We start from the raw sequence: 60,948 nt of genomic DNA on the forward strand, positions 1-60,948 counted from the left end.
AGGGAAGAGAGACAGTGGAGGGATGGTGGCCTGGGAAAGAACTGCAGGGGTGGAGGGAGGGATTGCAGGTTTTGGTGAGGATAAAGAAAATGGTTTAGTGTTTCAAGCGGACTGAGAGGTGGAGTCACAACATATGGGGATCAGATAAAGGAATCTCAGAGTTCACAAGCATGGAAATGGAAGATTAGTAGGTAACAGCAAGATTTAGGTTATGACTCTTTCTGTGCAAAGCCGAGGCTGGGAGGTGAGGATGTTTGAGGGAGTATCATTATGTGTATTGAAGTCCCTTCAATACACAAAGGAGACAGCTGGGTGACTCAGTAGATAGAGTGTGGGGCCTGGAATCAGGAAGACTCGAGTTCAAATCTGACCTCAGACACTTAGTGACCCTAGGCAAGTCACTTAACTTCTATTTGCCCTAATCCACTGGAGTAGCAAATGGCAAATCACTCCAGTACCTTTGCCTAGAATACCCCATGGACAGTATCATCAAGCTATGGTCCACAGGGTCAGAAAGAGTCGGGACACAACTGAATGACTGAACAACAACAAAGTATAAGGTAAGTGAGAAAGATCATGAACCAGATACTGAATTCATTAAGCAAAGAAGTGGAGGTTTGGATAATCAGAATTACTGGGTTGGGAAAGTCTGATGAAGTAGGTGTTTGCTAATCAGTGAGGAATGAGTTCTGGTAGTATATCAACATCCACAGGGATTTGGCTTCAGGACAGAGTATTCTCAAGGTGTTAGGCAGCAATGTGTAGCTAGAAGAGAAAGGTGTGTGAGGGGGTTCCCATGTAGGGTTAGCCTAGGACTCCCAGAATGATAGACTGGGCCAGGATACTGGTAGAGGTATGTAGGCCAGGCTAGGCCAGAAGATCAGGGAAGGAGCTCAATGGATTGATATTTCTGTCCTCAGTAAGATAATTAAGCAGTAGGTAATGTTAGTACTTTTGTCGAAATTTCAAAAATCTGTGTTAGCCTCCATATGGGGTCCTCCTTCCAGTTACAGATGGTCTTCCAAGCCGCTGTGGCCAAAGAGGAATCATCACCTGGTGGCTGACCTTCTGGTGAGGAGCCTCTCCAAGCTTTGCTATGCTAGTTTGGGGACGACAGATGGACCGTCTGTTGCTGGGTTCATGCACAAAATCCTACCAGGTGGTAGGAATTCTTAGAACTTATGTTTCACTGGCATAACCCTCAACAGTACCTTGGGCTATTTGAATTTAGACATCTAGAAATAAATTACTATTATAAATTTAAGCCAATTTTTTAAAAATGGCTTTTTAAAAAAGAGATATAAGCCCAAGTATGTTGAGGGATCTTACCTGAACTTGGTCATTTCCCCTAAGAAATTAATTTCTTGGCAGTGAGGGCTTTAATACTTTAGTGGGTACCTGATCCCATTGATGTGGGTACCCCTTCCATTGGAGGTAGATTGAAAACCACGGATGCTTTTTCACACTGTAGATTTCTTGTCCATAGAGGGTAGAAGTTACCAGTGGGAAGATTTGGGCTTGATGGAAGTTTGGCGAGTGTGCCACCAATAGTGATGAGCACACGACAAGAGAACCAGAAAGGGTGGTTGATTTGAAGGAGAATCATGGTGGCCAGCTCGCTTGTCCCTGTCCTACCATTTGCTTTCAGAAGGACTTTAATAGATAAGCAGCAGCATCTCCCAGTGGAGAAACCCAAATGACTTTGTTACAGTTCTGAAAACACAGAGGTATAGATCAATGCCTGAAGGTGATCTCCAGAGAGACAGACAGAAACTAGAAAGAAATGAGAGAGAAGAACCCATAGCAGGGCTTCTTAATCTTTTTTGTATCATGATCCTGCTGGCAGACTTGTGAAGGCTATGGACCTCTTCTCAGAATGATGCTTTTTTGGGGAGGCAGTTGGGGTTAAGTGACTTGCCCAGGGTCACACAGCTAGTAAACGTCTTAGGTGAGATTTGAACTCAGGTCCTCCCAACTTCAGGGCCAATGCTCTATCCACTGCACCACCCATCTTCCCCATTAGCACCTTATTTCAGTGCTGGGTTTGCGGGGACACCCCAACTACAGTCAAATTCCAGACCCTGAGTATTCCTGAGGCCCTGGAGTTGGTATCCTCCTGTCCTTTTTATCTCTATAACTCCAACCATGAGAAACACTCAATTGTCTATAGCATTTTTTAAACCCCTTGTGAATTACTACACAGATTTAGTTCCAACTTTACTAGGATCCAGGATGTACAGACATAGATCCCTACCATCCCGTGACTCAGACAAAGCTCCGTGCAGGAGGTTGAGGAAATGGTTGTCAAACAGAACAGTCTTCCTGCTTGAGGGGTTTGGAGTACTTTGCCACTTAAAATTAAGTGCTTTCCTAGAATTATAAACTTGTTAAAATATTAACCTTGGGTAGCTAGGTGGAGCAGTGGGTTGGACTTGGAGCCAAGAGACCAGTGTTCAAATACAACCCCTGACACTTACTAGCTGTGTGACCCTGGGCAAGTCACTTCAGCTCTGCTTGTTTCCTCTTCCACAAAATGGAGATAATAATAGAACTTACCCCCCAGAGCTATTGTGAGGATCAAATGAGATGATGTTTGCAAAGTACATTTATATCTTAAAGTTCTATATAAATGGTAGTAGTTGTACTACTACTACTAGATGGTTGTGGTTGTGTGGTGGTGGTGGTGGTAGTAATAGTAGTAGGAGCAGTAGGAGCAGCAGCAGCAACAGTAGTTGTAGAGTAATTTAATGAAGAATAAGAGTGAATGGCTAGTGGGTGGTAGCTAAAGCCAGCGCACAGTCATACTCCCTAGACACGGCCATTATAACCTGGTGCACCTTATAAAGGAACAGAGCAAAACAGAGCTAAAGAATGACTGATAATAAGCTGCCCTAAGAAACCTGAGAGGATCAGGCAGCTCAATTGGTGCCCACAGAACCCTCTGGTATTGGGTGGTGGTCATTAATCACATAAGGAACCTTCCCAATAAGTAATGCTATTGAAAAGTAAACTGAAGGAGCAGCTAGGTGGCGCAGTGGATAGAGCGCCGGCCCTGGATTCAGGAGTACCTGAGTTCAAATCTGGCCTCAGAAACTTGACACTTACTAGCTGTGTGACCCTGGGCAAGTCACTTAACCCCCATTGCCCCTAAAAAACAAAACAAAAAAACCTAAACAAATGAAAAGTAAACTGGGCCCCCTTGGGAAGCAGTGGGCTCCCCCTCCCTTGAGACCTTCACACAATGGTTGGATGGCCCCTTGCTGGTGCTGATGTGGATGGGACTATTTCTTAGGTATGGGTTGGACTAGATGATCTTCCCAACGTGGAGATTCTGTGAGTAGTCCATGATGGAATGTAGGAGCATCTCTTTAGAGCTATAAGGAACCTTCAAGATAATTGAAGTCCAACTTCCTGTTACAGGTGAGGAAACTGAGGGTCCAAGAGAGTAAGTGAATGGTTTAAGGTCACTCGGCAGCAAGTAGCAGAGCTGGGGTATGAACCACAAAGCCAACACTCTTTGTACTATACCGTACTGCCCCTCCAGGTGACCAAGTGCCCCATGAAGTGATGCGTCCTGTTGTTTCAGAGTGTACAGTGACCAACAATGACCTGTGTAACCCTGGAAAAGTAATTTTCTGAGCCTCAGTTTCCTCATCTGTAGAATGAGGGCTTGGGGCTGAATGATAGCTAAGGTTCCTTTGAACTCTAAATCTATGATCCTATGAATACCACCAAGCACTTCTCCTGTGAGCTATCTCTCCATTAACTGTAACATCCTTTTATCTTTTCATGTCATCTATGGCAAAATTAGCTAGCCCTTTGGGTGTGGTTTAGTACCTCTTGTAGTTTATCAACCCTACAGTTGTTGAGTAAAGCTTCCATAATCAGAGTACCAAATCAGTAATTAACCGTGATTCTTAGCACCCTCTTCTACTACCTTATCCTCATCAGAGCAGCAGAAGAATGGAACTATGTAGGACTGGGTGCCATTTTGTATCGTATGTAGGGTTACCATGGCCAAAGAATTCATCAGTTAACAGCTGACCTTCTGGTAATAAGCCTTTCCATCTCTTAGCTAGGTTGGTCTGTGGATGAGAGAGTCTGTTGCCAGACTGATCTTCAAAGGTTTTTTAGCTTGGTAAGACTTGTGAGAAGGCATACTTAGTTACCTTCAGGAACCTGGGGTTGGGAAGGGAGGAGGGAGAGACAAACAGACAGAGAGAAACAGAGATATAGAGACAGACACAGAGAGACAGAGACAGAGAGAGACACAGAGAGAGGGAGGAAGAGAAGGAGGGAGGGAAGGAGGGAGAGAGAGAGACAGAGGCAGAGAGAGACAGAGATAGTGGAAGAGGAAAGGAAAAGAGAAGATGTGAGAGGGGAAAAGAGAAGACACAATGGGAGGGAAGGAGAGGAAAGGGAAGGGGAGGAGAGGGAAGAAGAATAGAAGAGTGAGAAAGAATGAAGTAGTCATACCATGTGGACGGCTGCCTACTTTGCTTATGTCTAGGGCTTACCTCTGTTTCTAAAATTAATCCACTTGGAACTGGTTTCCAAAACACTGCCCTGGAAAAGCATATCTCAAGGTGTTTCCCAAATGTACTTTGTGGAAATTCAGGGTGAGGTTCAAGAGTGCCAGCAGGAGATCTTCTCCAGATGGAATCTCTGAAATCATCTCCAAAAATATACTTCATCCACCCTGCAAGGCCAGGAAGAGGTTAACATTTATGCTAAATGGCTGAGTGCACAGATGTTGGTAATTGGCATTCTGTCAAAGAAGAGGGACAGCAGGAGAGCTTTTTGTTTGTTGTGTTTTTGGCATTTGCTTGAGGTGACTCAGAACAATTTTGAATGCTTTTCTCCTGCTTGCAGATGTAGCTGCGCTGTAATGGATTCCTGCATCTTGTCCAAATATTAATAATGATACTTTTTTGCACACATAGCTATGGGTGTGTTTCCAGAGGTTCTAAGAGCTTTGAACAAACCCTTGCTGGAAGGTGACCCAATCTCTGCAGGACAGAAAGCTCTATCTATGCATCGTACATGGCATCCTCCAGCTGAGGATCACAGGACCATTCTTTCCCTGTTCCATAGCTGATGGGTCTTCTTGAGATGGATGGAAACCAGGATTCATGACCCCAAACTCTGCTATTGTCCTGAGAATGAAAACACATCCACCTAGGACTGCCCTTGCCTTAAACATTACACACCAAGGAGTTTTTTCCTTTAAAATATCTGATTGATATTCTTTCCACTCTTTTAAAATGTTACCATCATTTCTGATGAGTTCCTGGCCTCACACAATAGAACCTTCATTTATAGCAAATAAGGACAGTCAGACAAAAGAAATCAAGACATTGGCCAGGTGAGATGTATAACTGATTCTGTTCCTGTAGTCCATCACTTCTCTGTAAAGAGGTATGCGGTATGGTTCTTTATTAGTCTCCTGAAGTCCCTATTAATCACTGATCATCGGTCCAAGTTTGGAAGTCTTTCAACATTTTCTTCCTTTATGTTATCATCATTATGTGAACTGTCCTCCTATTCCCGCTCACTTCACCCTGCATAGGTTCATACAAGTCTTTTCAAGTTTCTTTGAATGCTTCATAGTCTTACAGCACAATGATATTCCATTGCATTTATAAGCTACAGCCTGTTCAGCTGTTCCCATATCACTTGGCACCCATTTTCTTCCCAGTGCTTTGCTACTACAAAAAGTCTTGCTACAAATATATATATATATGAAGCTTCTTTCTGTTTTTGACTACTTTTTTAAAATAAAATTTTATTGATATCTGTTGTTTTTTACATCTTCAGAATTTCTCCCAGAGTCACTCCTTCTTACTCCTTCTCAGAGAGCCATTTTGTATATCAAATATTATTCTTAAAAAGAAAAAAAGAGGGGGCAGCTAGATGGCACAGTGGTTAAAGCACCGGCCCTGGATTCAGGAGTACCTGAGTTCAAATCTGGCCTCAGACACTTGACACTTACTAGCTGTGTGACCCGGGCAAGTCACTTAACCCCCATTGCCTGCAAAAAAAAAAAAAAAGAGGAAGCAAAACTTATCAATGCATTGAAAGAGTTTGAAACCATATGCACTGTACCACAGTAGGCCTCCTGACTCTATAAAGGAATGGATATGAGTCTGTTGTGTAGATTTTTCCATGCTCTTCTGTATTCATTCATCTGTCATTTCTAACAGGACAGTAATATTTCATTATATTCATGTATTATAATCTGTGGGGCCATTCTTCAATCAATGGGCTTCTATTTTTGCTTACACCTCTTTCCTGAAGCAAAAAGTGCTGCTATCAATATTTTGGTATACATAGGGACTTTACATTAATGAATGAACCTTTTGAGGTACAAGTCTTCTAGTAGAATCTATGGGCCAGAGTGTCTGAACAATTTAGTTACTTTATTTGCATAATTCCAAGATGCTTTTGAAAGTAGTTGAGCTGATTCTCATATCCACCACCAATGCATCAGTGGGCCTATCATCCCACAAGCACGCAAACCTCCACTAATGTTGTTAATTCCCATATTTTTTTATCTTGTAAATTGCGGGGTATGAGGTGAAATCTCAAGTTTTTTTGATCTTCATTTCTCATATTAATAGTGATTTGGAGCATTCTTCCACATGGCTGTTACTGATCTACATTTCCTGAGAACTCTTTGTTCATTTCTTTTGAGCACAATCCAGTGAGGAATGGTTTTTACACATTGTGGTTAGTTGTCTATAAATCTTAGATACCAAACTCTTATTGGTGAAATTTGATACAAAGAATTTTTTCCCATTTGACTATTTCCCTTATCATAGCTGCATTAATTTTGTTTGTGCCAGAAACTCTTCGGTTTCATGTAATCAAAGTTATTTAGATAGCTAGGTGGCACAGTGGGCCTGGGGTCAGGAGAACTGACTTCAAATCTGGCCGACAAGTCACTTAACCTCTATTTGTTTGTTTCCTCAATTGTAAAAATCAGGATAGTAATAGCACCTACCTCTGAGGATTGTTGTGAGGATCAAATGAGATAACATTTGTAAAGTGCTTAGCATAGTGCCAAGAACATAGTAGGTGCTTAATAAATGCTTGTTTCTTTCCTTTCTGTATTATCTTTGGAAAGGCCTCTATGTCTTGTTCAGATAAGAACATATTTCCTGCCCATAAATATGAAAGTTGTATGATCAGCTTTTCTTCTCATTTTTTTGTGATATGGTCTTTAATATTAAGGTTACATATTCATTTTGAATTTATTACAGAATGTGACATGAGATTTTGGTTTAAGCCTAATTTTTGCCAGACTTCTTTCCAGTTTTCCCATCTGTCTTTGGGTTATGCTAACTGGTGATATCACTGGGTCATAAACCAGACTTTCTTCCAGGACAGCTAAATCCTCTGTCATTGCTGACACCTTCTCTAGGGATAGGAATTGGAGCCAAAATCAGCTGGTACAATTTGCATGGGCAATGAGTGTTAAATTAAGCCCCATATCGTAGTTTTAACATCCCTTGCTCCCAATTTTGATGCACACTTTGCAAGTGGTCTCAGCAGTATGAATTTGGTGGACAAAGTCATCCATGAACACTCCCACATACATGTATGTAGATCACAATGGAAAGAGATTTAATTCAACACAATATAAAATCCATGGGCATTCTCCACCTGGTGCCATCTTTTATTGAAACCATTGTACTCGTGTAGAGAAATCTGAAATGGTTCTAATCTCATTTCAGTTTTCAGAGCTGCATTTCAGACACTGACAAATAGCATTTTTCCCATTTCAGATGTTCTAGGTCTGTTTTCTTGTTCACATCTGGCAGCCCCATACCAGGCTTTCTGAGCTGGGGAGGTCTCCTTTTACAAGTGTAGTCAGAGGGCAGGGAGGCATGCCTTTTGGATTATGTCAGCCATCACTGGCCCAGCGGTGTCATCTGCAGCCTCAGTGGCCTATCTGGGGAAAAACAGGTTTGGAATTTCACAGGGTATCCTTGAGTCTAAATTAAGTTGGTACAGTTGAAGTTTCTTTTCAACACCTATGACAACACGGAATAGACTAAAGAGATGGCCAAGACCATGTATAGTTACCAAGAGTCCCCGATGCAGTGGACCATCAAAACACACATCCCAACCTTCCCCAGAGGCATACCCATTAAATAGCAGGGTCAGAGTCTCAGTAACATCCAATGATACAGGGTGCTTCCACTGATCCCTGTTTGGGTAGGAGTTGCCAGTCTCTGGATAAATACCTCTTGGATAATGTACATTACCATTAATAACTAAAAAATATGAACTATGATTACTGTAGACATATTTATAATATTTATTGTCATCTTTTGTTTTTGCATCCCCTTCATTTCTGAGTGTATTCCCCAATCTAGTGAGAAATCCCTACTTTTTTCTTTCTCTTTCTTGCAACAAAGAATAAACAGGAGGGAGAAATGCAATTAAGCAAAACTAATCAACACATCACCAGAACGAGAGTGTATGTGATATTCCTTACCCATAGACCTCCATCTCTGCAAAGAAAAGAAGGAAATATATTTTTCCTACCTCTTCTCCAGGGACAGGCTTTGTCAATATCATTTTACAACCTTTTATTTCCTTCTTTTTGTTCTTTCTACTTATATTAATGTAGTCATTGTATATATTGTTTGACCAATTCTGTTTACTTCCCTTTATATCAACTGATATGTCTTCCCATCCATTGGCACCTTTTTAAGAGCACAAAGGCAACCAGTCACCTTGAGGGAAGCCCCAGTCACTGGAAACCAATCATAAATTGTCCTTGTTCTCTTAAGTTGCCATTGGACATGGCTCATTCTACAGGGGAATAGGTGCCCTCGTTAAAATGATTGGGTGATGCCCCACCCAACACTTGCCTTACATAAGGATCCAGAAGAAAAAAAGTGAGAAGTCAGCTTCTGACTTATTATTGAAAAGTCAACGAGTTGAATGAGATCCTAGTAGCTAACCCAAGTAAGCCTGGGATATTATGAAGAACTAGAAGAGTCAGTATCCTGACACCTTCACTAAATGGAGCTGGACTCTATAACCATTTAGCCCTTCATTTGAGCTAGGTGTTCTAGGATAGAATGAAAACAGTTCTTTCATATTTTAAAATTATGGTTGCTAGCAGGAGCTGTGAGCTGAAGGGGTGCATGGCATTCACAGCTCAGTGAAGAATTCAGCTTTACCCAGCATCATCATCATTCCTATTCTCCCTATGATCAAGTCATTCCCTGCAGAAAATAATTTTTTAGTCTCTCCTTTCTTCTTAAAAATATTCTAACATATGGATCTCCCATTAGAACACTTTAGTGATTTCTTCTTATGTCAGGGGTTCTTTAGACTTCACTAGAACCCCCTCCCCCCATGGGGTCCATGACACTCAAAGAAGGTAAAGAACCCCTGCCTCATGAACTTTTTGCCATGAAGCAGTAGAGAGGAGATGAGGCAGGAAAGGAGTAGAGGTCAGGTGAGGAAAGAAAACACAGGATTCTTTGTCCTATGGTGGATCTTGTCATGCTGCAGCCATCAGTCTATGTACAAGGCCATACTTGAGAGAGACAGAGACAGACAGAGATAGAGGGAGGGAGAGAGAGAGAGAGAGAGAGAGAGAGAGAGAGAGAGAGAGAGAGAGAGAGAGAGAGAGAGAGAGAGAGAGAGAGAGAGAGAGAGAGAGAGAGAGAGAGAGAGAGAGATGGGAGAGGTAGCTGGGGAAATACTGTCTTCTGTCATCTGCTTCCTCCCTAGTAGTGAAAAGAAAGTCAGCTGAACTATGTGGAATTGTATATTGCCTTACCCATGAATGTAAACACTGGTTTGAGAGGCTAACTCAGGTTAAATTAATATTTATTTAGCCCCTAGCATGCGCGAGGCACTATGGAGGATTCATAGAATTGTAAAATCTAGCCATGGCATGGAGTTGAGGGGGAGAAGACCTATATAAGTTAAAACAATAACTACTGAAACTTAAATGTGTCCTCAAATCTGTGATATCGTCAAGGCAGATGCTTCCTCCAGTCAATCGACTGATCAGCAAGTATTTATTAAGTGTCTACTGTGTGCTGGATGCTGAGGGTACAAAGACAAAAGCAACACAGTCCTTGTCTTCATGAAACTTACAGTGGGGAGGCAATAGGTTTCCCAGACAGAGGATGACCCTGGATACAGGTGACTCCTGCTTTTTGGATATGATGAATTTCCATTCATGGCATCTGAAAGTAGATCATTAATAAGGCAATGTCCTGAACGTCCACATACCTTTATCTGACTTGACAAGAGCAGAGAATCCAATGAGAGGATAAAGGAGATGAGAAGTCAGGAACATACAGTGTTGTGTTGAAGCCTGATCACACAGGCTTACAGAGGGGCTGATCGTTAAATTTTTAGTGTGATTATTTATATGTAGGAAATTGGCAAACTACAAATTTAAGACTTGATTTATTTTGTTGATTGTCTTGACTAAAAAAGTGATGGGGAAAATGTTAATAATGCACATTAAACTTTAAAGTGTGCCCTACATATACTTTCCTCCCCAAGAGAGTCAGTTGTTAAATATTTACCAGCACACCTCTGAACAGGTAGGGCAACACCGGATTAACAGAATGTCTGGATGCAAAGTGCTGAAAAGTGGGGACATCCTGGGTATGGGACACCTGTCAGTCTCAGTGACTCGAATTCTCTTTATGTTTAGCATGAAGAGAGGGAAGCAAAGGGCTCACCAGCTTCTCTGTCTATTGGCTAAACATCCCAAATATTCCCTTTACAATCGTAGAGCAAGGGTGGGTAGTTTTCTGTGGGGATGACTTCTGGCCCTTCTCACTGGTTTCCAAGTACTGGTCTTTATCCAAAAGCCATCTCAACAGAGAGCAATGCTAGGCTAACTGCATTTCTGACTTTTGAAATTTTCATGCTCCAGATGTTTTTCCCTCCCTATAATTACTTAGCAGGGAAGAGATGTGGTTTTCTCTATCAGTGACATCCTTCCCTCCCACTGCATGAGGGTTTGTATACTGGCTAACAGGACTGCAAACTACTTTCCATTTCTATCTGGTTAATCTGCTTTTTACAATGAATCCCTCTGACTTTGGAGTTCACTGGAGCTTTGCAGCAAACAGAGAAAAGAAGGTCATTTAGAGATGTTTTGAATCCTGTTGTCTTTGGGAGCAATTACTGTGATTTCTGGTTTCAGTGAAAGCTAGCATAGACAATCTGCCTTATTTTATTTGTGCCACCAAAGCTCATTGGATTTTTTGGTTCTTTATTTTTCTCTGTTCAACCCACCACAGGGAAACATTGGAAGAATGTTGAATGCTGCAGAGGGGATGATCTCACTGCCATCTTTGTGCATCCCAGTTGGTCTGGGAAAATGGAAGGTAGATACAAACTTTATTCCAAATGCAGCTGTGAAGAGTAGGACTGGCTCTATGCAAAACTTTCTCTCCTCCCTCCTTTCTTCTTCCTTTCTCCCTCCCTCCCTCCTTTTTCTATCTTTCTTTTTCTCTTTCTTTCTTCCTTTCTTTTTTCCTCTCTCCCTCCCTCCCTCCTTCCTTCCTTCCTTCCTTCCTTCCTTCCTTCCTTCCTTCCTTCCTTCCTTCCTTCCTTCCTTCCTTCCTTCCTTCCTTCCTTCTCTCTTCCTCCCCTTCTCTCTCTTTTTTTGAGCGTTACTTTATCATTCAACTTCAGGCATTCAGACCCTTAATGCTCTCCAAGTGCCTGGCACACAGGAAGTGCTGAATGAATGCTTGTTTCCTTCCTTCTTTCCCACAAAGACTTGTTGTAGCCCCATATTCTGGCCACTTTTCTAGCTTCATTCCTGGCTCCTCAACCAATCAGTCAGCATAGATCATTATGAGGGTCTCTTATGCTCAGTGCTGTGCTAGGCAATGTCAAAACATTTATGTTCCATGTTCTGTTCTTTTAGGGTACCATTCTTACAGGGAGCAGGAATTAATGTGATAAACTAATGAACTCTAATGTTGATTGCTATTGGTGTTATCTCTCCTGGATAATATATCAATTATATCATAAATCAGAATATTATTATTACAAATCAGACTATTATTATATTAATATAACAATAAATTATCTATTTGTTTGTAATTTATTGTATTATAAATATTAATATTTTAACGGGGTCCTGGATGTGCCTTAACCTCAAGAGAACTCTAACATGGAGCCTTTGGGCATCCTGATGGGGGAAGGGGAGATATTTTTGGACTCAGGATTCTTTCAGTTGCCCTTTAAATCATGTTATTGAGGCCATTCCCCTCCCGTGCTCTTCTCATGAGTAAGGCTGACCCCCTTGTCAGGAAGACTGTTGAGGAATTCTGGTCCTGACAGCTTCTCTGCCAGAATTTGGGTTGCCAGCTCCCGTGGGTCAGGGTGATAGCATCATTAGTAGTCCTACATTGGAGAACTTGGAGAGGACAGGCTGATGCTGTCCTCCAGGTCAAAGGGACATTCTTTCTGGGAACAATTATTGCCCCAAAGAATCTAGGGAGGAGATGGTTGTTGGCAGAAACAATAAAAATTCAGGGAGTTCCAGGAAGTCTTGAAGAAGATGCTATATGTGGTCAGAGGGAGTTGAGCTCCTTGGAGAAAGTGGTTTGGGGATAATTACTGGCTTAGGGGAAGGAAAACTGGGGTGTGAGGAAGCTAGAAGTGTGTGTGTGTGTGTGTGTGTGTGTGTGAAATTATCTGGACCTCAGTTTCACCCTATGCAAAATAGGCATGACATAAGATTGGCATTAGCTACTTCACAGAATTGTTTTGAAGTCAGTTCTTTGTAAATTTAAAAATATTATATAGGCAAACGCAATCGTGATGCTTCTTGCCATCAGAAAGTTTGGGTCGTATTTCCTTCCAGGGTTATTTATATATGAGGTATGCATGATATGTGCCTCTTTAATAGAGGTTGTCATTGGAAATTGGCTGGTTTTCTTCCTCTCCATTGCAAAAGGCTCTCTCTGCCCTGATGCAATGGCACAGCATCAGAGTGGTTTAAAGTACATAATTTAGGGGCAGGAGAAAAGATTCAAATCTTGCCTCGTATATTTCCTAGTTACATGCTAGTTAACACTAACTCACTGTCTCAGTTTCCTCATCTACAAAATCTGGATAAAAATACAATCTACCTCACACGTCTGTTGGAAGGAAAGTGCTTTGGAAATCTTAAAGCACTATAGAAATGTCAGTGATATTAAGGTAATTTTTCTTGACATCAAATCTAATTTTTCCTCTTTTTGGCTTTCATTCACTGCTTCTGATTGGGAGATGAAACATGGGCTTAAACCTTTCTTCACAATGCAGCCTTTCAAATATTTCTATTACAATTATTATTACAATTATTACAATTTCTATTACAATTATTATTACAATTAAAATCTAAGTAATCAGATTTTGGCTGCCTTTTTATTTATATTCTTGAGGCCACTGTGGAGATTATTTTCCTAGTTTTTCATTTTTTAACTTTTTATCCATGCATACAAATATTCTCATGCTTTTCCAAATTCCTCATAGTTGCCATTTTTTTTTTTTGGTGGGACAATGAGGGTTAAGTGACTTGCCCAGGGTCACACAGCTAGTGTCAAGTGTCTGAAGCCAGATTTGAACTCAGGTCCTCCTGAATCCAGGGCCGGTGCTTTATCCACTGCGCCACCTAGCTGCCCCCATAGTTGTCATTTTTAATGGCACAATCCTATTCCATTATACTCAGAGGCCACAATTTATTCAGCAAGTTTTCAACCAATGGACTATCCTCTTCATGTCTAGTTGTTTTTTTTTTCTCCCATAAAACTGCCATTATGGCTATTTTGGTATAGATGAGTCCAAAGGTCAGAATTGCTCCATTTTTGTCTTTGAACCCTCCTGGTGCTACCACAGTTCCTGGTACATAGTAGACACTTATAAATGCTTATTGATTGATGGATTAATTGGTTTTATTCTGTCTTTGCCTTCATGGGTCTATATGCCTAATAGGGGGATCACTGAGTCATAAAGGGGACGAGCAGTTTAGGCATCTGAAAGGCATTTATCTTGGATGGAAAGCAATAAAGGCAAACCAGAAAACTCAATATCACCTTCTGTACTTCTGAGTCGTCCATCATTCATTCTTCCACAAAAATGCCACAGGTGGCTTACCCCTAATAACCTTTCTTATCCATTTTTCTTTTTCCTATGGATGCATAATGTATCAGCATTCTAAAAAGCCCCTGTGGCATGTGACTGGCCACTTGAAGATTAATGTGCCCAAAGCTGGATTTCCACTATGGATGGCATGGGCTCAGGTGACCCACCTCCCATGGTAGGAGAAACAGGATGGCAGCAAAATGGCTCTCAGTTATATAGAGAACCTAGCCCCTTAGCCAACAACACTAGTTTTCCAACTTAAGGAGGCCAACCCCATAAACTTCCTAAATTGTCATTATTCCCCAGAAGGCTGAAGATCATAAATTTAGACTCATAAGGATTTTGAAGATCCTTTCATTTTACAGAGAGGAAACTGAGATTTGAACCCATGCTCAGTGCTCTTTTCACGATAACAGCTTCCTCTTTCTATATACTGTCTTTTGTTTCCTAAACTCACAAGATCAATCATGTTATTGCAATTTCAAAAGCTCAGCAGAATCCCAATGCACAAAACCAGAGTTGAGTGATTTCAAGGACAGTTTCCTGTTGAGCCCCACCTACATATCCCAGGTCCCAGGGACACGATCCCAATGGTTAGCTACCTGCTGTTTTCTTCTCAGCCTGTCCCATCAGGCCACTGGGGTTTTCCCCATCAATGTACTTTTTTTTCTTTTGAAAAACAAACAAGCAAACAAAACCTTTCCTGGATTCACAAAGATTTTTCCATGTGTCATCCAGAGTCACAAAATCTTTGGAAGAGAAGTAGGGGCAGATGTAGATTTTAAATTTCAATTTTAATGATGCAGAAAAAAGGTTGGAAGCCCAGATGAATGTCACCCATGCCCCACAGGGGCCTCATCTTATTCTTAGTCACTACAAAGATCTACCCTAGGGCCACATTCTCCTTTTGGCCATGTGCAGAGCAGTTAAACTCTTGAGATTTTTTTTACCTTCACTTGATAATGAGACATGAGAGGAAGACCTTCATTAAGGAATAATTAGATTACCACCTTTGGGGCAGAAAATGAGAAGACCTGGGCTCAAACCCTGCTTCAGAGGACATCACTACCCATGTGACTTTGGGTAGGTCACTTTACCTCTCAAAGGCCTCAGTCTGCTCATCTGTAAAATGAAGAAGTTGGATTAAAATGGCCTCTAAGGAGCTGTCTAGCTCAAGATCTCTGACACTACAATTCTGTGTAATAAGCCAATTTCCTACGTGGAAATGTCACCAGCACCATGGTTAATCTTGATTCTATATTCAATTAAAATTCAACTGTGCAAAGAGTACTGGGGGAGATTTTAAAAATGGAGCATGCCCCCAAATAGCTTATAGTCTAGTGTGAAATAATGTGTGAAAGATAATCACCTGCAAGTTTAATACAATTAAAATCAATATATAATTCAATTTCATTTAATGAGACTTGATTAAGGATTTTACTTAGAGGTTTGAAAAGTATGGATGGTGTGTCCTTTTTCTAAAAGATGCTTGGGATAAAGAAGGATATATAGATATAGATAGATACATATACCTATGCATATACATATACATAGATATAGACAGTCATTTTAAAGGCAGCATTTATTTAGGTCTAACAAAGTACCTTTTTTACATTTTATGAAGGCCTTTTGCATTTTGCACCAATTATCTCCCATCAATTTCCCCTAATGGAAGCCTCCCTTGAAATAAAGAAAAAACAGTTAAGCGACATGAACAAAACAATCTGTGACTGTATAGACAACACTCTGCACCCATAGTCCTTTACTTCTTTAGAAGAGGAGAGAAGTATGTGCTCCTAGACCAAGAATGGTCATTTCAATTGATCTGAGTTAATTTGTTTATTTTGTTTATTGTTTAATTTGTTTAAATTTTTTTGTCTTTGTAACCCTGAGGTTTAATATGGTGCATGGCAAACAATAGGTTTAGTGTTGTTTTCATTTACATAATTTTTGCATTGTGCGTATATATGTGTGTATGTGTGTGTGTGTGTGTGTGTCTGTACATACATATAGCTAGGTAGTGCAGTGGATAAAGCACCAGGCCTAGAGTCTGGAAGACTCATCTTCTTGAGTTCAAATCTGGCCTCAGACACTAATTAGCTGTGAGACCCTGGTCAAGTCACTTAACCTTGCTTACTCATCTGTAAAACGAACTGGAAAAGGAAATGACAAACCATTCTAGTATCTTTGCCAAGAAAACCCCAAAAGGGATCATGAAGAGTCAGATATGACTGCAAAACAACTGAACAGCAACAACTGAATATATATGTATATGTGTGTATATATATTATGTGTGTGTGTGTGTGTGTGTGTGTGTGTATATAGTGCGTAAACATTTATATGAACTGACACAGAGGAAAGTTAGTAGAGCCAGGAGAACAGTATGTGTGTATGTATATGTGTATGTGTGTGTATATACAAATATGTATATATGTGCACACACTGATATGTACACATGTGTATATGCATGCACATACACTATATGACATTATAGATATATTAATATACAAATACACATACACACATACATACATGCATGCATGTGTCTGTTACAGGAGAATATTCTGTTCTGGCTCTACTCACTTCTCTCTGTATAAGTTGATACAAGTTCACCTGTTTTTCTTAATTCCAAACAAGTTCTCTTTCACAGAAGGTCTATTGTTTTTAGTTTTGCAAAGCTGTGTTTATGAGATCTTAAATTTACTTGATAAATTCCATTTAACATTGACTAAGAGTCAGAAGACCTAAATCTAGGCCAGGCTGTGTTGTCAACTAACTAATGAATATCACTATTCATTACTAGAGAGGGCTGAAATTTTTTGATATTGAGGGCTTTGGAGGGAGGAAGTTTATGGGGAGTGAGATGCATAAAAGAGAGAAAAGAATATTACTAAGGCAGTTAAAAAGCATACAGGAGAAAATAAAAAGTTCAGAAAAAATATAAACAGGGCAATCTTGTTACTACCTTATTAGAAAGGAATAGGGGCTTCCTCTGCGATTTCATGGGTAGAAGGAACTCTCCAATGAAGAAACTCCTTCTGCCAGTTTAGCATAGTAACTCAGTTGCCTAGATGAGAAGTGCAACACACTATGGAGGGGAACCAGATTAAAATACTACTGAGAAATATTTAACAAAATAAATACAAATAGAACAGAACACAGATAATACTATTATGTGACTTTCTAAGTCAATATGCAGCTAGCAGGGATCCAAATGTACGGTTTAGTGTCCCCTATTTCTTTTTGAGTTTGTCACCACTGGTCTAGAGCAGAGGTTGAGACTTTCAAAAAAATAAATGTTTACTGATATTTTCTGTTTCTTGCTTAACCACAGAATCTCATGTACCCCTTCCCTACCTCTCCAAGAGAGCCATCCCATATGACAAATAGTATTTTTTGAAGAGGAAAAAAAGTACAACTGTTCAATACATTGAAAAAGTCTGAAAATATGTTCAATGTCTAACCCCTGTTGACTTCCTGCCTCCACCAAGGGGTATTTTGGGAGTTTCTTCTAATAAGTCTTCATTTGAGTCCCACTTGACCTTTATCATTTTGTTACAATGACTTTTTTGTTTTGGTTTGGTTTTTTTGTGTGTTTTTTTTTGGGGGGGGGGTGAGGCAATTGGGGTTAAATGACTTTCCCAGGGTCACACAGCTAGTAAGTATCAAGTATCTGAGGTCACATTTGAACTCAGGTCCTCCTGAATCCAGGGCCTGTGCTCTATCCACTGTGCCACCTAGCTGCCTCTACAATGACTTTTTTTTTTTTTAGTGAGGCAATTGGGGTTAAGTGACTTGCCCAGGGTCACACAGCTAGTAAGTGTTAAGTGTCTGAGGCCAAATTTGAACTCAGGTCCTCCTGACTCCAGGGCTGGTGCTCTACCCACTGTGCCACCTAGCTGCCCCTACAATGACTTTTGATTCTTTGGTGTGTCATTGTTCTTTTTCCCTCCCAGGCTAATTAACTAATTAATTAGTTGGTTGATTTTAAAATAATAAAGCATTTTTATTTATAGTTTTGAGTTCCAAATTTTATTCCTCCTCTCCTTCCCCTCCCTTCTCTCTGAGGTGGTAAGCAATCAGATGTGGGTTATACATGTGCAATTATGTAAAACGTTACCATATTAGTAATTTTGTATAAGAAAACATGAATAAAAGAAAAAAAATGAAAGAAAATGAAAAACAGCTTGCTTTAGTCTGTGTTCCATCAATATCAGTTCTTTCTCTGGAGGTGGATAGTATGCTTCATCAATAGTCCTTTGGGATTGTCTTGGATCATTGTATTGCTGAGAATAGTTAAATCACTCACAGTTCTTCAAACAGTATTCCTGTCCCTGTGTACAGTGTTCTCTTGGTTCTGCTCTCTTCACTATACATCAGTTCATACAAGTCTTTCCATGCCTTTCTGAAATTAACCTCCTTGTCATTTCTTACAGCACAATAACAGCCACTGTTCTTTCCATTTACGTTGTTGTAGTCATTGTGTATACTGTTTTCTTGACTTTGCTCACTTCACTCTGCATCAGTTCATACAGCTCTTTCCTTGCTTCTCTATATTCATCACACACAACATTTCTTACAGCATAGGAAAATTCCATTCCATTTGTGTACCACATTTTGTTCATCCATTCCCCAATTGATGGTCATATACTTTGTTTCCAGTTCTTAGCTTGCTGTCATAAATATTTGTGAGTCAATGGGGACCTTTTCCTTCTTATTTATGGGGTATAAGCTCAGTAATGAAGTCACTGGTTCAAAGGGTATGGACATTTTGTTCACTTTATTTGCATAATTCCACATTGCTTTCCAAAGTGGTTGTATCATTCCAGAGCTCCTCTAACAATGTATTAGTATGTCTATCTTCCCACAACCCCTCGATTTTTTTTTTTGGTATTGCCAAACATTTTGCTGTTGCCAGAAATCACTGTCATTTCAAAAATCATTTTTGCCAATTTGTGGAATGTGAGGCAAAACCTCAGAATTGTTTTGATGTTCATTTCTCTTATTATGCATATCTATTTTTAAAAAACAAAATGCATGCAGCAGTTCATGATTAGAGATTCAATCCTCTTTGTTGTTCTTTGTATAATGAAACCTTTTTTGTTGATGTTTGTTAAAGTTACCATAAAAATAATGAAATTCCTATAAAATCTGCTCTAGAAATGAGGGAAAGCAATAATCAGAGGGGAGAATTTTAGAGAGTCTCTGCAAGATGCACCTAGCATAGGACATGTCTGGTATAGAAAGAGGGCATAGCTATAAAGGGCAGTCAAGCTGTCCTTCCTGGTAAGTGATCTCTATCACATTTAGTGAAGGAAGGGAAGGGGAAGAAAAGGAAAAGAGGAAATGGAGTCAGCACTTATTGAGCACCTAAGATGTGCCAGGTACTGTGCTAAGAGCATCATAGATGTTGCCTCCCTTGATCTTCACAACAAACTTGAAAGGTAGGTCCCATTATGATCTCAGATTTACAGTTGAGGAACCTGAGGAAGACAGAGGTTAATAATAGCTAAAATTTATGCAGTGTCTACTATGTGCCAGGTGCTTTTACATTTATCTTATTTGATCCTCCCAACAACCTTGAGAGGTAGGTGCTATCATCATCTCTATTTTAAAGAAGAGGGAACTGAGACAAACAGAGGATCAGTGACTGCCCCAGGGTCACACAACCAGTAAGTGTCAAAAGCTGGATCTGAGCTCAGGGCTTTCTGACTCCAGGCTCAATGCTCTATCCACTGGACCATTTAGATTTGCTTCCCTCTTCAGAATCCTTGAACAACTTTGGGGCTACAGTGTGGAGCAGAAGAGAGAATGTTGGCTTCAAATCTCCTCTTCCATGAAATTTGTTTCACCTTGGGCAAATCCCTTAATCTCTCTGTGCCTCAGTTTCCTCATCTGTGAAATGAAGAGTTTGGACTTGATTTTCTCCAAGCTCCTCTAGATCTACAAACACAGCATGGGCCCATTCATTCTAATCTCTTCTTTTTTCAGTCTTCCTAAACCTGGTTTGGAGCAAGTCTAGAAAGCTGTTTGGGATTGAGGGCCCGAGCAAACAAAAATCTACTGTCATCTTCATCTTATTAAGGATTTGATGCCCCTCCTGGCTTCTCTGTCTTGTGCTTGGACCTGACCCCACATACAGGAAGTCTGCATGGGAGGTTATTTCTGAGCCCTTAGCAAGAAAACCAACACAGTTCCAGGGAAAAGCACGCTGGGGGAAGGAGGCACTCTCTTGTTTTCCCTGTCCTGTTCCCTAGTAATGTGCTCCTCTAAGTGGCTAGGTACCATGGTGATAGATTGAACGCAGCCGAGAGAGAGCTCATGTAATATTAGGGTCCTGGATTGTGTGTTGACAATCATATTGTTAATGGAAATTCTTGCTACACATTTTTTTTTTTCAGAGAAATTAAGTGGAAAGAGCTCTTAGCCGACAGGAGATAGACTGCTCTCAGCTCTCTTCCTCATCTGCAACTTGCTAAAGTTACAGCCTCTCCGGCCAGATATTGAGATAGCAATTCGCCTGGGTTCTTTCAGTGGTCTGAACAGAATGCCCTATGTTTAGCGCCTTTCCTCCCCGCTAAATAGGAGTTTCTCAGAAGCCGTGCACTGATTCTGAGAAAAGGCGATCTCTGTGTGCTTGCCTCCTCGTCTGCTCCCCAGCTCTTTCCTTCCATCTGTCTCCTGGCTCAGTACGCCTTCCTTGGCTCTGAGCTTGCGGCATCTTCCTTGGTACCCATGCCACTGGCCAGACCTGCCTGTGAGCTGGGAAAGGGTTAAAGCCAGTCCCAACACAGTTAATCCACATAAAGCTTATGGATTTCTCTGCAGCGATCTTTGTGGCTGTCATTTGCATTTTTTTTCTCCCCTTTTGTGAAATCTTTTCTTCTTGCCTCTCACCCTCGGATGCAGGCAGAAATTAGCATATCGTAGCGAGAGCGGTGGATGGAAGCAGCCGGCCCCCCGCTGGGCGGCGGATTGTGCAATCTGCGGGCGGCATCAATTTTTCAGCAGTTTTCTCATTTCTCATTACAGTCAGCGCGCCCGAACAGCTCTCCCTCCCTTCTCCCTCCCACCCCCCATTCAACCTGGGTCCCGAGTGGTCCTGCAGACAAGCATATGGGCTGTCAACTATCCAGGCCTGGCTTCCTGAGCCAGCATGGAGAGCCCTGTTTGTGCTGGTGCTGTAATTAATCATGGTATTAACATAGGCGAGACCCGGAGCTTCGCCGGCTCTCTATGGCCAACATACCCCCCCACCGGATACTTGACAGCAATTCTCTGTCCTGGAAAGATGCCCATTAACCCAGCATCCAGCCAGGCCTGGTGGGCCCCCTGCCCCCGATCCCCCACCTTGGTCTAACTAACCACACAAAAAACGTGGATGTGTTTTTTCCCCTAATGGGGAAAAGGATGGAAGAGGGGATGTGGAGATAGGGAATGGTCAGACTCACTGTAAATTGTAATCTCTTTTTAATAACTAAATATTACAACACAATAAAGTTATTCTTAGGAACCAAACTGTGTGGTTGTCATAGAGACAGTGTGCATTATTAAGAGGGTGTTGTTCATCCCGCCAGCTAATCTTATAATGAGGCCAGCTCATTATCAGATTGAGCAGGGGTTTTCTCTGCCTTTACATTTTTTTTTAATGGAGCTGGACTGTGGGTGGTGACCCCCTTTCCCTCCTACTCCAGTACATGCACATACATGTATACAACATTCTCCAGCTCTCACCATTTTCTCCTACCCCCATTTTCCAACCTTAAGTTCTCAGGGTACAGATTCAGCAAGCCCGTCCCACTGGTGCATGCTCACTGTGTCAGTCCTGGGTTGGGTTGTTTGGTCAGAATCTCTGTGGGGAGAGACTGTGTGTGTGTGTGTAAGCATGCACCACACTAAAAATCATTGGAGATGGCTTCTAACTCTTGGGCCCCTGTGTTCATTAAAATTGCAAATTGGCCTTTAATATGAGCCCTTCCTCTGGCTTCACTTTTGCACCTGTTTCTATTGCCAGTCAGTACATTCCCAGGGACCATACCTTTGGCACCAGACACCCGATTGGGAAGAAGGGCCGTCATTTGCTGTCGGCTACCTTACGTGTTTACATAACCCATGCAGATGTCCAGCATGGGTCCTGGCGCACAGTAGGCAGTTGCTAAACATTTGCTGGATGAATAAATGTCCTCCCTGTCTTAGGGGTTGGTGTTTTGTGCCCAGTGGTTCTTTTATTTTATTACCAGATGTCATGTTCACTTAATTTTAATTCTGTTCTGAGATTGTTCACAATTGCTTTCTTTGTCCTCTTCAACTTGGGTTTTCATAGTTTGTTACAAAGGCAGCTATTAGGCTCACTTTAAGATTTCATGCTGCCTGTAATTTCTTTTAAAAATTAAGCAACTCCTTTTTTGTTTGTTTGGGTTTTTTTTTTTTGGCTTGTCATTTAGGGAAAGGAAAATCAACCCAGTAAAGGAAGAATCGTCTCTTCCTCCCGTCCTCCATATACATCACCACTGCCACCACCACCCCCTGACCCCCATCTCCAATTTACCCTGATCTGATATGAAGCATTCAAACCTAGAATTGTTTGGGATAAAAGAAAACCCTTGTATCTTATTTAGTAAGAGTTTTTCCATGAGGCAGAGATGCCTGAGACTTCTGTGATTTGCAACAGCTTCCAGCATTAACCTTTCCCAGAAAAAAGCTGATTACAGATCCTTCAGTCTGGCCCAAGCTCCATCTCTACTGCTGTGTTCTGATGCTCCCTTGTGTTCTGATGCAGCCCACTGAACTGTTATTATTTTATCAGCTTTAAATAGAAATAATATCTTTTCCGGATAGCACATATTCTCCCTCCAAACACAGCATGCTTTATAGCCATGAGCTCATTAATCTGTAGCATCCCTAGGAGATGGGAAAGAGAATAGAGGTAGGGCAACCACAGTCCCAAGGGTTTTGTCTTACATACCAGAAATTCTCTAGACCTTGGGTTTCCAGGTCCTCGTACCATACTGGACACCAGGCCAATGTGTTGTAGAGGTCAATACTTGGGCACAGTGCTGTTTTTTTCTCCTTCTGAAGCTGCCCCTAACCTCATGCCAGTGACATGACCATCAATTTCTGTGGAAAGAAAAACAGTTCAAAGGAATATGCCAATATCTGAACACTGGAGCAAACCCAATGGTATCAATGAGAGAGAGGCAGCATGGTATAAAAGGAAATATACTGGGATACAGGATCAGGAAACCTGGATTCAAATGTAGGTTCTGGAACTATGTGACTCTATAGCCCTGAACAAAAAGGTTTCCTTACACACCTGAGCCTTCCTTTTTTATAAAAAATATTTTATTATTTTCTAGTTACATATTACATATAAGGATAGTTTTCAACATTTATTTTTACTGGATTTTTAGTTCCAAATTTTTCTTTTCTCCCCCCATCTCTTCCCTCCCTCCTCCCCAAGATGGAAATCAGTCTGATATAGGTTGTATATGTACAATCACAGCAAACATATTTCTACATTAGTTATCTTGTGAAAGAAGAATCAGAGCACAAAGGAAAGACCTCAAACAAGAAGGAAAAAAAAACAGTCCAAAAGTAGAAATAATATGATTCAATCTGCATTAATAATTCACAATTCTTTTTTTCTGGATGTTGAGAACATTTTCTATCACGAGTTCTTTGAAACTGTTTTGGATTGTTGCACTGCTGAGAAGAGTCAAGTCTATCCCCATTGTTCATCACACAATGTTGCTGTTACTGTCTACAATGTTTTCGTTCTGCTCCTCTCAGTCAGCATCATTTCATGTAAGTCCTTCTAGGTTTCTCTGAACTCCTCCTGCTTATTTTTTCTTACAGCACAATAGTATTCCATTACATTCATATACCACAACTTGTTTAGCCATTCCCCTATTGATAGGCATTCCCTTGATTTCTAATTCTTTGCCACCACAAAGAGAGTTGCTATAAATATTTTTGTACATGTGGGTCCTTTTCACTTTTCTGTGGTCTCTTTGGGATACAGACCTAGCAGTAGTACCACTGGGTCAAAGGGTATGAACAGTTCTATAGCCCTTTGGGCATAGTTCCAAATTGCTTTCCAGAATGGTTGGATCAGTTCACAGCTCCACCAACAATGCATTAGTGTTCCATTTTTTCCACAGCTTCTCCAACATTTATTATTTTCCTTTTCTGTCATATTAGCCAAACTGATCGGTGTGAGGTGGTACCTCAAAGTTGTTTCAATTTGCATTTCTCTGATCAATAGTAATTTAGAGCATTTTTTCATATGGCAATAGATAGCTTTGACTTCATCAGAAAACTGCCTATTCATATCCTTTGACCATTTATCAATTGGGGAATGACTTGGATTCTTATAAATTTGATTTAGTTCCCAATATATTTTAGAAATGAGGCCTTTATCAGAAATGCTGCTGAGCCTTCCTTTTTAACAGGGATAATAATATTACAGAACATGCCACAGTGGAATCACAGGACCTGGGCTCATATCCTGCAAGCAAGTCATTTAACCTCACTGGGGTGGGGGGTAGGAGGAGGAGGAAGAGGAGGAGGAGGAGGAAGAAGAGGAGGAGGAGGAGGAGGAGAAGAAGAAGAAAAAGAATTAGGGAAGAAGAATTGGACTCTATGACCTTCAAAGTCTCTCTTTGGCTTTAAATATATGATCCTAAGTGACTTGTCCAAGATCATGAAGCAAATAGCTGAGTGAAGATTGAGCACAGGTACTCTTTTGTCTTTTTTTCTCTTCTAATCACACTGATTCTCTTACCTGTTTTCACAGAGTTTGAGTGAGATCCTTTTTTTATCTTTATATCCCCAGTGCCTAGCACATACTAGGAAGTTATTAATGTTTGCTGAATTGAGTTAACTTCCTCTATACCTGAAGACACTCTGGGAGGCATTGCTAGGCAACTGAGGGATTATAGGATCATAGCAGGTGTTAGGGGCCAAAGGGACAGACTTTCTCTCTCTCTCTCTCTCTCTCTCTCTCTCTCTCTCTCTCTCTCTCTCTTTCTCTCCCCTCTCTCCTCTCTCTCTCTCTCTTTCTCTCTCCTCTCTCTCTCTCTCTCTCTCTCTCTCTCTCTCTCTCTCTTTCTCTCTCTCTCTCTCTTTCTCCCCCCCCTCTCCCCTCTCTCTCCTCTCTCTCTCTCTTTCTCCCCCCCCTCCCCTCTCTCCTCTCTCTCTCTCTTTCTCCCCCCCCCCTCTCCTCTCTCCTCTCTCTCTCTTTCTCCCCCCCCCTCCTCCCTCCTCTCTCTCTGGCCAGCTGTTGCCCCAGCCTCACCCCCCTTTCCACGGAACATTCCCCATCATGTCACCATAGCAGTTAGTGAACTCTTCTATTGAAACACTTGGCCAGCTCTGAATCTGAAAGTCAAGAGAAGAGTCAGGAGTGCAGCCTGTCCACTATCTACTTCAGTATCTCTGTCCCTGGAAAGTGTAGACAGTAGGGAACGGGACCAGGAGTAGCAAAATGCCACAAAAGACAAATATTATAGACAGAAGGAAGGGCCACCATACCAATGCAAATAACAGAAGAAGTATTCCAGGAGCAGAGGTGCATTGGGTATGGAGGAAAGCAAATTGCTCCAGTGAAGAGAACTGAATTTGGAAAGAGAAAACTCCCTGCTCTGACACTTGTTAGCTGAGTGACCTTGGGCAAGTCCCCTAATCTCTTAGCACCTCATCATCCTCACTTTCCTATTTTCCACCCCTCAAATGGAATGTAAGCTTCTTGAAGGCAGGGGATGCTTTGGTTTTTGTCTTTGTGTCTCCTGCCCCTGGCACAGGGTAGACTCTCACTGAATATTTGTTAAATTGAGTGAGATTCAGAAGATAAGAGGTAGAATAGATGACATTTAAGATTCCTCCCACTTATATAGGGTCACAGATAGAGAGCTAGAAGTGACACTAGAGGCCACCAGAGACAACCCCTTCATTTGACAGAGGAGGAAGATAAGGTTAAGGAACTTGCTGATGGTCACTCAGTTAGTATCTGAGGCAAAATTTGAACTCAGATCTTTATGTTTCTAGGTTCACCACTCTATCCACTGTGCTATCTATCTGCCTCTTCTTTTTTTTTTTTTTTTTTTTTTAGTGAGGCAATTGGGGTTAAGTGACTTGCCCAGGGTCACACAGCTAGTAAGTGTTAAGTGTCTGAGGCCGGATTTGAACTCAGGTACTCCTGACTCCAGGGCCGGTGCTTTATCCACTGTGCCACCTAGCTGCCCCCCCCCCCATCTGTATATTCTTAATTGCTATGACTGTACATTGAAGAGCAGGAGCCAGGCAAAGAACACAGTGCCAGCATGAAGCAAAGGATCAGGGAAACCAAGGAAACCCAAATCCAGTTGGCAGCAGAGCCATAAACTGATTGACCAATAGCTTGCTGAACTCAGCCAATGCTTAAGATTAACCTAGTTCTTTTGTGTCAGGCATGTTCCTCCCTTTTCATTTGTTGTTGTTGTTGTTTTGTGGGGCAATGAGGGTTAAGTGACTTGACCAGGATCATACAGCTGGTGTCAAGTGTCTGAAGTCAGATTTGAACTCAGGTCCTCCTGAACCCAGGGCTGGTGCTTTATCCACTGTGCCACCTAGCTGCTCCTACTCTGTTCATTTTTAAAGGAACAAATCTGTCAGGAGTTCAGACCTGCATAAGATGAGCCAGACGTAGTCACTGTACTCCTCCAGGCTCATGGGGGACATGAACACTCTGGATAAGCCTCAAATCTGCCCTAAGGTGATGGATTTCCCATTAGACATGGACACTACATGTCCCTGAGTGAATGAGAATAGGGTTCCCTTCGAAAGGGATATTTTGCACTTTAAGGTCTGGTGCAGAGGTTCTTTTTTTTTTTTTTTTAATTTTTTTTGTGAGGCAATTGGGGTTAAGTGACTTGCCCAGGGTCACACAGCTAGTACGTGTTAAGTATCTGAGGCTGGATTTGAACTCAGGTACTCCTGACTCCAGGGCCAGCGCTCTATCCACTGCGCCACCTAGCTGCCCCTGGTGCAGAGGTTCTTAACCTGATGTCTTGAGATCATGAATAAATTTTGGGGAGGAGGCTAGTCTGTGAACCTGGATGAAAAAATTTTGCATCTTTATTTTCATTAACCTTTGATTTCTTTTGTAATCTTATATATTTTATTTTAAGCATTTAAGATGTTATTCTGAGAAGGAGTCTATAGGCTTCACCAGACTGCCAAAGGGTCTGGGGTTAAGAATCTCTGGCCTGGAGGTCTCTGCCCTAGGAGTAGGGGCCTACTAGAAGATAACTTACAAGCTGGGTAAAAGAAGTATCACTTCCCCAGGTGTGATGGATAGAGAGCCAGTCTCAGGTTCAGGAAAGCTCTGTGACCCTGGGTAAATCACTTAACCTCCCTGTGCCTGAGGCAACTCAGGCTGTAGATTGAGACATTTGCTACCTGGATGGTTATCGGGGAGTTTCCTCACTGGTGACATCACAGCTTGGGACCAAAGTGGGTCAAAGCAAATTGTCCTTAGGCCATTATTGCAAGAGCAGGGAAGCCACTGAGAGCTGTCCTTGGTTCTTGGAGCTCAAGCCTACCTTCTCTCATTGATCCAGATTGATTTCTACTTGCCTTACCTGACAACTGGGTTCTACCTAAATTTCAGGCAATTATCCCCAAACTACCACTTTATCCCATGAACTCTCCACTTGCTGACAAGACTTCTGTGGTCTTGCCTGGAAGCGAGCACCCTCCTTCATTGCCACTTAAGGGCACCACCAGATATTGCAGAAGTTATTTCTAGTTTGTGGGAATCTGGCTTGAGGCAGCATGGATGGAAAATACATTGTATTGGGAACTAGGAAAGTTGGTTTCTGGTTGGGGGCTCTTCCATTAATTAGCTATATCATCTATGGCAATGCATTTTCTCTTCCTTAGACATTGATTTCCTTAGCTGTAAAATGAAGGGTTTAGATAGGAGGATTTGCAAGTTCCCATCCAGCTCTTTAAAAAATGTAGTCTGACTTTAATGTCATGATTCTATGACTTCATACAGTGGGTTGTTTTTTGTTTTTTAGTTCAGATCAGTCTTGGAGCACAGTGTCGCAGAATCTCAGAGTTGGAAAGGACTTGAGCAGCGAGCTAGCACAAACCATATCTGAAACAAGAATCATGTCTATACTGAATTTGAGTCGGGTCTACACTGACCCCCAAAGACAGCTAAATTTTTGTAGAATTTCATTTGGATAGTATGGATTTAATGATCTTCTGTATTGATACTACTTCTTTTTTTTGTTGGTAGTGAGGCAATTGGGGTTAAGCGACTTGCCCAGGGTTACACAGCTAGTAAGTGTCAAGTGTCTGAGGCCAGATATGAACTCAGGTCCTTCTGACTCCAGAGCCAGTGCTTTATCCACTTCACCACCTAGCTGCCCTGACGCTACTTTTTTTCTCAATAGTATTACTTTTTCCTCATAGTCTTTCAGTCCTACCATCACCCTCAAGTGTAGTGTTTTTTCTTGGCAAAGGGTGGAGGGAAGAGGAAATAATTATGCTGTAGCAAAATACGGTGGGAAGTTTAAGAAATTTTCTGCATGACCTTCTGCAGCTAAGTGGCCTAGTGGAGAGAACATTGCCCCTACAGTTAGGAAGACCTGAGTTCCAATCGGGCCTTAGACACCTATTGGCCGAATGACCCCCAAGCAAGTCTCTAAACTGTTATAAAGTGGGGATCATGATATCACCTGCTTCCCAGGGTTTTTGTGAAGACCAAATGAGATAATGCTTGTAATACTTTGCACAGTGCCTGGAACATAGTAGGTGCTTAATAAATGCATGTGTCCCTTCTACCCCTTCCTTTCTTCTCTGTCTAAGCTAGCTAGCATCTTGGCCCTCACCTTGGATCTTTCCCATCCTGATATACATTCAAAAGAAAAAAATAGTGAGAAAGTGACAAGACGAAAAAGGAAAATGAGAAATTTCAGACTCATGGGAAGAACCTAATAAATTGGGTTCAGGAAAAGATTCAATGAGAGCTGAAGGTCCTGGTCAATTATTTCATTATCTGACCAAGCCCATTTTCCTCAGCTGTTAATTAGATCAAATATGAACAAGATGAAAATAATTGCGAGGTGTGAGAGCACAAGCCAGAATTAGTACTGCCAATTCAGCAAACAGCATGGTCCCTAAGGTGCTGAAAAGAGCTCAGATTATCTCCTGCTTCTCCAAAGGTGTATACATTGGATTCATTCTGCTCTTGTGGATGCAAACAGAAATATCTGGCAGGATTTAAAAATACCACTGGCATTATGTAGCCCTATTCTGTTACTTGACCCAGGATGTCTCTTCTATTCTGTTTTGCCTGCCTACATGGCCTTCTCCTCCCTCCCTGTCCCAATTCCCCTCTCTCCAACTGTGAAGGAATATCCACAGCTAGTCCTGACTCAGCTTCCTCCCTCCTCCCATTATCTTTCTGCCCTGATTTTTCCTAGAAGTTGATGAAAGGACCAAGTAAATGGAGGGGAGGGTCAGCAATGTGAACTTGTTGCAAATGACAAGATGCTACAGACATCTAATGGGAAGTAAGTGAGTGCCCTTGGCAAAAAACTACAACCACCAACCATTCAGTTAGAAGAGGGACTTAATCAGGAGAGAGGAGAAAGGCAAGAACATCAACATTCATGGAAGAGGGAAGGTTAGCAAGCAGAAAATGCAACTGAACTCCTCACCAAAATCAGTCAGGGAGAGTCTATAAGAATGAGTGTAAGATGGCTCATACACTGGCGCTCTCATTCTCATCACCTTTCTCTACATAGCTGAGTGAGGTTACAGCAAAGTGAACTTTTCTCATCACTTCACCATCAGGATGCTTGAACAGAATCTTATGACCCATAGAATTTCCTTCCTTCAGTGCCAGGCATCTTTCCCTTCCACTAAGATACTGTGTGGATTTGTTGTGTCTCTGGAGCTCTGACAATCAAAAGGATTGGCAATCGATCAATCAATTGCCATTTGTTAAGTGTTTGCTGTGTGCCAGACATGCACTGCCTTGTGTCTCTGGGAAAGCAGGGACCCCTAGGTAGAAGGATTCTTTTAGCTTAGGGAAGAAACCAGAGAATTGACCTGAGTAGTCAAACTGTGAGGAAGTGATAAATGCTAATGAGGTTGATTTGGTTCTGTGAGTTTATCTCTCAGGCTCTTCATGTCTCTACTATTGAGCTAATACCCAGGAAAGCAAACAGTATCTATAAAATAAATAGAATTTGTAATGTTTTCACTTTTATAGGACCACTAGCACCCGTTCCATAAACTAAAAGAATAAGTATCAGATATATCTAATCTTATTGATCTCAGCAAGCTAGCTGAGAGAGCTATCTACATATGGCCTTATACCAGGAGAGTCTATCACTTTCCCTACCTTGCAGAGTCATTGGCTGGCCAGTGGCTGGGGCCATTCTGAGACCACCCCCCCAGACCCCAGATCAATGACACAATAGTGATGATATCTTGATTGTTGAGGGGATGCATAATCAGGGTCTTTTCCTCATTTATTTTGTAGCTTGACTTTAGAAGGGAGCATGGATTCAGTTGTCAGCATTCTATCCATGCCTCTCTCTGTTGTTGGGGGGATGCTGTGACTGATTGCCCCCGGCTTTGTTGTTTGTCAGCTCACGCTGTTCCTGACATTTCCTCCGTTGTGAAGGAGAAGAAAAAATATGTTTAGGAAGCCTTGTGGCCAGTCCTTTCACCCAGATTACAAGGTGGGTCCACCCACTTGTAAGTGTCCTAGCTGATGCCTACTGAGCTGGATGGTCTACTGAGAGCTAGTGGGCTGGTTCCCATCTCCTGGTGTCCTTTCTATGCACACACTGACTGCAGGGTAGGAAAAGAGTATGTGGATGATACAATACATGGTGGTCAGTACAATATGAAAAGTGCTAGAAATTTATCTTTATATAGCACTTCATGATTACAAAGCATTTTACATGAGATAGAATTTGATTCTCCCAGTTGCCCTCTGGGGTAGATAGTGCGCATATCTAGCCTGTGGATCCAGAACTTAAACCAGGTCTTCTGCTGACTCTAAGATCATAGTTCTTTCCACTACGTTATGTTCTTTTCTTTTCTTTTCTTTTCTTTTTTTTTTTGGTGGGGCAATGGGGCTTATGTGACTTGCCCAGGGTCACACAGCTAGTAAGTGTTAAGTGTCTGAGGCCGCATTTGAACTCAGGTCCTCCTGACTCCAAGGCCGGTGCTTTATCCACTCTGCCACCTAGCCGCCCCCATGTTCTGACTCATAAATAATCCCACGACAAATTCCACTCAAGCAGAGTGGTATGGTACAGAAATAACTGAATTGGCAACATTTGCTTTGAATACAGTGAGGTGCGTCCTTGGGCTCATAAGCAACAGAGCAAATAGGGCTAGAGATACTGAGATACAGAGCTGGAAGAGACCTTAAAGGACAGTGAGTCCAATCCCTTCATTTTACAAATGAAGAAACCTAGGCAACCAAAGGTTAAGTGACTTGATTAGAATCGCACAGTGAGTAAGTGTCTGAGGCAGGAATTTCCTGACTTAAAATCCAGCACTTTATCCACTATGTCATCCTGCTTCTCAAAATTTTTTTAATGAAACTTAAATTTTTTAAATTACCAAAAAAAATCTATTTTCTCTTCCTCACACTCTCCCTCATTGGGAAAAAAGGAAAAGAAAAGCCTTGTGTAGTCATGCATAACATATTTCCATATTAGTCATGTTGTGAAAGAAAACACAGACCAAAAAAATCCCAAGGAAAATTTAAAAAGTTTAAAAGCTTGCTTCAATCTGCATTCAGGCTCCATCAGTTCTTTCTCTGGAGGTGGACAGCATGCTTCATTATAAGACTTTTGGGATTGTCTTGGATCATTGTATAGCTGAGAATAGCTAGGTCATTCACAGTTGCTCCTCATATAATATTGGTGTTACCATGTACACTGTTTTCCTGATTCTGCTCATTTCACTTTGCATCAGTTCATGTAAGACTTTCCAGATTTTTCTGAAATAATTCTGCTTCTCATTTCTTATAGAACAATAATACTCCATTAAACTAATATACCACAGCTTATTTAGTCATTCCCCAACTTAATTCCCCTTAATTTCTAATTCTTTGCCACCATAAAAAGAGCTGCTATAAATACATTTGTACAAAGAGGTAATTTTCCTCTTGGGATATCATTTTGGGGTATAGACCTAGTAGTAGTACTTCTGGATCAAAGGGTATGCAGTTTTATAGCCCTTTGGGCATAATTCCAGATTGCTCTCCAGAATGGTTCACCAACAGTACTTTAGTGTTCCAACTTTCCCACCTCCCCTCCTACATTTATCATTTTCATTTTCTGTCATATTAACCAATCTGATAGGTATGAGGTGGTACCTCAGAGTTGTTTTAATTTGCATTTCTCTAATCAATAGTGACTTAGAGCAATTTTATATGACTATGGATAGCTTTGATTTCTTCATCTGCCCATTCATATACTTTGACCATTTATCAATTGGGGAATGATTTGTAATTTTATAAATTTGACTCAGTTCTCTATAAATCTGAGAAATGAAGCCTTTATCCCTCAGCTTTCTGTTTTCCTTCTAATCTTGGCTGCATTGGTTTTGTTTGTGCAAAAATATTTAACACAATCAAAATTATCCAGTTTACATCTCATAATGCTCTCTATCTGACTTCATCTTTCATTAACTGTCTCTGACCTTATTGTGATTCTTGGCCTTAATTCTGCTTACATAGCACCTCTTACTTCTATCTTTTCCCACTCCATCACTTATCTGCTTGGTTCTTGACCTTGGCTTGTTTAAATCCTGATACTAGCGTTTTGTTTTTTTTTTGGCGGGGCAATGGGGGTCAAGTGACTTGCCCAGGGTCACACAGCTAGTAAGTGTCAAGTATCTGAGGCAGGATTTGAACTCGGGTCCTCCTGAATCCAGGGCTGGTGCTTTATCCACTGTACCACCTAGCTGCCCCCCCGATACTAGCTTTTAGCAAAGGAAGAACCTCTCGGACAAAGCTCCAAACATAGCACTTATTCTGGAGAGAACATCATATGTGGTGTTGCTTCTTCTGTTTGTTTACCTTTCCAGTCTGTCCCTCTTGCTTGAAATGTCTTCCTGACTCACCTCTATCTCTTGGAGGCTTTTGGCTTCTTGCAAATCAATTACTACCTCCCAAGGAAAGCTTTTCTAGATGTTCCCAGTTACTAGTGCCTTTTGAAATTATATTGCATTTACTGTGTCTATATTTTGTTTTTAATTATACCTGTATGTGTTATTTCTCCCTCATAGAATATAAACTCCTTTAGGTCAGAGATTCTCTCTCTCTCCCTCCATCCACCTCTCTCTCTCTCTCTCTCTCTCTCTCTCTCTCTCTCTCTCTCTCTCTCTCTCTCTCTCCCCCCCTCTCTTTCTCTCTCTCTCTCTCTCTCTCTCTCTCTCTCTCTCTCTCTCTCTCTCTCTTTCTCTTTCTCTTTCTCTCTCTCTCCCTATATCTACAGTGCTCAGTATAGTGCCTGGCCCACATCAGTCACTTCATAACTTCTTGTTATTAACCATTATATCATAATATATAATAACAGAACACAATAAAATAACAACAAGCAAAGGTTTGCTACTAACAGGTGAATAAATGAAATTATTCAAATCCTACCATAGCACTTGATTCTATTGATTAAAAAATGGCCAGGTTTTTGTATAAAAAGATAGCTAGCTTGAGGGGCTGGGAAAGGGAAACACTAGAATTTCTGTACATGCATCCTGTGGTTCTGCCTCTCAACATCTTCAGGCATATTTGATGCAATTCAACAAAGATTTGTTAAACCTACTTACTGCAGGAAAGGCAAAAGGAAGGGACACAATAGAACCAGCCCAGGATGGTGTTGACACATTGGAGTAGGGTAGGGCAGAGAGTGCATGGCCCCGCCCGACTGCTGGGTTGTTAAGGTTGAAGGCCAGTGTTTAAAAAAGGGGAAAAAAAGCTTGTTTGGACACGGACGACTGTGTGACCTGAAGTAAGTCACTTTAACCTGCCTTGCAACCCCTAATTCCATTCCAGGTTCAGTTCAAGGGCTCCTTCCTTCAGGAAACCTTTTCTAATTCTACTCCAGTGTTAATATTCTCCCCAAACACTCAAAGTACTTTGCATATATTTTATATTCCCCTATCTGTGTGCATATTGATTATATATAAATTCCCTGAGGACAAATGCTGTTTTCATTTTTTGTCTTTCATTATCATTCATTCAGTGACCATTTCTGAATCAATTACTATGTGCCAGGCACTTTGCTGGGCACTATGGATACAAAGACAAAGAAAGCATTCCTTGCCCTCAAGGACCTTACATTCTGCTGTGATGTTATAACACATACCTAGATAAGTAGATTCTCTCTCTCTCTCTCTCTCTCTCTCTCTCTCTCTCTCTCTCTCTCTCTCTCTCTCTCTCTCTCTCTCTCTCTCCACAAAACAAATTTGGAGGGGTTGTGCATTTACAACTGGAAGATTCAGGATAGGCTTCTTGTAGAGGAGACACTTGGGGGTTTTGCAGGGAGCCTGATGTTCTGAGATGGTGAGATGAGGACGAAGAAAGCAGTCAGTATCTGGCATATTTTAGGTACTTAATAAAACCTCATTGAATTGAACAGCATTGAATGTCAGTGGAGACCTGGGCTTCCATAAAGGGAGCAATACCTAGGCATGCATGCATGCATGCATGCATGCATGCATGCATTCATTCATTCATTCATTTATTTATTTTTAGTGAGGCAATTGGGGTTAAGTGACTTGCCCAGGGTCACACAGCTAGTAAGTGTTAAGTGTCTGAGGCTGGATTTGAACTCAGGTACTTCTGACTCCAGGGCCAGCGCTCTATCCACTGCACCACCTAGCTTCCCCCCAAGGCATTGATTTATGACCTGAGACCTGCTACTTCCATCAGGATAAACTAGTGGCGGTATGCAGTGGATAGAGTGCCAGGCTTGGAGTTAAGAAGACCTGAGTTCCAATCTGGCCTTAGACACTTTTTCACTGTGTGACCCTGGGGAAGTCACCTAACGCTCTTTGCCTCAGTTCCTTCATCTGTAAAATGAGCCAGAGAAGGAAATGGAAAATCACTCCAGTATCTTTGCCAAGAAAACTCTAAATGGGGTCATGACTGAAAAACAGCTCTACAACAACAACAACATGTTCCTTGATCCTTCCATCGTGCTATTCCAGGCAAGGTTAATAATAATAGCTAATATTTCCATGAGCTTGAGGTTTGTTAAACTGTTATCAAAGGAAACTCGTGGTTTGTTTCATCCTGGGAGTCCAAAAGCTAACCCACAGGGCCTCTAGTCAATCACTGATAACAACAGATGACTCTGAACTCACAGCCCCTTTCCCCATTACTGTGTGTTCTACAGACACTTTCTATCCCTGTTTCCCATTACCTGAACTCTCCATCTGTGGTTTGCTGGTGTTATGAGTGGTTAGCGCAAATGTCCCTCCATGACAAAGACCAAGGGAGAGACCAGCCAAATGAGGGACCTCAGATGCCCAGGAAGCACTAACCTACAACTTCAAGAGGTTATTATTTCAACCTATTTTTTCCCCTGGGGAAAAATCATTTAAAACCATTTTTAAAACCCTTAAATCAGGACCGGGTGATTTGTGAAACTGTTTGCAACTGACCGCAGTCTCTGCCTTTGTGGTGAAGTATGAAGGTGCTATTTTTAAATTGTGATAAACAGCTCCCTTTTAACTGTTTAGGGCCCTTTCTCGTCTTCATTCTTCTTACTACCTCTTTGGGAAGGCGTATCTAACACACACACACACACACACACACACACACACACACACACAGCTCTAAGCTTTGTTTGTGCTCAACATTTTGTCACTTTTTGGAGCTGTTCGACCTGGTTCTATTCCTGGGCAGCTCACCATCCAAATAAGCAGCAGTTGCTCCTCAGCTGAGGGCACTTGGCACCAATTTCTCTACAGAGACCTGACATGTCTCTACAGACCAAGTTGTCCCAGAACTATAGGAGGGCCACATGAATTGAGTGGACACCATCATCCGGACCAGAAAGACTGCCAAAGGGTTTCCAGAAGGTGGCAAACCTGTGTGAAGCTTCCTTATTCAATTCTGATTGGGGCCCAGGATAGAGATAGAATCCCCAATTGCAACTTCTGTTCTCCAGAGGAACAAGTTAGTAGCATATGTGGAATAATAATAAAAAAAACAACAACAAACATACATGAAAATTGGCAGGTGAGAAGCAGTGTGTTATAGTAGAAAGTGGGTACACGGGAAGTCAACAGAGACCTAAGTTCAAATCTGGCCTCTGACATTTATCTATAAAATGTGGATAATAATAGCTATTGAACCAGCCACAGAGGGTTGCCATGGGAATTACAAAATTTTTTTTTGTTACATTTTAAGTTCCAAACTGTCTCCCTCCTTCCCTCCCTCCCTCCCTTTCCGCCCTCACTAGAGAAGACCACCATTTGATACAAATATATGTAAAAATCACACTATGCATACTTCTTTTTATCAGTTCTTTGGAGGCGGATAGCATCTTCCTTCCTCGCTCCTTTGTAGTTTATTTTGAGTGCCATAGGAATGAAAAGATATGATATATGTAAAGATCTTTATAAAATTTAAAGTGCCATATGAATATCAGCTGTAATAATTATTATTATTATCATTATTGGTAGTACTATTACCATACTGGTCTGGATTTTTGATAAAGTGAACTCCCGATGTGTAAACTCCCTCTGCTGCCAGAGCATATCACCACTCACCTTGATAAAGCCCTTTCCAAAGTGACCAATGGCGTACTCACCAGATTCTTCTTTCTCTTACCTTCCTCACCAAAACAATGGCCTAGATCTTTATGCCCTTGAGGTCCTACCAAAGATTGGTGAAAGCTCAAAAAGTTGTCAACCCAGTGCCAGGTGTGGATGGAAGTGAGAAAAAGAGGAGGAAGAAGAACGTTCCTTAAAGTTGTTATTTTGAATCTTTTCTTGAGGGTTTTTTTTTGGTTTTGTGGAAGAGAGATGACAAGGAGGGAACATGAGTATTATTTATAGTTGAACTGATTCAAGCTAATTGGCAAGTGAAGTCAAGGTGAGCGGATGAAAAGCCCTTATTTGAAAGGGAACGGTTTCTAGATTTTCAATGACACGTTAAAGAGTCAGGCATCATCATTTCCATAAAAAGGAAAGGCTGACTGACCCATAAAACACAGAACTAATGGTCCGTCAGATTTCATGGTACAGGGGGGTAGGACGCTGGAAAAAGACCTTAGACATCTCTAGTCCAACAGGAGGCCAACCTGTTCATGTTGGACAAAGGTCTGGTCTGGGTTGTTTACCTTTTTTTTTTTTCTTTTTTCTTTTGCAGGCAATAGGGGGTTAAGTGACTTGCCCAGGGTCACACAGCTGGTAAGTGTCAAGTGTCTGAAGCTGGATTTGAACTCAGGTCTTCCTAACTCCAGGTACAGTGCTCTGTCCACCGTGCCACCAAGCTATCCTAGATTAAGACTTCTACTTGGCCCCAGAGGCCAGAACTTGGAGCATTGGGTGGGAGTTTCAGAGAGGCAGATTTTGACTTGATATAGGGGAATGTGGGGGGGAGGCTAGTGGATAGAGTGCCAGGCCTGGAGTCAGGAAGATTCATCAACATGAGTTCAAATCTGGCCTCAGACACTTACTAGCTGTGTGACCCTGGGTAAGTCACTTCACCCTGTTTGCCTCAGTTTCCTTATCTGTAAAATGAGCTGGAGAAGGAAATGGCAAATCACTTCAGTATCTCTGCCAAGAAAACCTCAAATGAGGTCACAAAGCCTCAGACACAACTGAACAACAGGGGAAAATATTCCAAACAGTAACAGATGTCACAAAATGCAAAGGGGAAAGGAGCGAGTTTTCAGTCACTTGAAGCCGGCCATTTGTTAGAGATGTTGAAAGTGGATGGAACAAGGTCCCTTCCCACTTTGAGAGTCTTCCATTCTTGGAGTGTGTTCTCACTTGCAGTTTTTTTTTCCTTCTTTTTCTCACTTGCACTTCAAGAAGGTTCTTTGCATGCATGTCTCCAGACTGTTCATGAAGAAGGACTTGCTGACCCAAGTTAAGCCTCCACCTCTTTCTTGCCTCAATGACCACAAAAACCCAGGCAGCAGAGGAGTCCAAGTGATGAACAGCTCACCTTATTCACTTCACCTGTCACAGTCATTGGCTCCAAACAACAGAGGCAGTCCCTGGCAGGCTAGCTTTGTACTGGCCTTGTTCTACGGAGGGGAATCAATGCTACAATCAGCTATTCAAAAATCATTATATCCTTTTTTTTAAGTGGAAACATTTGTTATGGCCTAGAATAGGAAAGGCAGGGCATGACTGAATTTGTTAAACTTTGGGAAAAGACAGAGGAAAGAAGAAACCGATCATTTCCAATTAGGAAACATTCACCCCCTCAAAGACTCTGCAGCTTCTTATACTCTTTCTTTGTGTCTTCCCAAACCCTGTCCCGATTCTCCATAGGGAGGTTTTTGTAATTTAAACATATATATTCTTGTTCTTGTTCTTGTTCTTGTTCTTCTTGTTCTTGTTCTTTTTTTTGGTGAGGCAATTGGGGTTAAGTGACTTGCCCAGGGTCACACAGCTAGTAAGTGTTAAGTGTCTGAAGCTGGATTTGAACTTGGGTTCTCCTGAATCCAGGGCTGGTGCTCTATCCACTTAGCCACCTAGCTGCCCCATATATATTCTTTTTAAAAATATTGTATTGATAGTATTTTTTATTACATTTCTATCACTTTTCAATGACTTTCCTTGTGCCTCTCATCCTTCCGGTATAACAGTTAAACAAACAAACACATTTTCCAAGTCTAACAGTATATGCTTTATTCCCTGCCTGTATTCCATTCGCCCTTCTGAATTTGACCAAGTTTCTCATTTCCTTATGGGCAAGATGAATAAACCATGGGATCATAGATTTAGGGCTGGAAAAAGACCTTAGACATCTCTAGTCCAACGCCCTCATTTTCTAGATGAGAAACTTGAGGCTGAGAAAAGTTAATTGACTCCCCCAGGATCACATAGCTAGTAAGTGTCTGAGGTAGGATTTGAACCCAGATATCAACTCCAGGGCCAGCGTCCTACCCCCCTGTACCATGAAAATACAGTCAGTTGGATTTAGAGATGATTGAATGCCCAGGCTGGTCAGATTAGGCTTCTCTGTCAGAGAAAGGGAGAAGTGGGGTGGGATGTGAGATCTCCAGGTAGAAACAACTAGGATGTGGCAGACAAGGAGATAATGTATTCTCAACAAGTAAAGTAATGGAAGGCTCTTATCCAAAGCAGTCACCAGGTCCAGGTGTGACCTAATGACAGCGACTGTATTGTGCGAATCTAGGACATGGATTGTGTGTAAGGGGGCACAGAAACCACTTTGCTTAGGAAGTCTAAGCATGTACTACATGAGAGGGATGGGCTGATAGGCCATTGGTAAAAGAGTCACAAAAACAAGGAGGATTACTTCCTGGCAGAGATCAGGGAGAGCAGGGATGGAGGTCACTGACTGCCTCATGGTGCTGTCCCCTCTGGTGTCTGAGCCTGGTCAGTATTGGGAGGGCCACACCTCAGTTCCTGCAGCTCGTCCTCCCTCTTCCTTTTCCTGGAAATAGTTTTTCTTAAAGAAGCCAAAATAATAACAACAATAATACTACCCCTGCTCCTTTAGATGGGGGAGCAAAAGCAGCAGAATGAACTGAAGGGTGAACTGGTCAATGCCTGGGAAAGGACCATGCTATCCTCTGCATGGATGGAGCAGACCCAGCTGACCACCACAGCTAATGTAACATAACTGGTCAAGACATAACAAGCAATTTCCAAAGACTGGAGCTGGCTGAGAAATGAAACCAATGTGACTGTGGGAGTCTGGCCCCGGCACAGCCGACAGGGAATTTTGCTCTAAGATGTGCATGGCAGAAATAAAGACTCTTTGAAATCAAAATTGAATGGTGCGGCTGGTAAAAGGAAACCAAATGTGATTTGTTTTTTTCTCCCCTCTCTCCCCCCTGCCCCGCTTCCCACATGGTTTCCATGTGGTGCATGGAAGTCATTAGCCATTATTATTGGATACCGTATTTGTTTGGCAATAGTAATGGACGTGGATTTGTGGGACTGCTGGGTGAGCAAATAAGCAAGTCCCTGTCCTTGGGTGTACTATCTAAAGGCATAATAAACATACTGTGGAAGAGAAGGAAAAGCCTGAATGGGGAAGGACCCTGGGCCAGGGGCAGGTGGGCCTGTTTTATAGAAGGACAGGTTAGGGGGATGCCATCTCTGATATGCTCTTAGGGCTTTAGGTGTCAGGACTTCAGGAGAGAGGGAAGGAAGGATGGGGAAGAGTGGGAAAAGGCAGGGTAGAGGGGCGGGGAGGAAGGAAGCTCCAGGTTGGGTGAGAACACAGGGAGCTTGGGTGCAGACTAGGGTGGGAGGGGTTAGTCAGAGACAGGGGGAAGGAAGCAAGCAAATAGGAAGAAAGCTTGGATCACAAGAGACTCCATAGACCCATTTGTGACTGAAGACAGGGGAAGAAGAGACTTGTTGGGCTTTTGAGTAGAAAAAGAGGGATGCATTGGGAGTCAGAGGATCTGAGTTCAAATCCCCTGCTCTGGGATCTCAGGCAAATCACTTACTATCTCTGGGACTTGGTTTCTTTATCAGTACAATGAGGTGGTCAGACTAAAGAGATCGTCTCTTTATTTCTTTCCAGCTCTGAAATTCTATGACTCTGGAACCTCATTAAAAGTGGTTTATTTTGGGGGGTAGCTAGGTGGCACAGTGGATAAAACGCCAGTCTTGGATTCAGGAGGACCTGAGTTCAAATTTGGCCTTGAACACTTGACACTTACTAGCTGTGTGACCCTGAGCAAGTCACTTAACCCTCATTGCCCCACTAAAATAAAATAAAATTTTAAAAAATTATTTATTTTTCTTCTTTTTTTTGGGGGGGGCAGGATAATTTTTAAGACAGCCACACCTCAGATTTCTAATCATTAGTATTGTTTCCCTCAGCATTAAGCATTAAAGACCAAAAATGGTTTGGTGAATGTAGAAAATAGGACCTGGTGAGGGCTGACTAGACTAGGCTTCACTCATCCTTACTGGCCCCCAAGTTCTTCTGGGCTGGGCAGAAATCAGAATGAAGAGGAGAATCTGGGGTTAATGCCGGGTCCTCTGCCTTCTACCTTCCCCCGCCCAGGCCCCATCTCCTCCCTAACAGAAACCTCTGCCACATTTTAAGTTGCCTGAGAGGTTGGTGTTCACCAGTGGAAATAAATGAACCAAGCTGGAGAAAGAACGTGGAAGACACTAGATATGTATTTGGAGAGAGTGATGGATAATTTTAGAAACTGAATAACACAGAGAGGGACAGTACCACAGTGGTTCAGATTCAAAAAAATTGAGGGTTGATGACTTGGGAGCTGACTGGGAGCCCCGAAAACCCAGTCAGACCAAAATGACAGCTTATTGTTTTTGTAACCAAATGACTAAAGTAACTGAAGCAGAAAAATGGAGCAGGGAGGAAGAGGGGGGGTGGAGGGAAGAGAAGAGAGACAGAGACAGAAAGGCGGGAGGGAAGAGAGAGAGAAAGGGGGAGGGAGAGGGGGGAGAGAGAGGAGGGGGAGAGAGAAGAGAGACAGAGGGGGAGGAGGAGAGGGAGGGAGGGAGGGAGGGGGAAAGAGAGACACAGAGAGAGAGAGAGAGAGAGAGAGAGAGAGAGAGAGAGAGAGAGAGAGAGAGAGAGAGAGAGAGAGAGGAGAGAAAGAGAGGGATGGGGAGATGGAGAAAGAGACAGACAGAGACTGAGATGCACACACACAATGAGAGACAAAGAATACTGGGTTCCCCCTTCTTGGAGGTCTTCTGAGGCAGGACAACCACGTGTGGACCATGTTATAGTGGGGATTCCTTTGTGTATGGGTTGGACCAGATATTCCCTGAGGTCCCTTCCAAATCTCCAATTATATGAGAGGCAGAAGGAGAGACAGAGAAGTCGAAACCTAGAAACAGGTACAGAGGAGCCAAAAGCAGAGAGGGAGGCATACTCAGAGAAAGGAAAACAGAGACAAGGACACAGAAATCTATTCAAAGGCAGAGACAAAAAGAGAGATAGAGACACAGAGAGAGACACCCAGAGCAAGGCGGAGACTGACAGAGAAACTGAGAGGGGAAAACATCAGCAGAGAGGAGACACACACAGAGATAGAGGGAGGAAGGGAGGGAGACATGCAAAAACATAGTGAGACACAGAGAGAAAGACAGAGAGAGGCAGTTGAGGGCAGACAGGCATGCAGGCAAGTAGCCAGACCTCTCTCTAGCCTTGCAATCCTCCAGCTGAACATTGAGGTGCTGGAGTTAACAGACCCCCTTCTTCCTCCTGCACAGGTTTGCTAAACACTCTCCGCCGCAGGAGTAGCATTGTGCCCAGCTGGCTGCCTGGGAGAGGCGGTCCGCGGGCTGGGTTCCAGCTGGTCAACCCACGGTGCTGTCGCAGCGCCCCAGGAGCTCAGCGGGCGAGAATGTCACCAGGGCTTCAGGGGTGACTTTGGACTTTGGGCTGCCCTGTGGTTCAGGGGAAGAAATCAGCTTTTGCAATCTGAAGGCCAGAATCTCAGCTCTCAGGTCAGAGGAGGCTGGGATTAACAAACATGAGATGTGGCTATCTGAGATCTGGGGCCACTGCAGGGTCAGGGGAGAGGACAGGGGACCCAAAGGTGGGAACTGCCCCCTTCCTGGTTCAATTTTCAGCCCTGGAGAGTTTAGAGTTGGAAGGAACCTTAGAGAGCATAGACTGTCCTTGGGAAGAGATCTGAGAAGTCACCTGCATTTGACAGATGGGGAAACTGAGGCCTGGGATGTTAAGTGATCGTCCTAAAGTCACACAGCTCCAGGGTGGCCAAGTAAAAGCTTGAATCCTGGATATCCTGCCCTGGATTAGATGCACTTTTCCCAAGGACTATGAGTGGATCCTGACAACCATCCCTGTGTAATTGTTGGCCTGGGGGGAGGTTGTCAAATTGCTTTCTCAGAGCTTTTCTTTCAAGATGGAACAGGTTTGTAAGAGCATTGAACTGGGAGATCCAGAAAGCTGAGTTCTAGTCTGAATTCTGCCTCTTTGTAGGTGTGTGACCTGGCTATCTGCCCTGCCTGCCCCAGAGGCTCTAGTGAGACCAAACTGGGTGGAAAGTGCCTCAAAATCCCTAACATGATCTACATAATGGTAAGGCTGTGATATTATTCATGTCTGGCCTGAAGGAGGGAAGCTAATCTTGTAGTCTCAAGCCCCCCTCTGCCTTCCTTAGCTGAGATATTAATAGCTGATATAGCACATAGGATACAGTGCTGGACCTGGATTCAGCAAGACCTGAATTTAAACCTGGCCTGTGAGCCTGGACAAGTCACTGAACCTGCCTGCCTCAGTTTCTTCATCTGTAAAAGGGGGATAATATCAGTCATCTCCTTCAGAGGGGTCATTGTTGTGAGGGTCTGTCTTTTGTTTGGTTTTAAATTTTTGCCTTATCCATAGATCTGACAGGTAACTTATTCCATGTTACTATCCTAATTTGCTTATGATATATCTCTTTATGTCTAAATCATGTACCCATTTTGACCTTATCTTGTTATATGGTGTGAGATGTTGGTCTATACCTAGTTTCTGCCAAACTGCTTTCCAGTTTCCCCAGCAATTTTTGTCAAATAGTGATTTCTTGTCCTAAAATCTTGGATCTTTGGGTTTATCAAACACTAGATTCCTATGGTTTTTGTTTTGTTTTGTTTTGTTTTGTTTTTGCAGGGCAATGAAGGTTAAGTGACTTGCCCAGGGTCACACAGCTAGTAAGCGTCAAGTGTCTGAGGTCGGATTTGAACTCAGTTCCTCCTGAATCCAGGGCCGGTGTTTCATCCACTGTGCCACCTAGCTGCCCCGCTATGGTCTTTTAATACTGTGTAATTGTGTAGCTATAATTTTTCTTGTAGTTTGGTATTGCACTGAATTTAGGTAGAATTGTCATTTTTATTATATTGGCTCAGCCTACCCATAAGCAATTAATATTTCTCTAATTGTTTAAACCTGATTTTATTTGTGTTGTGTTTTGTAATTGTGCTCATATAGTAAGTAGACTTCCAAGTATTTTATATCGTCTGCAGTTATTTTAAATGGAATTTCTCTTTCTATCTTTTGCCACTGGACTTTGCTGGTAATATATAGAAATGTTGATAATTTATGGGGGTTTGTTTTATATCCTGCAACTTTGCTGAAGTTGTTAATTATTTCAACTAGTTTTTTAGCTGATTCTCTAAGCATACCATCTTATCATCTGCAAAGAGTGAAAGTTTTGTTTTCTCATTGCCTATTCTAATTCCTTCAATTTTTTTTATTCCTGTTCCTATAGTTAGCATTTCTAGTACAATATTAAATAAAAGTAGTGATAATGGAAACCATGATCTTACTGGGAGGACTTCTAGCTCATCCCCATTATAAATAATGTTTGCTGATACACTTACCATTTTAAGGAAAACTCCATTTATTCATTCATTTTCTAGTATTTGTAATGGGAATGAGTGTTATATTCTGTCAAAAGTTTTTCCTGCATCTATAGTGATAATCATATGATTTTTGTTGTTATTGATACAGTCAATTATGCTAATAGTTTTCCTAATACTGAACCAGGCACCCCTGCATTCCTGGTATAAATCCCAGGTGTCATATGACTAGGTTTCATAGTATATGATCTTTATGATGTACTGCTAGAACTTCTTTGCTAATGTTTTATTAAAACTTTTTGCATCAATATTCAATAATTGGTCAATAGTTTTCTTTTTCTATTTTTGCTCTTCCTTGTTTAGGTATCAAAACCATATCATAAGAGGAACTTGTTAAAACTCCTTCTTTGCCTATTTTCCCAAATAGTTTATATAATATTAGAATTAATTATTCTTTAAATGTCTGGTAGAATTCACTTGTGAATTCATCTGACCCTGGAGACTTTTTCTTAGGGAGCTCATTGATGGGTTATTCAATTTCTTTTTCTAAAACAGGGTTATTGAAATATTCTATTTTCTCTTCTGTCAACCTAGGCAATTTATATTATTTTAAAGATTTCTGGAGAGGAATTTGGGAGGGTTTAAGGTGAGTTCCTGCTTCTGCCCCACCATCTTTCCCCCATTCCCCTTCACTATGTCTTACAGCACAATAGTACTCCATTAAAACATATATACCACAACTTGTTCACTGGTGGATGGGCATCCCCTTAATGTCCAATTCTTTGCCACCACAAAGAGCTGCTATATTGTTGTACATATGAGCCCTATCCCCTCTTTTGTTGATATCTTTGGACTCCCTCTATTTTCAAGAGTCACTGCTTCCTGCCTTGGAAAATACAGTCTTGGGGCAGCTAGGTGGCGCAGTGGATAGAGCACTGGCCCTGGAGTCAGGAGGACCTGAGTTCAAATCCGGCCTCAGACACTCAACACTTATTAGCTGTGTGACCCAGGGCAAGTCACTTAACCCCAATTGCCTCACTAAAAAAAAAAAAAATATATATATATAGTCTTATTTCTACAGTTGAGATAGTAGTGATATACTTGAATCAACAATTAATCCAGAGCCAGAGGACCTGGGTTCAAATTTTGCTACTTCCTGCCCATGTGGCCTGGAGAATCCTCTCTCCCCACCCCCCCACCCCCTTTGGACTCAGTTCCCTTAAGTCTAAAATGAGGGAACTGAATCAAAGGAATGCCCATCAATTGGGGAATGGCTAAACAAGCTGTGGTACATGATGGTGATGGCATATTATTGTGCTATAAGAAATGACAATGATTTCAGAAAGGCCTGGAAAGACTTATATGAACTCATGTACAGTGAAGTGAGCAGAACCAGGAAAACCTTGTGCACAGAGCCAGCAATACTGTTTGATGAAGAACTGTGAATGGGGGCAGCTAGGTGGCGCAGTGGATAGAGCACCAGCCCTGGAGTCAGGAGTACCTGAGTTCAAATCCGGCCTCAGACACTTAACGCTTACTAGCTGTGTGACCCTGGGCAAGTCACTTAACCCCAATTGCCTCACTAAAAAAAAAAAGAATTGTGAATGACTTTACTATTCTCAACAATACAATGATCCAAGACAATCCCAAAGGACTAATGATGAAACATACTATCTGCCTCCAAAGAAAGAACTGATATTGACTGAACACAGACCGAAGTGTGTTGTTTTTCCTTTCATTTTTTCTTTTGTTCAAGTTTTCTTGTATAAAATGAGGGGATTGGACTAGGTCATCTCTAAGATCACTTTCAGCTCCAAATCTCATGTTTTGTTTTGTTTTTTATCACAAAACATTTTTATTTTACATGAAGACTTCTCAATTCAGCCTTTATTTCCAGGTAACTTCTTCCTGGGGTTTCAAATTCTCTTTTAAATCACATGATTTTATTCTGGAGATACTTCTCTGTAGGTTTTTTCCATATACAGGTAAATTCTCTGCACTCCCCAATAAATAAAATCGAATGGCATTTAACTCATTCTTACAACAGGAGAGAAAGGAGTGCTTCTTTGTTCTTGAAAAACCCTGAAGCTGGTGCTTCAGCCCAATCTGAGAAATCTCAGTGGTCATTAAACACGAAGATCAACCGTGAGCCTCGGTGGAAAAAGACTGTTCCCTCTTGCCTGAAGGGTAAAACGCAAACTCCTCAGCTTGGCACTTAAAGCCCTTCGTGTCTGGCCCCTGCCTCCGTTTCTGTTCTTACTTCACATTCTTCCCCTCCATGCCCTGCACACTTCAGCCAAACTGGACTTGTTACTTCTTCCTTACATCTTCTGTCTCCATGCCCTTGTAAATGCTGATCCCCATATCTGGAAGGAATTTCCTCCTTACCTTTACCTTTTAGAAATCCAAGCTTCGGGCAACTAGGTGGCGCAGTGGATAGAGCACCGGTCCTGGAGTCAGGAGGACCTGGGTTCAAATCCAGCCTTAGACACTTGACACTTACTAGCTGTGTGACCCTGGGCAAGTCACTTAACCCCGATTGCCTCAACAAAGAAAAAAAGAATCTAAAAAAAAGAAGCCTAAGTTTCCTTTAAGGCTCATCTCTGCAGGGGCACCTGATAACCCTTTACTGGTCTCCCTAGTTGTTGGTTCTCTCTTTCCAAATGATTTTACATTTACTCATCTGTGTGGCTTCTGGGAGCACCCACCCACCCGCCCACAAAGTGAGTAGTCCCATAAGACTATCCCAAGTTCAAGGTGTCCTTTGGGTCTGCGACTCCTCGAAACCAGAGCTCAGGAGCCCCCACTGATGCATTTACTTTTACTAGTCAGAAGACACAGTTCAAAGCAAAAGCATTTTATAAAATAACACAGTAAGAAAAGTAGAAGTAGAATCTTCCTTCCCCTCCCCCTCCCATATAGTCACCTGGGTAGAGAGGTGCATGCATAAAGAACTTGTGTGCTTGGGGCTTGTGTATGGAGGGGCATAAATATACAAAAAATAGTCCATAGTCCAGCCAGATCCTTCCCTAGGGGGAAGAAACAAAAACTAGGATTCTCACTTCTCCGAAGCTGGTCAGTTATTCAGGCTGAAATCAATCAGAAGAAAATAAAAAGTGACCATTGTGAATCGTTTGTGTTTTCAAAGGATTGAATATTGCTTTGAAGAAAGCCATTTTCTTCCTCTCCCCATTGAATGGTTAATAACCCATGTACTTAATCAAATTTAGCAATAGAAGAGAGAAGGTACCACAGTGTCTCGGACAGGCCAACTTTGGCCTTACTCCCTTTTGGGTCTCTACAGTATTTGTGGTAGTATATCTCTAGAACTGCTGTCTCCACTCAAACCATCCCTTCCTTTCCGGCTAACGCCTCCACTCTCTCCCCACTAGAAAATTGGATTCCACCCCTGGAGCCATCCTGGGCTTTGATAAAGCCAGCTTTGGTCTTATCTTGTTTGGTTCCAGGCCTTCTCAACAATTTCAAAGCATCCCCAGCCACGTCACTATGAGTACCACCCCTCTTCCAGCTCCCCTTTGTGTTTTGTCTTTCCCCATTATGTAAGCTCCTTGGGCCAAGGACTATTCAACATGCATTTATATGCATCTCCAGGGCCTATCAGAGCATCTGGCATACAGTAAGCACTTAACATATGCTCTATCTCTCTTGAGGCAGCTAGGTCATCCAGTGGATAGAGTGCTGGGCCTGGAGTCAAGAAGTCCTGAGTTCAAAATTTTACCTCAGACATTTACCAGTTGTGTGACCCTGGACAAGTCACTTAACCCTGTTTGCCTCAGTTTCCTCATCTTGAAAATAATCTCGAGAAGGAAACCGCTCCAGTATCGTTGCCAAGAAAAGCCCAAACGGGGTCACAGTCAGACATAACTGAAATGACTTCACAACAACAAATCTATCTGTCTGACTGTCACCACACAGAAAGTGAAACAATAGCCACATTCTGGTTTGCTTGATCAATTCAGGTGGCCAGTCTAGATGACAGGGGCACTAAAGTGGACTATAGGGATCATGCATTTAGAGCTAGAAGAAATCTTAGAGGTCATCTAGTCCAACCCCTTCATTTTACAGATGAAGAAACTGAGGTCCAGAGAGGTTCAGTGACATGCTTAGAACCACACAGCTAATAAGTGCCCGAGCCAGGACTTGAACGCAGGTCTCCTTGAAAGCATGTTCCCCCTTTCCCAAACACGGATGACACGTGTACTCGGTGGCAAAGAAACCGACGCTCTGCATTCTTGACTTTGGGGTAAGGATCTATGAGAAGGAGAAAGTATGTGAATCAATTAAGATACAATTAAGATCCTCCTCGGCAGACTCCCTTTTATCTCCCCTCATCCTCATTATCTCAGGTCCCTTTCTCCTGGCTGCAAGAATGACAGCGGTAGTGAATGCTGATGAGTTCATGTGGGCCCCAACCTTAGGACCAGCAAAATCTGAGTAATTAATTTGGATCTCAACTTCCCCGGCTGGCCCTTGATTTGCCTGTGATCCAGAAGATAGCAGGGACTTGATTTCTCCCAGGTATTTGGGGGCATTTCGAGGTCAGCCGTCATTTGGGGCATGTCTATCTAAAGTCTGTCATAAAGCAAATTTTGAAAAATGTATGAAAATATTGAGTTATTCCAGCAGACTCAAACCACTCCTGGGACACTTGCCGTCACAGGGAAGTCTCTCCTTTTCATTGAAGGGAGCCGACTACACAGCAACGCCTTCTCTTATTCCATTTTAATATAATAATCACTTAGCATCCACCTTGGTTGGCATGAGTTTCCCCAAAGAAATCAGGGGAACTAGGAAAACTGAAAATATAATTTTGCAGGGGAATTTAGGAAACACTGGCTCACAGTGGCTCAGGGGCCCAGAAACGGGCCACATACTTTCTTACCTTGTTGCCTCTCCTCTTCTATTCTTCCTACCCAAAGCCTACCCATCCTTCAAGGATCCTCTGCCCAACTCATCTAGAAGCTATTTCCCACCCTTCCCCCCACCTCTGAATTCTTCTAGCAGTTATTGTCTGGACTATTCATTTGAAACTGTGCTTTTTAAAATTATAGTGAATTTGGTCTCCTATTGTCAATTGTTTAGGTATCATTTGGTAATTGCTCCCTTCTCATCTCTGCTTCTCAGAGCCCATGGTTTTCTTCAAAGTTCAGCTCAACTGTTACTGTCCTGAAGCCCCTCCAACTACTGCTCCCCCATTATCCTCGATTTACTCTGTGTTGTTTCATACAGCATGTCCCAAAAGTCTTAGTTCAGTTTTAAGTACTAAGACTTTTGGGACATATTTGTTGTCTCCCCTGATAGGGAAGGAATTGTTTCTTGTTTTGTCTTTGTAACCCCATTGTTAACTAACTCACAGAGTGCCTGGGATATAATAGGTATTTAATAAATAATTGTCTATTGATCTGATTGGTTGAATTATTAAGAATTAGGCAGAGGCAGCATGGCTAGTGCATGGAATAGAAAAGACTTGGGTCCAAATCCCATCTCTGATCATGACAAAGCTGTACCCTGAGCAAGTCACTCTGAGCCTCAGGCAAAATACCCTCCCTCCCCTCAGAACACAGACAATTCCTCCTTCGATAAATGAATGGGGGGAAGAACTTTCTTAAGTTTCCTTAAGCGCCAACTTTGCAATAAGTTAAACCCAGGGATACAAATACAGACTAGACAGTGTTGTCCTGTAGCCGCTTATTTTTAAAAAATAATAAACATTTTTAAAGTTTTGAATTCCAAATTTCATCCCTCCTTCCCTCCCTCCCCTCCCCCCTCCCTGAGGTGGTGAGCAATCAGATATAGGTTATACATGTAGTAGCTTATGTTCTAATGGAGACCCATAGGGAATGGAGAATGGTGAGTAGAACAACAGGCCAATCCACTAATATCTTATAGTAGTGTTTGTTTATTTTGCTCACAGCAAGAGGTAGAACGTGTTTGTGTATGCACTTGTGTGTTCATGTGTGTGTGTGTGTGTGTGTGTGTGTGTGTGTGTGTGTGTGTGTGTGTAGCTCAAGGGGACACCCCATCCCCTGGGAGTGCCAGGCTGAGAGGCTCCAGAGATCTAGTTCAGAAGGTAGAGTGGCAGCAGTTAGTGGTGAAGGAAGTTCCTACACAGGGAGTTCCCTAGGATAATGAAAATAGCCCTTGCCTAATTTGCTGTGTACATGTTTTTTCTTGTTGACTTCTGGGAGGTAGAAACCCGGCCTTCCACTCCTTTGTCTCTCCCATGATTCCTAGCACAGTGTTTTGCTCGATAAACATTTCTTAATTGTTTGATAATGATTGGAAATCAATCCTCCCCCCCTCCCCCCCAAGCTCTGTCTGTTTTGGTGAGCTGCATGCTCAGTAGAGAGGGAACAGAAATTTGAGGAAACAGCTTAGTCCAACATGGCTGAACTGTATCCAAGGGAAGATAAGATCACTGCGTTTGTTTGTTTGTTTTTTCACCTGGGGCGTGGATCTAGATACAGGAAGGAGAAAGCTCACAAATCAACCCAGAAACAATACCATCTAACATTTCTGTGATGCTTTAAGGTTAATAAAGTGCTTTCCTCATGGCAGCCCTGAGATGAGACACAGATTACTAGTCTCACCCTCCCCCATTTCACAGGTGAGGAAACTGAGCTTCTGGTGATTATTTTATAATATGGTTATATTGATTGATACGATTATCTGATTGATATTATTGATTTGATTCATATAGTATTGATATGATTATTTTTATAACTGTATTTCCATAGAATTGATTTTCTTTGTAATCCTATGTGTTTTATTTTATTGATTTAAAAGCATCATTCTTAGAAAGAGTCCATAAACTTTACTGGACTGCCAAACCAAGGGAGGGCTGGGTGAGTGGGGGAACATAAAACAAAAAAAGTAAACAATCCCTGCTCTACAGGAAACCAAGATGTAGAAATGACAAATCCCCTGGGCTCGTTCCCCAGAGTCTGTAGGCAGGGGGTGCATCAATAGAAATTGCTTTTATTTGGGCCACTGGTGGTTTTGCACCCCCAGAAGTCATGTCTGAGGTTCCTGGGCAACAGCTATCCTCAGGTTGGTTGTCCCCTCTATGCCTGAGAAAAAGAAGACAGAAGAGAGAGAAGGAGAGAAAGAGACAAGAAAGTAGAAAGAGAGAGAAAGAGAGAGAGAGAGAGAGAGAGAGAGAGAGAGAGAGAGAGAGAGAGAGAGAGAGAGAGAGAGAGAGAGAGAGAGAGAGAGAGAGAGAGAAAGCCAGCTCCAGCAGCCCTGTACCGCACCCAGCTGGCTGGCATCCCTTTCCCAGTGTGCAGCCTGCCCTTCCCCTACCCCCACCTCCCCTTTTCTTCCCTCCCTTCCCCCAGACTTTTCTGCATCTACCACAAAGGTCAGAAAAACAAATCAATGAAGAGAGGGACCCAATAATCCTTCAGACCTAACTCAGGGAAGTGGGGGGAAGGGGAGGAGGAGGGAGAGAGCTCAATAAAATGAAAGAGAATTTCAAAATTCCCCGAACAAGGCGCAGCAGGGGGTACGGATCAAATACGGACTGAAGCTTCAGACACACAGGGCTGGATGCTCTGAGTCAGGGAGACAGACGGGGCTTTGTGAGGGCTTCTTTCCAGCCCAGACATGAAATGCCCACCCTCCCCCAGCCTGCCTGCTCACCCCAACACCTACCTTCTGGGGAGGCCCACACTCTAGACAGAAAATGCTGAGAACGGATCTCAGAAGGGACACGGGGGCGAGGGAAGGGAAGCTTTGTCTCAGGGGGAGCTGGCAAAGAGAGAGCTTGAGAAAATCAACTCAGCTCGTCAGCCCAACTCTCTTCTGAAATAAGCAGATTTTGCAGGAGTCTGGCAGCCCACCCTCCTCTAGCCGTCAGAGCAACCCTGACCTTCCCCTCACCGTGGCCCTGAACTTGATGGGAATGGGGAGTAAGAAGGGGAAAGGCCCTTCACTTCGGCTTTTATCCACAATTTGTCCGCCCGTTCCTGAATGAACGGACGCCCACTTTGTTTTCTGTTCTTTGTGGCCACAAAAAAGTATTGCTATGAATATTTTGGTCTCCGTAGGGCCTTTCTGTCTCTGTATGCACAACAGTCGGAGCTTTGGGTCAAAGGATATGAACAGTTTAGCCATTTTTTTTCCTCACATGATTCCAAATTGTTTCCCAAAATGGTCGGATCAAGTCGCAGTAATAGGCACTATTGCAAGTAGATGCCGTTTGATTTTTTTTTTACCAGCATGCCTATTTTCCTGTAGTTCCTCCCAAATTGACTGATTTCCCCTATTTTTTTTTTTTGGTCATTCCCTTCCCTGAATTCTTCCCCCCACGCCCTAGTTTGCTGGCTTGGGGGTAAAATTTCAGTGTTGTTTTAAATTGTATTTCTTCTGTTATTAGTGATTTGGAGCAACCTTTCACATGCTTGTTAACAGTATGTCATTTTTTAATACCTGTTTGTTTATAAGTTTTAACTATTTATTAAGGATAATAGATAGTGTTAACATTCGTGTTCATGACTGCATCTGGTTGAAGCTAGGCTATTCATCACCGCTTCCCTTTTCAAATGCACACAAGCCGTCCCCTTTATTAATATGTTCTAGATTTTTTCCTAAGAGCCAAATTGGAGCTCACGATCCGTAGCAAGAGGCTGGCTGAATTAGACCCACCGGCCGTGGTTTGCAGACGCGTATAGTCTGTAGCCTCGGCCCTCTTCTCTTTTTCGAAAACGCTAACAGCGTTCAGCCTCTGACAATGCCATAGCAGCACCTTCCCGGTTCTCCGTTAAAAGATGCCTGATGTTGGCTCATACACGACATCCCTGGGCTATTTCAGTGCCCTGGGATCTACTCCATCAAGGCATGGCGACTTGAATTCATTCAGGACAGCTAGGAGCTCTCTTGCCATCTTCTCACCTATGTGGGGTTTCGACTCTCTCCATTAATCATTTTTGCTCTCTCCTTCCTAGCAGGAAGAGCATTTTCCTTGGCAGAGAAAAGACAAGAAATATAAAAATTAAGTGGCTCTCCCGTCTCTCCATCAGCTTTTATCCTCACTCTATCCAGTCTGAACAGCTGTCCTATCTCTTTGATCGTCTTTTTTCCCCCGATATAGCTAAAAACAAACGAACGTTCCTTTAGCTTTTGTTGCCTGGCTCACAGTAGGTGTTTCATAAATGCTTGTTGATGCATTGGCTCAGACTGAGCTTTGTCTTTTTTAGTTGTGTCCGGCTCTGTGACCCCATTTGGGGTTTTCTTGGCAATGCCATTGGAGTGGTTTTGCCATTTTCCTGTGCAGCTAATTTTACAGATGAGGAAACTGAGGTAAGCAGGGTAAAGTAACTTGCCCAGGGTAAATGTCTGAGGTCAGATTTGAACTCAGGTTTTCCTGATACCAGGGCCAGTGCTCTATGGCACCACTTAGCTGCCCCACAAGACTGAGCTTGTAGTGCAGTAGCACTTCTAGCCAGAATCCAGACTGGGGACTTAAGAAAAGTTTACTGATTGGCCGACTGATCAACAGTTTTCAAATTGCTACCTAAGTCACACTTCCACCATCTTGTACTAGTGAAGTTGATTTTTTAAAATGTAAGAGTAAGACCTCACATTTATCCCTATTAAAATTTATTTTATTAGAGGCAGATTGAAATTCTAGCCTTAATAAATAATAAGATTGATAAAAAAAAAACAAAAGAGAATTTCTGCATCCAAATAGAGGCTCTGTGCTTCAAAATAGTCATGCTGAGAAGCCCTGTACTTATTTCTCTAATAATAATAGCTAGCATTATGTAACACTCTGAAGTTTGCAAAGCACTTTATGTTATCTCCTTTGATCCTCACCACACTCCCGTGAGGTGGGTGTTATTATTACCCCCATTTTACAGAAGGGGAAACTGAGGAACAGAAGTTATATGACTTGTATCTGCTCATCTAGCTAGTTAATTGTCTGAGGGAGGATTTGAACTCAGGTATTCCTGGCTCCAACTTCAATATTCATGCCACTTTTCAAGTTAGTTTTAAAACAAACTTAACTTCTGTTTGGGAAAGACCTTAAGAACCTGAGGGATAGTCTTTCCATGTCCTCAATCTCAGCCTGTCTTCATCCACTGAAGATGGATTTTATTTTTGGAAAATAGCCAGAAGCTATCTGGTGCCAAGTCAGATGGATAAGGTACCTATGAAGCTGAGTAATGCTCCTTTTGATTTTTTTTTTAAATGAGGTGTGACTACTATGTAATAATAAGACTGTTTTTCTTCCATGGCTTCTAACCCAGTTCCAAAGGACATCCACAAAGAGGCATTCTAGGATTGCTTTAAGTAATGAATGACAGCATCACTAGAAGAAACAGACAGCCCCCAGTTCTTCAAGGTTCCAACTAGGGTAAACAATGCTTACCCTCGGCGTCAGCGGGGTATAGTGGAAAGAGCTCATCACGGAGTCAGAAGACCAGGGCTTGAAACCTTGCTCCGAATCTTACTGGATGGGTGGCTCTGGGCAAGTGACAACTCAGTTTCCTCGTCTAGAAAATGGAGATGGTAATAATGCTGGTTGTGAGGATGATTGATACTTTGTAAACATTGCCAGGCTGCATAAATATTATTAATGGTTATTTTAGATATTATATGACACCAGCTATGTTGGATGGAAATAATTTTCTTTATACACATGGTATAAAGCCAGAGAGAGGAGAGAGAGAAGGGAAAGGGAGAGGGAGAGGGAGGGAGGGAAGGAGAGAGAGAGAGCGAGAGGAAGAAAGAGAGAGAAAGAGGAAGAGAGAGAGAGAGAGAGAGAGAGAGAGAGAGAGAGAGAGAGAGAGAGAGAGAGAGAGAGAGAGAGAGAGAGAGAGGAGAGAGAGTGGTGGGGTGATCAGGTAACCCGTTGTTTTGCTGAATTGGGTACATAGAACTGGGCGAATACTTCGGCTACTTTCTGTGGGACCTGTGTTTTGACCCCTTCTATGGAAAGTTTCCCAGTCCAGCAAATCAGGGAATTCTTGTGATCACCCTGCTACATCCATATACATGTACGAACTCACGCACATGCATGCAGAGTAACAAATCTCATCTATCTAGAACTCAGCTATTTGGTAACCACACCTACCCAGAACATAGCACAGCGGTAGGAAATAAACCTGAAAGACTTTTGAACAGCCAAAATACTCCTCATAAAATTCACACGCTGAAGCTTAGGCATTTAGCTCATGGAAGAGCCCCTCAGATTCTCACAAAGAACCTGCTTGCTATTATTTTATGCATTACGCTAGCTAGCTTGTTTATCTGGTTTCCAAACCCAAAGCAGATTAGAAGCATCAAATTAGCCAGGTGGAGAAGGGCTGCAAGAGCGAGGCACATCGAGAGCTGGGAGAGGTGACTGCAGACAGCCTGACAGCCAAGGAGGAGACAGGAAAATGAGAGGAAACAGACACAGACATTCACAGGTATAGGTTTTCATTTCGGAATCATTTAAATTTTAAATTAAACATGAATTCAATAATTAAATTTAAATATTTAATTGTAAATAATTATTTAAATAATTAAAAAACAAACCTCAATCGGATAAACATTTATTACTTTGTGCAAATCACTGTGTTAAACACCCGGAACACAAAGACAAAACCAAAGCCATTCCAGCCTTCTAAGAGCTCGAATTCTATTGGGGGCAGTGGGTGGGTCCTGCAACCTCTACACAGATCATCAAGATAATTTGAGAAAGGAGAGAGAATTAAGGCAAGCATTCTTAACCAAGGGAGAGGGGAGGGCATCTATGGTTAGATTTCAGAGGATTTGTGAACTTGGAAGGGAAAAAAACCTGACATCTTTATTTCAATATAATTGTTTCATTTTTAATCCTATGTATTTTATCTTGTGCCTTTTAAAACATTATTTTGAGAAGGGGTCCATAGGTTTTACCAGACTGCCAAAGGGGCTCATGATACAAGAAAAGGTTAAGCACCTTGAACCTGAACCAAGTAGATTAGGGAAGGCATCCCAGAAGAAGTGGTCCCTGAACTGTGCCTTAAAGGGAGGGAATGATTCTGAGCGATTTCAAGCAAGAATAACTTTGAAATCCTTTGCTTGTAAGTCAATAAAATGGGAGCATTGCCTGTGGTGACAGAAATGTTGGCGCTGAATGATTATTAGCTTCGGGAAGCTGTCTGTTCATTCCCATTATGTTTGTCTTCTTTCCATGCCTACTGAGTAAGTTGTGATATCAAAATCCTGATTCCTCTATAAATTTCTTTTAACATTTATGACATTTCCCACTATTCCTCTCAATAGAATCCTTCCTCATAACAAAGAAATCCCGCTAAACTGAACAAACCTACACACTGAGTCCAACACTTCTCTGCCAAGAGGGGAAAGGAATGTCTTATTTTTGGTCCTCTAGGGGTGAGATTGCTCATTACATTGCATGTTAAGTCGTTTTTCAGTCGTTTCTGAGTCTCTGGGACCCCATTTGGCGTTTTCTTGGCAAAGATACTGAGTGATTCGCCGTTTCCTTCTCCAGATTATTTTATAGATGAGGAAAATGAGGCAAACAGGGTGAAGTGACTTGCCCCGGGTCACACAGCTATCAAGTATCTGAGGCTGGATTTGAACTTGTGAAGATGAACCTTCCTGATTCCAGTGCTCTATGTACTATGGTACCACCTAGCTGCCCTCATTAACATAATAAATAAATGACTTTTGGCTAACTGAATTCTGACTCTTTGACTGTCATTATTTCACATTATTTTGGCTGTTCTGTACATTGGGCTCTTGGTTCAGCTCACTTTGCTTTCTATCAGTTCGTATAACTCTACCAATGTTTTTCTTCCTTTCTCTTTGTTTCTCATGACACAATAGTAGCCATAAGAGTATATAAATATAAACATATCAATAACAAAACCAACAAAATATGATTATCTCAATAGATGCAGAAAAAGCTTTTGACAAAATATAACACCAATTCCTATTAAAAACAATAGACACAAGGGCAGCTAGGTGGCACAGTGGATAAAGCACAGGCCCTGGATTCAAGAGGACCTGAGTTCAAATAAGGCCTCAGACACCTGACACTTACTAGCTGTGTGACCTTGGGCAAGTCACTTAACCCTTACTGCCCAGCAGAAAAAAACAAAACAAAACCAAAAAACCAAAACACTAGGGAGCATAGGGATAAATGGAGATCTCCTTAAAATGATAAGTAGTGTTTCTCTAAAATGAGCAGCAAGCAATATCTGTAATGGGGATAAGCTAAAAGCCTTCCCAGTCAGATCAAGGGATCCCAGTAAGATCAGTAAGGATGCCCACTATCACCAGAATTATTCAATATTGTATTAGAAATGCTATAGCAATAAGACAAGAAAAAGAAATTGAAGGAATTAAAATAGGCAATGAGAAGACAAAGCTATCACTCTTTGCAGATGATATGATGGTATGTTTGGAGAATCCTAGAGAATCAACTTAAAAAACAGATGAAATAATTAACAACTTTAGTGAAGTCTCAGGATATAAAATAAACCCACATAAATCATCAGCATTTCTAATATATTACCAAAGTCCAACAGCAAGAGATAGAAAGAGAAATTCCATTTAAATCCATGCAACTAACTATAGACAACTTAAATATTTGGGAGTCTACCTGTCAAGATAAACCCATGAACTATATGAACACAATTACAAAACCCTTTTCATACTAATAAAGTCATATCTGAGCAATTAGAAAAATATCAATTGCTCATGGGTAGAGCAAACCAATATAGTGAATATATATATATAATATATATAGTAAAAATGACAATTCTACCTACTTTATTCAGTGCCATACCAATCAAACTACCAAAAATTATTTTTTACAGCTAGAAAAAATAATTAAATTTATCTGGAAGAACAAAAGGTCAAGAATGTCAAGGGAATTAATGAAAAAAGAATGTGAAGGAAGCTAGTCCAGGCATGGCAGATCTCAAACTATAGTATAAGGCAGTAATCATCAAAACAATCTGCTACTGGCTGAGAAACAGAATGGTGGATCAGTGGAATAGATTAGGTACACAATGCACAGTAGTAAATGACTATAGTAATCTAGTGTTTAATAAACACAAAGACACAAGTTTTGGGGACAAAAACTCACTATCTGACAAAAACTGGAAAACAATATAGCAGAAACTAGGTATAGATCAACATCTCACATTGTATGCCAAGATAAGGTCCAAATGGGTACATGATTTAGACATAATGGGTGATTCAATAAATAAATTATGGTGACATGGAATAGTTTACCTGTTAGATCTATGGATAAGGCAAAAATTTATTACCAAACAAAAGATAGAGAGTATTACGAGATGTAAAATGGATAATTTTGAGTATACTAAATTTAAAAGGTTTTGCACAAACAAAACCAATGCAACCAAGAGTAGAAGGAAAACAGAAAGCTGGGAAAATTATTTTTACAGCAAGTGTCTCTGGTAAAGGCCTCATTTCTTAGAAATATAGAGATGTGAGTCAAATTTATAAGAATACAAGTCATTCTCCAATTGATAAATGGTCAAAGGATAAGAACAGGTGATTTTCAGACAAATAAATAAAAACTCTCAAAAGCAATATGAAAAAAATGCCCTAAATCACTATTGATTAGATAAATGCAAATTAATAACAACTCTGAGGTACCACCTCATACCTATCAGATTTGCTAATATGACAGAAGAGGAAAATGATACATGTTGGAGGGTATGTGGGAAACCTGGGACCCTAATGCATTGTTGGTGGAGTTGTAAAGTGATCCATCCATGCTGTAGAACAAACTGGAACTATGGCCAAAGGGTTATAAAACTGTGCATAGCCTTTGATTCAGCAATAATACTGTTAAGTCTATATATACCAAAGAGATTTTAAAAAGGAAAAAGACCTATATTTACAAAAATATTTATAGCAGCTCTTTTTGTGGTAGCAAAGCATTGGAAATTGAGGGAATGCCTATCAATTGGGGAATGGGTGAAAAAGTTGTGGTTTATGATTGTGATGGAATACTATTGTGTTATAAGAAATGATGGACAGAATGGTTTTAGAAAAAACAGGGAAGACTTAGTAAGAAGAATCAGGAGAACATTGTACACAGTAATAGCAATATTGTATGATGGAGAACTGTGAATGACTTAGTTATTAATACAATGATTCAAAACATTTCCAAAAGACTCATGATGAAGCATACTATCCAATTCCAGAGAAAGAACTGATGGAGCCTGTTTAAAACTTTTTTTATTTTTAATTTTTCTGGTCTGTGTTTTCTTTCACATCACGACTAATATGGAAATATGTCATGTATGACTGCACATGTAAACCTATATCAGATTGCTTACTGTCTCAGGGAGGGGGAAGGGATGGAACTCAAAATTTTAAAAATGAATGTTAAAATGTGTTTTTACATATAAGCAGAAAAAATAAAATATTTTTTGTTGCAGGGCAATGAGGGTTAAGTGATTTGCTGAGGATCACACAGTAAGTGTCAAGTGTCTAAGGCTGGATTTGAACTCAGGTCCTCCTGATTCCAGGGCTGGTGCTTTATTTACTGTACCACCTAGCTGCTCCAAAATAAACTATTTTTAAAAAGAGTATATGAATGCAAATTTATTAAACCACAATTTGTCCAAGTATTCTTCGATCAATGGGAACCTACTTTGTTGCCCAGTTGTTGTTTTTTGCTACCACAAAGTATTGCTATGAATGCTATATTACATATAAAGTCTTTCTTTCTGGCACTGACCTTCTTGGGAGGGAGTGGAGGAAGCCAGACACATAACTAGGGTAGGGCAACTGGGGCTTTGCCTTGAGTTGCCACATTTAGAGAGAGCTGATAGCCCTTGAAGTCTACAGCAACACAGAAAAAAGCTTGTCATTGAGCTAAGAGAAAGTTATCAGATGGTAGGATGTATTCAGTTCCTTCCTACCAACCCCTAAGATCCCCTGAGCCTTGTCATCTACCTTGCAGTGGCCTCTCCATCTACCCTGCAGCCAATTTTTTTTAGATAAATGTTGTCTCCAAGTGCGTAAGCTCTTTTAGAGCATAGACTATCTTGATTTTTTCTATTTCTGTCCCTAATACTTAGCATAGTATCTGGACTATATAAATACTTTTCTTTCTTTCATTCATACATTCATTCACCATGCCATGATCCCCAGGTCCATTAAGTGAGTGGGGCATTTCATGCTCTGTATGCTAGGCAGTTTTGGGAGTCGCTCGCTCCCCCTACAAGAAGCCTTAATCAATAGCTCTGGGTCAAAGGGTAT

The 60,948-nt window shown here is 41.7% G+C and overlaps 1 long non-coding RNA gene across 1 annotated transcript; it reads left to right on the top strand.

Moving 5' to 3' along the window:
- The first annotated feature begins 55,649 nt into the window (after positions 1–55,649).
- LOC122727609 lies at positions 55,650–57,247 on the top strand. Its single transcript, XR_006353163.1, has 3 exons — positions 55,650–56,120; positions 56,962–57,072; positions 57,191–57,247. It is a non-coding gene; the product is annotated as an uncharacterized LOC122727609 (long non-coding RNA).
- Positions 57,248–60,948: the final 3,701 nt, after the last annotated feature.

The sequence above is a fragment of the Dromiciops gliroides genome, chromosome 5 (genome assembly GCF_019393635.1).
Source record: "Dromiciops gliroides isolate mDroGli1 chromosome 5, mDroGli1.pri, whole genome shotgun sequence".
Lineage (NCBI taxonomy): Eukaryota > Metazoa > Chordata > Mammalia > Microbiotheria > Microbiotheriidae > Dromiciops > Dromiciops gliroides.